Source organism: Pipra filicauda, unplaced genomic scaffold (genome assembly GCF_003945595.2).
Source record: "Pipra filicauda isolate LSUMZ 115617 unplaced genomic scaffold, ASM394559v2 scaffold1_size10287979_pilon, whole genome shotgun sequence".
Classification (NCBI taxonomy): domain Eukaryota; kingdom Metazoa; phylum Chordata; class Aves; order Passeriformes; family Pipridae; genus Pipra; species Pipra filicauda.
Window position 1 is genome coordinate 265,338 of NW_024104310.1, and position 72,089 is coordinate 337,426.

Here is a 72,089-nt window from a genome sequence, read left to right on the forward strand (position 1 = left end):
ATGATTTATACACCGCAAATCCAAACCCTTCATAAAATAAAAAAAATCTCAAGAAACAGCTTGGTTCTCCAGCTGTATAAATTAAACAAACTGCAGCTGACCTAAACCTTTGCATCAGGGGGTCTCTCTCCTCTCCTCTGTCTTGCATTTCTTGTGTCTCATGGTTGGTGATGTTTTAGGTCAAGCTTGAGGAAGAAAGCCTGAGTTGAAATGAGCCATTGGTTGTGGAAATGTAATGTAAATTCACACCACTTCACTGAAGAAACTGCCCAGTGCCTGAAAGCAATACTCACTTCATCACCTCCAGTGTTCTCTTTTTGCTTGTGCACTAAGAATACTGATATTCTACTCTTTATCCACAAAATATATTTCCCTGGCTAGGTTTCCAGCAAACTATTTTTCTTAAACACTACATAAAGCTTTTGGTTTAGTCAGGTAAACCTTTGTTATGTCTGATATTTATTTTCTTGCTGAAGAACTTAAATATGAAATTTGCTGAAGGAAGAAAACTATTGCATCCGTTGTCACCTCTGCTTATGCCTTCCAGCCTCCTGTTGTGTGTTGTACAGCATTATCATAGTGCACATTGAATATGACTCTTCTCTTATGTATGGAAACCTTAACTCCAGCAAGATGGATTCATTATTGGTACAGGAAAGCTCAGACAGTTGCATAAAACAATGTTATTTTTTCAAGAGTATGCATTGAGGAAGTTTTTCCAAGTACATTATTGTCATTTGTTTCATTACTGGAGCCCTTAGAATACCAGCAAAATGCAACTGACTTTCTGTATGAGCCTGTGGAAAGCCTGGAAAAATTGTTATGTGAAATACCTGTAAATTGTTTCTGTCTTTCTCAGTCAGTGTCTTTATTCTGTAGCCTGGGGGTGGTGTTTAACTATTGAGATGATATGGTAGTAGTTGTTTTAGAGAATAAGCAGTTGAATTCCTTCAGTCATAGGCATAGTGAAATTCAAGTCATGGAACAATGGGCTGTGTTCTTGGTTTGTAAACCGAAGTTATACTGGAGAAAAATTAACTGTCTGTCTTTCAGCTACATGCTGTAGTTATTTTTGGCATGCACAAAGTTTGTCTATGAGAAACCATGAAAACGACTTTGATGTTAGTAACAGTATCACTTCAATCTGCATTTATCTTCCAGAATATATACATATATAATTGTCAAAAAAGACAAATTTATTTGAATAGACAGCAAGGTACAATTAGTTAAGTATCTTAGTTAAGTAAATTATATATATTAGTTAAGTAACTTTTCATTGCAGAAGTAGAACAGGTCGTGTGAATTTCCTGATGTGAAAAAAAGCACAAAGCTAACTAAGCAGTTAAAACTAAATAATGAAATATTGATATGGCTTGAAGTTAATCTAAAACAAACTTCATACAATCATGGAATGGTTTGGTTTGGAAGGGACCTTTAATGGTCCAACACCCCTGCAATGAGCAGGGACTAGATCAACTAGATCAGGCTGTTTAGAGCTTTGTCCAGCTTGATCTTGAATTTTTTCAGGGGCAGAAATCCCTCTCTGGGCAACCTGCACCAGTGCTTTGCCACCTTTGTTTTAAAAAAAACTTCTTCCTTATATGTGATCTTAAGTCAGTGCTCCTTCAGTTTAAGACTTATCTCTACAGGCCCTGCTAAAATGTTTGTCCCCGTCTTTCTTATAGGCCCCCTTAAGTACTTAAGATCTCTCCAGACCCTTCTCTCCTCTGGGCTGAACCCCCTTCTTTCAGCTTGTCCTCATTGGAATGGAACATCTCTCCTTTCTTTCCATTTCTCACACTATGGACAATAAATGAAAGTTTCTGTTAAGAAAGAAAAGCTCTCAAAAGCTCTCTCTTCAAAGCTGTTAAAAAAAAAAATTAGGTGAGATTCCTCTTTCCTCATGCAACTTGTCTCCTGCCAGGAGAGCAGTGATTCTCCCCATGATTTCCTCTCCACTCTGATGATTCCACTAACCAGAGAAGACATGCCAAAAAAGTTCTGGGGATTTCTGGCAGTATTTTGATTTGGATTTCTGGCAGTATTTTGATTTGGTTCTTGCTGTTTCATAGGCTGACCAAACTCTACACAGTTTTAAAACCAGTGTAATGAAGAGTTGTACAAATGCATTGTTTAATTCTTGTGTTGCTCTTGCTCACCTGTGCCTGTGGGATCACTGCAACTTCTCAGGGAAACTGAGCGATCGGATTGATTGTATCCGTGATGGTGGTTTCCAAAAATACTTTCTGATTGATTGATTTAATTGCAAGTGATTAGAGTTAGGATGTCCATTTAAAGTGTGAAAAGACAGTTTATAGCTTAATCACTTTTTAAAACACATCTTAATTAGGAAGTGACTATTCCTGTCAGCAGTGTTGTTTTTAATTACAAACAACCTCATGTGTTTGTATTTTTAAACGTATTACAAATTATGGTATGCAAGGCATAGCAGGCACAAAATGGAAACAAATATAATGTAGGTGTTAGATTTTCTCTACTAAATTCAGATTCACTGTGATAACGTGGAACAAAATAAGCTTTTCATGGAGAAGGTGAAGGAAGGATGTAATTTGTGTTGGTTTTTGGTTGCGAAGTTTTTTGTTTGTTTAGGTTTTTCTTTTTGGTTTTTTGTTTGTTTGTTTTCTTTTAAACCTGCAGATGTGTGATCTTACTTCTCTGTTTTATCCAACTTCATACTTGAAGTTATAAGACAAATTTTATGTGAGTATACTCATTTAATGACAATTTATGATGTAAGGATGAGTACTAAGATGTGAATGTAGTGGATGGTGTCCCTACCCATGATAGGGAGGTTGGAAGCAGATGATCTTTAAGGTCCCTTCCAACCCAAACCATCCTACATTAATGTTAAAAGGAAGGTGTTTAGCAGATCATGGCAGTAGTGCAGGGGAGTGGAAATCTGGGCTCTGTTCCAGTGTCCTTTCTCTTCTGCATCTCTACCCTTTGGCAAACCACATATAAGTGGCTAAGCCTCCTCCTTCTTTAAGATTGTAGAGGGGAGGAAGGTAAAAGGGAAGGCACAGTGGAAAAGACTGCAGCAGAGAAGGGTATCTGAACTGGCCCTATGGGGTAATTGCTGTTGGAATTTTGGTTTTCTTACTTGTACAAGAAGAAAGTAATTATTTATGGTCAAATCTAGGCAATAAAATAATAGCCACTAATTTATTAGAGGCTAGTAATATCAGTTAATACTATGAAGGTTTAGATAGAATAGGTGGAATACCTTTCAATCCTGACAATTTTTAATAGTGATAAGTTTGGGGTTTTTTGTAGGGGGATCTATTCTATGCCCTGTACTTAACATTGTGGATATTTGGGAGAATTGCTGAGGTATCATCTTGTCAAATTTCAGGTGTCTTTAATCAAAGGATGTTTTCAATATTAAGGATATTTTCAGCATCAAAAATCTCCTTGTATTGCAGATGGTATTGCTTCCCTATTAGCTTATAGTCCTTACTCGTTAAAAAAAAAAAAAAAGGAAAAAGAAAAAAATCTGCCCCATAACCTTTTCTTTAATTTTAAGATGACTAGCATATGCTATCTTTCCTAAGGCGAAGTAAGTGTACAAAGAAGATAAGAGGCTTTAGTTTTACATCTAGAAAAATCGGGAAACAAAAACCCCTCCCAGTGGGGGAGCAAGGTATAAAGCTGACCTCATCTAATTTATCTGAAGGTATGATTGAAGCCTTTTTTGTTAGATGGCTCTTTCCGTCACAATGTGCTCTTTTTACCTTTCCTTGATTTATCTTACATCTCTGTTATCCCAAGGTGAAAATGGGGAATTTATCTTCTACTGAAGACAACTTTTTAAAAAGAGTCTGAATCACTAAGGCCAAGCCCAGAAGCAACTGGAGGCAATTAGGAACACTTTCTTTAAAACTCGCACCCAACTTACACATGCTTAACTTGGGAGATCAGAGAGAAATATAGCTAGAGGACAGCGGGACTAATAGCTACCAGATCTAACAAACCATAAAGGTGTTCACCGGAGAATTGTGGCAATATTGACTGTGTGTTCATTAAGGACATGACTGCCACATGATGAAAGCATTGCTCTGCTGGGAGACATTTTACTACTTAAAATGGCAGATAAAGTTACTCACTGCTTTCTCCTGTTGGAAAAAAAAAAAAAAAAAAAAAAAAAAAAATTAGAAAAAGTGCAAAACTTGTGGGACTGAAAGTATTCCTGGGATGAAGTTTTCAGCGGTCTCCTGCCATGCTCTGCGAAGAAGTTTAATCACCACTTCCAAAGCTTGAAATCTATCAAGATTAATAAGTAGTAATGTCACTCCTTTCATTCCTGATGACTAACAGTAACAGCCTTTTATATTTAATGTATCTGAAACAGAATTTGGTGTCATTACAGCCATGAGAAGTAAATCACCTTTCAGTGAGACTAATTTTCTGAATTTCCCTGTTTCTTTTTCACTCTTTTCTGCTTGCTTCTCTTTCAGTGACATTGTTTCCACATCAGAGATATAGTGCCTTTTAATCTTTTAACAATGTATTCCATTTGTTAGGTTTTTTTTTCTTTTAGTAGCTGTGGTTTACAGCCTTAGAGATCTTTTCCAGTATTAAAGATCGAGTGCAACTGTTAATCCAGCACTATTGTGTTCACCACTGTCCCTAGGTATGACATCCAAATGTCTTAAATACCTCCAGGGATGGTGACTGCACCACTTCCCTGGGCAACCTGTTCTGATCCCTGACAACCACTTTGATGAGGAATTTTTCCCTAATATCCAATCTAATATGTCCCTGTTCTTTCATTCTGGCACATGCAACAAAGTGCATGAAATCTTTAATGACTAAATGAATTGCAAACAAATCAGGTGGCTTTGAAGTTTGTGTTAATTGATTTTAATGTTTTCAGAACTCTTTGTGTCTTTAAGCTATTCTGTAGAGTAGGGAAGCAGAACAGACTTGAGATGTTACAGGGCACCCTGAGTGAGGGGATTCAGTAACTCCACTTGTTTATTATGGCACTAATACAAAGTAGTCTGGAGGTCATTTTTGCTTTATTTATAACATACTTTTGTGACTGCCAGGTCTAGAATATAACAATCCCCTGAGGAGAAAAAAACACTCCCTTATTCTTTTTGCTTTCTCATACAAGCAGAGAGAGTAATTCCACAGTTAAATATACATATTTGTACTTTGAGCCTTGAATGCTCTGACTTCATGCTCTGAGAGTCAGCTTTGTCACTCATGTTTTCATGGTTTCATTTAGCAACAGTGAAAATATGTCTACCAGCTAAATGAATTCATTAGTTCCCTGAATATTTAGAGCCAAGCAAAAGTCCAAGCAAATGACTGTAGGCTCAGCAAGATCACCAGCCTTCCTTTTGTTGTATTATTTTCATATGTTTTTTGCCCGTTTTCCAGTTCAGACTGTTGAAAACTCCAGAGGGAAAGTTAAAAAGTGTGAGGATTGTCTACATCTGTTTGAGTCTGCTGTGAATTAAGATCTTACAGCTGTGCCTAGTCCTCAAAACACAATTCTCTTGGTTTAATCAAGTGAATTGAAATTTTCACTCAAAGGTGTAGGAATGCCAACATTGCTCGTTCACATATGGCAACCATAACTAAACCAATATTCACATTTATATGAAATCACTGAAGGCAATACATAATGCTATATGAAAAATATTAAGTTGTATGTCCACTGTACATGAGCAAGCTGCTTAATACTGCATTCACAAGGTGTCTGGTGTTTTGTAATAATTTACAATAGCTGTAGGGTGGGTTAAAATATAGTTTAAAAGCAGAAAAAAAAATCATCCTTTCTGCTACGAAGTATTGCAAGCTTTATTCTTTTCAAAAAAGCAACTTTTTAAAGCATCTGTAGGAATAAAGGAAGCGTGCTATGATAGGTATCTGTATTAAAATAAATTACACATTTTGAAGGAAAAGAAACAAGAGTTTTATACTACATGGCAAGAGGAAAGAAGTTCAGTACAACTAAATTCTGCAATCTGGATGTGCTACCAGGTGATGCTGAAGGGCAATTTACTTGATTGAAGTTGTGGACTTGTCACTTGACTGAGAATTTGGAAATTACCTACATATTGGGCAAGGTAGTATCTCTGGTTTCTTGAGATCATAAGGGAGATTTTTCCGGTTCATAGGTAAAGGTTCAGCCTATCTGCACTGCAAGAGTGAGAGATAAATGGAAAACCCAATGACTGAGTGTATGAAATGGTGGTGTGGTTTGTTTTGGTTTGGGTTTTTTGTTTGTTTTTATTTGGTTGGTTTTGGTTTTTGTTGGTTTGGGTGGGGTTGTTTGGGTTTGTTTGTTTGTTTTGTTTGGGTTTTTTTTGTTGTTGTATCCTTTTTAAATAAACTTTCTTTTTTTTATTTTTTTGAGAAACGAATCTTTTACTGATTCTGTAATGTTTTTAGGGTCCCCCTTGCCCAAAAAGAGGTGGAAAAAGCTTTCAGTTCTATTTCCTATTTGGCTAGTTAGCCAGTTAAATAATAGCAGAGTAGTTAAGAGGTGCGAGCTAAAGTGCTGTAACTCTGAGCCAGGACCAAACATGACAGCCTAGCTCAAGTGAAAGGTAACATATACCTGCTGCCTTTAGCAGCAGAGCATAAGAACAGCATGGAAAAGAGCTGAAAGGTTTTTAAAGAGGGTCATTCCACACCCCTGACACTGAACTTGGCTATCTCACGTCTTTTAACCTCAGTAGCTGGTTTTGTTTCTGGTTTGTTTTTTTTTTTTCCTGTCCTTGTTAGTTTTTCATCTTTTCTGTCTAATTCTATAAGTAAAAGTATGCCTTCTACATATGCTCAAATCAGTAGTGCTGTGTTTTGGTCTTTTAAACCAACAAACAAACAAAACCAAAAAACCCAAATTAACAAAAAAAACCCAAAAAACAAACAAACAGAAAAACAACAAAAAGAAGGAAAAAAAAAAAAAGGAGAAGCAAAGGCATGGGAGGGTAAGTGCCATGCAGTGGAAGAGTGTGGAGCCACCACTAATCCGTGCTGTGCGCACTGTATGCTTGCGAGAGCCTGGGAGATTGGTGAACAGCACAATGAAGATGAGGAAAAACCCAACTTGCTTGCCAATGGTGTAATTAAGTGCTATTTATCCTTTTTACAATATTTACATTGGCAGTGCTTCATTAGGGATTTATGGCCATCTGTCTTACAGATTTATTGTATATATTGTGGATTTTGTGATTTAAAATTGCTTTGGAGCTAGAACAAATCCCTCTGCTGTGCATATCCCAACACCTGAGGATAAGAAAAGTTTCATGGACCTGCTTACAGCACTTCACAAAATACTGTCTGGGCTGATGTCACACTGATGGTCAGTAAACTGAGCCAGGAATGTGGTAACACTCAATGCCATTCTGATGTGCCTATTTTAGCAGCACGGAGAAGAGACACCGTTTGCAACTGTTACCTGTGTCTGACACTTTTAATGCATCTTCTCCTTATTTAGCCTTAAAACACTTTTTTTACTGGCCCTCTTTCAACAAAGTTCTCATTTTTAACCTTTCCCCCCCCCCAATACATACCTCTCTGCCTTTCCTATTGCTCACTGTTTTCTGTGGATGCAGAATACTGCAATACAAATGAAATTCTGCTCTGACCCCAAGTAATTTTCCCCAGAGAATAGCCGGGCAAAAGAGTGAGGGTAATCTTCCCCAGTGAGGGCAAATCAACATTCTGGGGTAGAAGCAGGAGTCTGCTGGTTTGCTACTTGAGTTTATTGTGCAAAGGCTCAGAGCCCATCTCCCATAACATGAATTGAGCTTACCCAAAACAGTTTTAATATCTGTCTACAAACCATAGGTTTGTTGGTGTGTGCCTGGGGATAAACACCCCAACAGAAGGAAGCAGTAATAGCAAATTAAACAATGTGGAAACATTACCATAAAATGGAGTGCAGCAAAAAAAATTTAATCCACTGAAGCCTTTGAAATGACGAGAAAATGCTTTTGTTGTAGAAACATCAAGAAAATTCAGAGATATCCAGGACTTTAGGCCTTATGCTTGCTACTCCCTCAGGATGAGGCACACAGGACCCTGACTGGGAGGACAGCTTTCCCCTATCCTTTTATGCATTGAAGTGTTTACCTGTTTCTTTGCAAGTAATTTCAGGATTTAGACACTTCTTTGTTCCTGAGTGGATTTTGCCAGTACTTAACAGGAGATGAAAATCCTGTGTTGTTTTTTTTTTTCCTCCTACCTGTAATAATAATATCTGTTCTCCCAAGGTGATACTTGAAAAACAGTACAGATCACCAGTGTGGATTAACAGAAATTAATCATGATAGAAATAAGTCTTGCATTAAAGATTTGTATTGTGAGACCAAAAAAACTATGCAAATTGAGAAAAGCAGCAAATTGGACCCATCTGTGTTGTGAAGTCTTGATTTGTGCTGTCTTTGATGTATTGAAGTGATCCCATTGTGGGAATGTTGTGTCTGTGCTCACTCTAAATCTTAATTACAATGTTAACTTGCCTACACATAGATAAATTTTTAACTCTTTTCCCCATTTATGTTTAGATGACTTTTTATTCAGAAGCACATGAGAGTTGAGTTTTATCCCATTTCACGAGAATGTCAAAGTGCTGGTGTTGTTCCAGCTCCTTCCTTAAATGATCAACACCACCTATTTAATTTTTTTTTTTTTAATTCTTGTCAGAGAATGAATAATAGCTCTATTCTGTAAATTATGAGGAGTGACTGAGGGAACTGGGGTTGTTTAGCCTGGAGAAAAGGAGGTTTGGTATTTATTGCTCTCTACAGTTCCCTGAAAGGAGATTGTAGCGAGGTGGGGGTTGATCTCTTCTCCCAAGCAACAAGTGGCAGGATGAGAGAAAACCACCTCAAGTTGTGCCAGGGGATATTTAGATTGGATATTAGGGAAGAATCTTCACAGAAAGGGTGGTCAAGCATTGGAACAGGCTGCCCAGGGAAGTACTTGAGTTCTGATCCCTGCATTGAATAACTGGAGGTATTTTAAAGGACATGTAGATGTAGCGCTTTAAGGACACGGTTTAGTGGTGGATTTGACAGTGTTGGGGTAATGATTGGAGGTTATGATCTTAGAGGTCTTTTTCAAACTAAATGATTCTGTGATCACATCTCACTTGACCCTAAAGCTTTGCCTCCCATACTACTCTTACTACAGCCTATTTCCTGGTGTATCAGAGGTCTGTTGGAGGGGTGGTAAGACCAGATGTGGACTGGTGCAACCAAAGGGGGTGGAAGCAGAAAATCCTTCCCTTGCCACCATCTCACACACCTCGTTCTCCAGCCCTTTGCTTGGATGACCAACAGAACTCTCACTGCTTGTCGTGACAACCAGGAGTGAATCAAGTGGAACTACCTTGGAAAAATGTCCATGCTTAAAATGCTAGATTAAAATTTCTCTCATTTCTCCTTACCCTTTGAAAAACTCACAACCGAGAACAAATGTTAGTGTATTCAGCTGGTGTTTCCCTGGATACAGTCTTGCACTTTCTGTGCTTTATCCCTGCTTTCTGTCAAGACAGCCATCGCTGTTCTTCTCTTTCCAGGTGTTTCTTGGCCTAATATGTTGCTTTTCCCTTGTGTGGGCAAAAGGAGTGACCCAGAGCCTGGCTACAGGACAGTGGTGAGATCTGCGTGGGCTGCCCTGGCCTTTTGTGTTTGACCGCTGTGCAGCGCTCGTGCTCAGCTCTGCTGATTCCTCTGGCTTTGTATTTTCCTCTCAGCTTGTATCAAGCATATGTTGTTTCTCTGTACACAGGCATCTCACAGAATTTCTCAGCTGCCTCTCTGTCATCCCCGAGTCCAAATTACAACTGTCAATTATACATGAAAGGTAGGTGAGATCAAAGGCTTCCCTTAGTCCTGCTACTTGCGCATCTGCTTTACCCATAAAACTACAAAACCAAAATTCTCTTTCAAAATGCTCATCTTCAGTTTAACCTAGTACATTTCATCAAAATTATCATCTTGGTAGCTTCCCCCTATTGTACAGTGGATAATGAAGAACACTTTATATGCTTGTAAATGACAAGAGAATTTAAAATGTGAAAAGGACATTTTAAAATGAGTAATTTCATGATTTCCTTCAGTGTTTAACAAGGATTTTACCTAGAGTTGGAAATATTAATGAATCAGATTGTTTCAAGGTAAGACAGAAAAACAGGAGAGGAGAAATTGTTAAGTTGGGGTTTTTGTTTGTTTTGTTTTTAAAGGATTATAATTGAAAAAAATGAGTAAAAAAGATAAAATTTTGACTCCATTTATGTGAATGTTACTACATTCTCCCTCAATTTCTCAATATTCAACCTGTTGTTGAGTGTATTTTACACATCCGCTCCTGAGGAATATGAGAAACTCTGCAATGCAACACATCTAAGCTTTGCTTTTTTCCCGAATTAATGGCCCCCACACCCAAAAATTGCTGAGAATTTTTAAATATTGTTATTAGAATGTGATGGCTTAAAGTAAGTAAGCTCATTGTGTGTTTCAGTTCCAACTTTAATCTGATGAACCTCTTTAAAATTGAAGACTGAATGTTAAAATGCTCCACTTTACTACTGTTTATCGTCTGTTTAAAGGAAGTATATATTGACAAAGCACTGTTCAAGTATCAGAGAAACTCAGCTTGATGAAATTCTTGCAAGGAAATATGTATAATGTACCATTGTGATGACATATTTTAAAAATTGTAACATTAATAGCTTAATAAGTAATGTGAACTGCTTTGGTCTTCAGCTAAAGCTTCTTTGCACAGGGATTGCTCCCATGTAGTGATTTTGGTTCCCTATGGATATTGTCATTAATTTGACAATTTAGTTCATGTCAGTGAGCAGTCTAATAAAGGGAACTTTTGGTGCTTTAGTCTTCTGGTTGATTGAGCTGTTGGGGGTAGAGTCAAAAGAGAGGAATATTTGTACAAAACACTGTATTTGCCTGCTAAATTAAAATCTGCTCAGCCAGATGTTTTTTCTGAAGATTTTTGTATGTGTGACAGTAAATCTCATTTATAGGCTACAACAAGTGAAAAGTTTTACTCTACTGGTGTTAATGCAGTACTTGGGGCATGTCATGTATGTCCATCACCAAATTGCAATTATTTCTGAATTATCAGGCATTGAAATCTCTTAACAATTGCAAGCTACTTGGGCCTGAGCTCTTTTTGTTTGGTATGATTCAGAGAGACTACTCTAACATTATTGACATCTTATGTTCTTCCTAAACTCAGCTGATCAATATTGAAGTGCTTTAAAAAAGACCCACAACCAATACTACACATACACACACAAAGCCCAGGCTAATTATTTTGCTGGGTGAGGTTTAACATAATACTGGGTGTAGAAATGACAGCATCATACACATCCTGGATCATTTCAGAAATGCTTTTAATCTTGGTTGTGCTAGTCTAGAGAAGAAAGAAGCTTTACATATCACCATTCTAAAGACAAGGCATATCTGTTCTTGTTTCGTAGATCTGTAAAGTATAATCATACATCTGAAGCTTTTTCAAGACCTTAGCATATGTTTATTAAAAATGTACTTTCCAAATTGAGTCCTATACTCTAATTAGGCTAGTTAAGCATGATGATCTTACTTCAGCTGAGTCTGTTTGAATTTAGAGCATCTCTATTCACTACTCTGATGCTGCTCTGTTTACCCCAATGTGGAGGAAGTCATGGCTTGGCTTTCAGTGGTTTGGCTCAATACATGTGGGAAGAATGAAATCGAGGCTGCAAGGTTTTAAAGCATCTCCATATGTTGGTATTTTGCACTGAGTGAAAGAAAAGCAAACAGGCATCTGGGAGCAGTGAAATAAGGGGATTATTTTTTCTTTATGTGGACCTTGGCTTAAGCTGGGGACACCAGTGGGGGTGTGTGTGGAGGGGTGCTCTGAGAAGCAGATACTTGCCTTGGTGTCTCAGCCCCTTTTTCCTCTGCCTTCTGGCAAAGCAAAATGACAGGAACAGTAGTTTTGTCTTAAACCAGAACAGCCTTGCACAAAATCAGCCTTACAGTCTGTAGCCAAATTGCCACTCCAATACAAACTTTCTGTAGGATTTGTGCAGTCTCTTGTATGACTGACCTCACACTGAGTATGCGTATCAATGATTGTGGAAAACCGAGTCTTTAGGTGCTCCTGCCTGCTGGTGCTTTTCAAGACTCCGTTGTTATTGCTATGTCATTATACACTGAGGAAATCTCAAACTTTTTCATGAAAGGCGAGAGGCCAGTTCTTATTTTTGTCATTACCCAAGCTGGCAGGGTACCTGTTTGAACTTTAAAGGACTGACTCTATCTTGATTAGGTGTACTGGACACTTAATTTTTCACATCTAAGGTGACCACAGTGACCAGCAGTCAGCTGGTTTCCTTAGATGTCTCTTACTTTCTTCTCTGCTCTTTATTTTAATTGTTTCCCCAGAAAAACGATCAAACTTACTTGCCAGCTTAGTAGTGGCTAGGACAGGTTTCTGGGATGAAGTTCGGTGAGGTGTTCTGTGTTCCAGTTATGTGTTCTAATTTTTACAGATTTTACTTATTTAGAGGTAAGGGAAAAGGGGCTTTTTTCTCCCCTTTTCCCTCTTTGAATCAGAAATGTTCTTCTCATCTAAACTGGTTCATACATTCCTTCAGGCAATCCAATTTTTATGGAAAAAACTTTCATCAGAAAATCCCTGACTTGTTGTGCTCTCTGGAGACTTGTGTCTACTGGATTTTAGTTTCTTCGCCTTTGACACATTGACACAAAAAAGTCTCTAATAAGCAGAAGCAAGCCCACCATTCATCTTTCTCTGCTGCTCTCCAGTTTGTAAATGAGCAAAGTTTGGTTATATACTTACGTGAGTTAATTACTCTGTAATGATTAGAATACTGTAGTCTTTTGTGGCTCCAGCAGTGAATTCTTTCCTATCAATTATTGGAAGACTATAAATGCTGATGATAACCATTGGTCTATTTTGGAATTCTAAATCTTTTATCCTCCAAACCAATCACTTGAGTTTTTTTTTTTTTAATTTTATTTTTCTGGACATCTTTCTGTTTTGGGACTAATTAGAAAAACTTAATAGTAATATTCTTTATTTTTATATTTCAATATTTTCATGTTCCAAAATGGCTAGGAGGAACATGAAAAACATATTGCAAGTTCTAAGAACCATAACTCTAAAATCATTCATAGTTTGCTGACAGGTTTTGGCATGAATGACTTCATTCCTTTAACAACAAGGAATCTTTTGAATTCAATTGCACTGTTGTTGCCATCATTGGTTGCTTGGTTTATTTTAAGGAATGGGAAGTTCTGAAAAGCAAAACCCGTTAAAGGGTTTGTTTGGTGCTTAGGAGTGGGGAAAAGAGGAAGGTTGGCAGAATTTTAATGATCCCTTGCTGACAAGTTAGTATCTGGCGGTGTAATGACTGCTGGGGAAACTTAAAGCTGTTTGGAGTCACGTGAGTTATCCCAGTCCCCTGGGCAGTCTTATGGTTGATGTTGGAGGGGCTTATCTGATTGCATTTCACTGTTTATATTTTCTGTAACATGGGTTAGATGTCTATCACAGTTCATCAGTTTTCAGAAAGGCTTCTGTAGTGTACCACAACTTGTGCAATAGACCCTCTGTTAGTGTTAGTTATTACAGTAACCACTGTAATACTAGTCCAGCAATGAAACTCTGCAGCTTTGCTTTGACTAAGTGGAAAATGGTTGAATTGCAGACTTTAAAGCAAAAATGTTGTTCTTACTGTTGTACTCAATAACGTTCACCTGGTTCTACCCCTCTGCACAAGATTGCAAACTAATCTTAATTAACTTAATCTAAATTTTACTTCATGCCAGTCTTCCTTGGTTTTCAAACCTGTTGCATTAACAAAATAACTGGGAAAGCTTGGATTTCCATGCATTTGTAAAGAAACAACACTTTCTGTGTAATTGAAATCTTGAGTGTCACGGATAAATTGTAAATACTTGAAGAAGTATGTGTCATGGGTGGGAATTCTTTCAGGATGACATGAACAAGACTGGCACAAACTGCAGCACATTTTCAATTAACTTATTTTTCTTTTCCCTGAGTTTACAATGCGTGCAAAATGCTGATATGGTTCAGACAGCTGTTCTGACAGTGCAGTAGAAGTAGGTTTAATATTAAGATAGTCCCAGCATATGAGACGGGGGTGATGGGGGGGGGAGCTTTTCCTGCTGCTTTCGCAGCCCTGGATTGAAGATGAAAAGGCATGGTTTAAATTAGAATTACAGAGTGAGAGCAACCCCCCTGGAGCATGGAGAACAGGGTCTGCTGCCTCTTCCCTTCTTCTATACCTTTCAGTCTTGTGTGTCCATCCTTATTGTGCTGCCTTATCATGTGATTCACTCCGAATGGGAGGAGATGAGGGTGACACCAGTCCCAGCTCAACTTGGGTGCAGTTCTGCAGCAGGCAGTTAAGGCTGATCCTAAAAAGCTGCTGCCTGCCCAAATACTGGGACAATTGGGAGTTCTTAGTTTAACTAAGTGAACCGCATTGATTAATGGCCACTGTTCTGCACATACAAGGCAATAAGATCCCAAAAACATTAACACAGAAAAACCTTCATCAACCTAGGCTTAAAAATTAAGAAACAAGGCAAGTCATTAAAGAATGTATTTTACTAATAAATCACATTTGAAATGGCATCTATGCAAATGAGCAGCTTAAGCAGGGCATGAGTGGGACCAAATTTGTTTCTGTAAAAAGATTTACACACTTTTAAATGACATGTTTGAAATCGATTGAGAGGAAAGAAAAGAAATGAAAAACCTGATATAACAGTGGTGTAAAATTACACTTACAGTAATGGGAGAAGAGAGTTTATCTACTCCTAAATGTCATTAATTCATCTAATTGCATGTTCTGTCTTTCTGTTTGTGATGTCTTACATGTGATGATGGTTTTAGTGATAGAGTAATTTAACAATATCATATGAAAGAAATAAGTGAACCTCTGCCTATTCTTCTATTTCATTACTTTCCTCCAAAGCTCTTTTGAACTCCTATAGAAGTAATGCTAATTTCCAGTAACAGTGTGCCTGCTGGCTCAAAATTTATAGTGGTTTGTCCTACACTCCTATTCTGAGTCCTTCTAGTTCCTGACTGATGTGAGTGTGAAGAAAACTTTACCATTCCCCCCTCTCATGCTATTTTTATTGTGGACCTGGTGTTCTCTTTCTTCCTCTTTCTCCTCAAACGTGTTGGTGGTACAGCAAGAACATTGCTATATTGCACAACTCTTCAAATAAAAGACCAATGAATTTTTCTTTCTATCTTTGGTCTATCTGTAGAGAAATGCCAAGCTATATACAACTGCTTGATGTAGCCATTAAAGGCATCTATTCATGTGCTTGTCAGTTTTGTCATCTTTTTGCTTCATGTGTTGCCCATGCTACTTTTGGCATCTCCCTTCCTTTCAAACCTTTACATGCCCAGCAGATAGTTTCCCCAGACCTAATGAGGCGAATGTAATTGATGTGTTTGAAACATCTCAGTGTCTAATTTACTCTGGTATAGTAAAATGAAGGCAAGGAAAAATAGTTTGTGTTGTTCTCCAAGTAGACACATGTAATTACATTCCAGTGACTGTAATCCCTGTATTAGCAAATGAGCTCTGTGTTTGAAATGCTGAGGCATGCGAATTTTGAATGTGCTCATGTACAAACTGCTTGGGTTGATTCATGGCAAAGTTGTTCCCATCTATGTATGTGTAACTGATCATCAAACACAAATGAAACATGCCAACACTCACACAAAATGCTCTAGGAATTCATCTCTTCTTTTTTATGGGTGTTACCTTCTAATTGGCTTTTCATACTGTACTCTCAGGAAGAAGCATGTTCTGTACCAAACTAGAAAGGCTTAAAAAATGCAAATAATGGAGAATGGCAGCTAAACTAGTCTGGTTCACACCAGACACAACCCGCTGGTGTGGATTTATCTGTCTTCTTGAACAGGTGCTCAGGAGAGGAATGATACCCAGAATACAGTTTTCTAACACAATTTTATTTTTAGTCAAGGAAGAGAGAGGAAATACCTACAAAACTTACATTTTAGCTACTGCTTCAAGTCTTCTTTTCATATTTCACATATTTCTCAATTATGAAATCACATCAGAACTGTCCAAAATATCCTTTACTGTATTCCTGAAGTTCTCCAGTGAAAAATACTTTGCTAACAGCAGAAAATGTTCTATATTAATAATGGTTTGGAAAAAGTGGTCTTTCACAGAAATTCAGGCTAAATCACCAGTCAATTAAAATCTGTGTTGCTACATGGATTTGTGCTGTCTGCAAACCTGAGCTCCTACTCCTCCTTGAAGGCAAGGGGGTTGAAGTGTGTGTTTGGGATAACCTAACACCTGGCAGTGGGTTGTCTCACCTTGCTCAAGATACCAACTGCCCCCTGGGACCTTTGTTCCCTGGATGTGGCTTGGTTATGTCATCAAATCAGTGCACTAACAAGAAGAAATCCTCCCAGAACATCTTAAAGCTCAGCATTTCCTGCCAGTATTTCAGATCAGATCTTCACTGCAACTGAACAGACAACTTCCATCAATTACACAGTAAGTTGTTTGCCACCCGGGCAAGCGACAGTTGACAGCTGGCACTGAGTAATCAGGAAGAATAGGGTTGGTTGAATATCAAAAGTGGGAGACACTGAGACAACCTGCTCTTCAAAATGTGTCTGTCACTTGGCACATCTACTTCATATTGTGATCACTCCTGGTTCCTCGTTGACTTTTGGTTTTTGAGCAGTAACATATTTACTGAATAATCACTAAAATGACTTGTGAATAAAGCAGACGGACCTGATTTGGTAGAGTGACTGTGAAGTTACACTAAAACAATTAATATTCTAAAATATCAGCTGCAGTCAGAAACTAAGCTGGCAAATATCAAAGCAATTTACAACTCTGTATAGCTGAATACATGTGAGAACACACAAACACACCCCTGAACATATGTGTTGGCAGAAGTCAAGGGTTGTTTATAAAGAATTATAATTTTTTAGCTAAAATATTTAATAACTGTTTTGTTGCCAGGCTAAAAAGTACCAGTGTGGCAAATCCACTATTACTGATGTGAAATCTTTCTCCTCCATTATATTTCTACAAATATTTCCTGTTATGAACTGGAAGATCATTCTTTGTAATTTGTATGACGTTTTGCTGGTTTCGTTCATTTGTGTTTATGCCTATGTGTAAAGGAGACTAATATCATTTGAGTTTCTTCAGAACTACAGTTAAGTAATATGCACAAAATTCAATCAAATGCATTTTTGACAATTGCTAGATTTTGTTTTTCCACTAATACATAAATGAAGTAGAACTTGCCAAACTGAAACCTTGGCTTGGTTTATTCTAATGAGTTTATTGTATGTTTTATACAGTTCCTTCAGTGTCTTTTGCCTTTTGTTTTTCAGTGCTTAGTCCTAAACAATCACCTCCCATGAGGCAAAACTGTTGACATTTCTCTAAGCATATGCAGACTTTCCAAAACTGTTTCTTGATACTGGCAGAATTGTATAAATTTTAAGTATTTTTCAAAGAGCTCTTTGTTGAGGACATGTGATGCTTGGGGCAGAGAGGGAAATTTATGGGCTACCAGACATTGCACGGTATTTAAATTTCCTTAGTGATTGCAAGCATATGAAAATACTTTATGAACTCCCCTGAAACAAGAAAATGTGTTTTAAGAGAAAAAAAAAGGTACCATACTAGAAAAGCCTATAAGACTCATGTCACTAGGAAGCAAAATTACTGAAGTATTTTCAGAAAAGAATGCTTACCTCAGTACATTAACAGATATTTTTTTTGTATCCTACCCACTTGTTATTACTGTGAGTGTGTTCTTCTCTCTTATTCAGAAACACTGATATACTGTGAAATTTAGTACTTTTTGCCTGTCTTCTAAGTAAGGCAATAGCAGGCTGATATAATTTCTAACAAAACAGAAACATGAATGAGATTCTTAGTACCAGAGTAAGTGAAAAAAAATCACTTTATCAGCATTATTTTTACCAGTTGCTTCAAAACCACTGTGTTAATAAATTAGGTTATGGAGACTTTACTGTATCATGGAAAATATCTTCGAACTAGACACAAACACTTCTTAAGATGCATTAGAGGCCAACACAGGTGTTTCCAGCAGCAACACACATTAGCCCTCACTTTTATTTTCTTTTTAAAGTGCTATTTTAATTATCTCAATATGTTTTCCCTAAGAAGTAGAGCAGCTTATGCAATCCACCAAGTCCTGAGATCATACCCAGTATGCCAGTTGTTGCAGAAGTGGGAAGCAATCAGTAGTGGAGATATGTAAGTATGCTTCTATGTCACTTGAAAAAAAAATGGTTTAAGAATGGGAAGCTGGAAGGAAACATGGGCTGAACAGAACAGTAGAGGTTTGTAAATCTGAGAAAATGGAGGACCAAAAGCAGTAGGGAATTAGAGAAAAATACAAGTGTCAATCTTTCAACAGGAACACAGACAAAGAGAAAACCAACAGGAAACCATCCCTCAAGGAATTTTACAGTTGCAGCTTTTTAAGAGGATATGGCAAGGGGAATGTTATGTAGCAAAGCTTTCAAATTAATTGCTGAAGGATTGCAGAGAGAAACTATCTTTGGCAGAAGAAAAAGGCTGAAGTGATAGTAAGAGACAAATACGTCAGTATCATTAAGATTTTTTAGCAGAAAAAACTTACTGTGGAAGCTCATGAACCCCTTAACTGGAGAGCTGCAGGATCATTGGATAAATATTCATTTGGTGCTGCTTGTAAATGTAAATAAGCTACACTGCATCTGTGTTTCAAACTTACTTTTCAATAATGCTGTGGAAAAGTTGCCTAGAATTTTGAACACTGGTCTTTTTGCATCATTATAGAACAGGTCAGAAAGCCACGATCTCTTACTTAATTAACAGTTCAGGAAAAGGCATTAACTTTGAATTAAGTAACTTAGAAAACAGAGGCGCTGCCTTCACAAAATTCATATTTAAAAGATGCTTTTTGGTTAAGCTGACTATTCTGATCAACTTTCACAGGGCAACAGCACAAGTGTACTGTCTCTTGAGAAGGGATCCTCTGGGCAGACCCACTGCCCTACTTTCAAGCTGACACTTTTAGCAAATAAAAAAAATGCCAAGCAGCCTTCAAATAAAGCCAGAGTCCTAACTCTCAAGAAATTTTGGCTGTGTAATTTGAGTACAAGTGGGGGAAAACAAAAATGCCTCAGGTACTTGCCTGCTGAATTCCTGTTCCTCTGGAAGATATTATTCATCTGATCCCTTTGTAAACATAAATGGTTAGAACTAAATAAAGCTGTCAACATTTGAGAATAAACAGTAGAACAGTAAAGTTAAACAGCTGAGGCATTCTCTATATACCATTGTACACATTCATTTTTTAGAGATGTGGATGCTACTGGTCTTTCTAGTCTATTGATTCTGTAAATATAAAGAGAAGCAGGAGAAGATGGATGATGCAATTATTTACTATTGGTACCAAAATAGTGAGCAGGTAAAAATAAAAAAACATGTAAAGGTGTATACTTCTTGTTCAAAAGAAATAAAATCTGAGAACTTATGTGATAAGTGTGCATTAGAAGGTAAAATGGAAGAAACAAATTTTTTCCCAACACATTGTTCTTGCAGGTAGACGTATCCTAGTTGAACACTTGTAGAAATACAAACATCTTGAATCCTTGCTATGCCTGAGAAGGATGGAATAGCCATTAAGACTGATTTCAGGTGGTTTTGATAGGCACAGAACAACTAAGGTAAAGAGACAACATAAACTATTTTAGAAGATATAAATTATCCTTTAGGAACATGTCATTCCTGCAACTATTTGGTTTCCTTAGGCATCACGGAAATTTAGAGATACTGATAAGTTTGCAATATGAAATAAGAATATATTATTCTAGGCTTAAACTTAATATAGTGATACTTAATACAGAAACGAAAATAATCAGGTGATCACCTATGCAGAAGCTTAACTGAGTTGAACTGTGCATCTTGTTTGTCAGTTTTTGCTGGATGGGTTGTGTGCCCAGTGCAGCAGTTATACAACATGAGGAATGTTGTCTTGGAGGGTCCAAGGCACCAAGGTTTTAGGGTAAATGTGTGCCACAGAGCACTGTCATACGCTGGTCATTCTGAGCATTTTGTGGTTCCTTTCCATCATTCACATGTGGTTACCCTTCCAGAAGAGGAGAGCTGGTGTTCTTCATGTCCAAGATGCATTCTGATAACAAGCTGAGAAATGGCCAACACACGTGCTGGGGCTTGGGAATGCTCTGCAGCATAGATATCTATCCCTGTTGGCCATGCAGCACATTCTGAAGTCGTAACTTGTTTTGATTTTTATGAAAGATATTGCTCTTTTATCTATTGTAACCTACATCTGGAAGGAAACAAAAGCTTATCAGTACATATTCTAAATGTAAAGTTGGCTCAGAAGATTGTTAAACTACAGCCACTGCCAGTCCTTTAGGGGGGTGGGTGTGTATGTAAAAGTAAATGGGAAAAAAAACAGCAGTTGTTGAAACTGGGTAAATGAAGAAAAGGAGCTTAGTGTGCTTCCAAAAGGAAATGAAGAGCTGGAATGTGATATTTAAATACACTTTTATAAGTGCACATTTGTGCTTGCAAGTAAAATGGGAACAGATGTACCAATTCGATCAAAGCTATTTATCTATAGATGGAGCTGTTTCCAGATGATGGCAGGCATTAGTAGGATAACAGGGCGGGTAAAATGGGCATCAATGCCTACCCTTCAGTTTACATTAGATTATTTCAAGAGCCTCTTACAGACAGTTCTGATAGGAGTGCCAGGGCAGGTGTGGAAGTCACAGGAGGAGCAGACCCTGGGGAAGGGCTGTTGGAGTGACCGGAGCTCTCGGCACAGTGTGAGCTGGTCTGTAAGTCCTGAGCACTGCATATGCCTCCTGCTGCTTTTCTGGACACCCAGGAGGGAGACAGCAAGGAAATCCTTGGCCTTAGGAAGGAGAGGTATTCCAGTGGCTCCAACAGGGTACAGAGGGACTCCCCTAGACCTGCAGGTGTTGGTAGTAACAAGGGCTGGGTGTCAGCACCTTTGTGTTCCTCATCATCCAAGGGATGGGTCTGTGTGGGCTGCTTGGGAATGAGCATCTGGGCACCTGGCTTCCAGCCAGGCCAGATGGGGATATGCCTCCTCATGCTTGGGAGAATTTGGGCATAAGAGTCAGTTGTGTGACATCAGTTTTGCTTTCAAACAAGAAATACCCTTCTATTCTTATCAAGTGGTTCACTGGGATTTGCTGCTTTGCTACAGGTGTTGCAATATTGTCTTAGACTCTCAAATTCTGGGAAATAAAATGTGTTGAGTGAACTCCTGCCCTCTCCCCCCTGTTTTTTTTAAACTGGATGATATTTTAAAAATATGTTCAGCGAGAATAAACAAAATATTCAGCAGTTAGAAGTGTATTGAATTCCATAAAATGGGATACTGAAAAGCATATACCTGACTTTGTTTGAAATAGCTACATTATTTTGAAAATATTATTGTCTCTTGTAGCCTGCATCTTCAGGGGGAAAAAAAGAATATTCAACTTTGCATTTTATTCTGAAAAGGTAAGCATCCCTTTCTGTTTCACTTCTTTTTGGATACACTGAAATTCTGGAAAATTCTGAGAAGTTTCTTCTTTTTGTTGGCCAGTTACAAGTATGTTCATAATTAACCAAGTAGATGTAAGAAAAGTCTTTGCACAATTAAAATTAATGAAGGATATCCTCTCCACTCCCTTTATCGCTAAAGCTTTATTTTGACATATGGTATTACTTTTTATACTGGCACTCAGGCTTCTTGCACAAATGGAAATGAAGACCTAAGTAGCCACCAGCATTTTTAGAAAGATAAGTGAGAAGTATTTTGGATTTTTTGGCTATTTAAGTGCCTAGCATATGTTACAGCTTATTTTATAAAAAATATTTGAAAAAGAAAGCAAGCACTTCTGTGACTTTTTTCTGTTTTGTTGGTTTGGTTTTTTTTTTTCCCCTCCCACATATCTTAGCGAAACTTTAATAAATTTAAAAAAAAAAATCTTAAGTAAGTTTTGTTCCTGTAAATTCTGGACTTCAGTGCTCTAGAAGGTATTAAAAATTATTAGGAAAATACATGAAATGTCCATCTTTCTTGTGCAAACACATTTACAAATAGCTCTGCTTTCTTTTGGGCTCTTGCAGACCTATGTAACTGAACTAATTCAGGTGTCGGTTACTTAGGCACGTGCAGTATGAGTTATTTGGGGTGTCCAATGCATGACCAGTTCTTGGAGCACATTAAATGCTTACAAAGCATTGAAGGTACCAGGAAATATGGTACTTAATGCTCAACACAGTCTTTGGTTTGGTTTGTACTAAGCATTCCTAGAAAAAATTTCGCTGTCTAATGAGGTGAACGTTATGTGTTCATTTACTTGCCCAGGGCCTTTTTGATGAAAGATTTGATGCAATTGCAAAGTACTAGTATTTTTACCAGAGCAATTAGGTGTTTTAAAGTTGGCTAATTACTATTTCAGTGAGGGTGAGGATGTAATTTTTTGCATCACCTCCCCATGGCAACCCACCTAAACCTATCAGGAGGATGATTAAAGGAGCTATCTCCAAAGCCCCTGCTGCAAGGATCCACCTCAAGACTTTTTAACCACATTACAATACTGAAAGTACCTAAGATTACTTCCTCCTGTTTACTTTTTAATCAGTTACCTATATGTGATCTCATTAAAACTGCATAAACTATACTAAAAAGTCATAGATGAGTTCCAGGCACTGATTTAAATCTTGAGTATGGATTTTGTTAGTCTTTTTTTTTTTTTTTTTTTTTTTTGTTAGAGAGATCTTAGTAAGGAAAGGGATGCCTTGTAGAGGAAATAAAAACTTGCAGTCTTTCTTCTCTAACCCCTGCTGAATAATTCAAAAGTTTTGTTTCTCTATCTCAGGTTAAGAATTATCTGTTAGACTTCCTGATAACTGACTTTTACCCTTGGAAACATGAAGAACTTATGGAATTTGTTATTCTGCAAGTAGAATCTGATGGGACAGTTGCAGGTGGGCATTTTGAAGAAAGGATATGCTCTATGTTAGTGTATAAAAAAAATAATCCAGAGTTTCTTAAGAATTCTCATTTTTGCCATGTTTTAAATTCTGTTAATTTGGTAATTTAACTCTGAGTGTTTCCAAACATATTTGTTGAAGGATGTTGTCATTGGGCATGGTTTCTCTTGCCTTTTCTTACTTTTATTCCATGTATTAAGTATAGTGTATTTCATACAATTTTTTTCTATAAAATCAGTCTAAATTTAATCTGTTTGTTTAAGGCCATAGAAAATTTATCAAATTTAATATATTAGTAAGTGACTGTTGTTATCAAAATTCTGTAGCCTTGTTGAAATGATATCTAGATCCAGATATTTCCTAATGCTGTAGCAAAGGCTATGTCTGCTTGGCAGTGACATTATTTAGCGAGAAGAAAAGTTGACATCAAAGTTTGTATTGAGAAGACTGTGCAGAGAAACACTAAACTCCAGTTCCTTCTAGTAATTATCCCTGGAAAAGAAATGATTACATGCTTCCTGGTGTGTTGATTTTGGCTCTATTATGAGGGGTCTTTAAGTCCTCATGACTTGAGTGCGAGGTGAAAGCACTCTGCACAAAAGCTGCTTTGGAAGTCTTCCACCAAGCTGTCAGAAAACCTTCGTTAAATGTTTGTGAAGCTGAGTCCTCTTCATCTTCTTTTAAATATGCCATGCTGTGTGTAGGTGTGACTTTTACCAAGTTTTTTAATGTGCTGTGAATATAATTAATAGACATTTCTCACAATATACAATTTTGCACTATATAACAAATAGTAAACTTAGGGGAGATCAGAAAAGATGAGATGGGTTTATGGAAAGCAAGTCTCCCTCCTGTTTCCAAGTACCATGAACATGCCTGAACAAAATAAGGATGGGGTGGAGAGATGCAAGATCTGGGAGGTGGATAACAGCTCTGAGGTTTTAATAAATGACTGTAGTTTGGGCTCTGACTTCTGACTGTGTTCCATGTGTTTCAGCCATTGAAAAAGTATTTGTGGAGGGAGTGTGTGTTCAGTCTGTCCTCTGCATCACAGCAGTTGTGTACCCAGTGCTGATAGGCTTGGAAGTAGGGTGGGGATTTTTTCACAGATAACCTTTCCCAAATTATTAGTTTGTTACTTTCTAAACCTTTCACTAAAATGATCAGCTCAAATATTTCTTTAGTATTATTATTTCTTTTAGAGTAACTGGTAAATATGTATGTTGAGGGGTGTGTGTAATCTGTCTATACCTGATGCTCTGTGTACTGTTACTACTCTTATTTAAGTCTGTGCTGCTGAGGATTTCTGTAGTATAATGTAGTGGGTTTCTGTGGCTGGGTTTGGTAGTGGGGGGGCTACAGGGATGGCTTCTGTTAGAAGCTGCTAGAAGCCCCCCCTTTCCCATGGAGCTAATGCCAGCCGGTTCCAGGATGGGTTTCCTGCCACTGGCCAAGGCCAAGTCAATCAGGAGTGACAGTAATGCCTCTATGATAACATATTTAAGAACAGAAGATTGTTGTGCAAAAAGAATTCCAGGCAGGGAAGAGTGGAGTGAGAACATGGGAACAACAATGCACACACCAAGGTTAGTGCAGAAGGAGGGGCAGGAGGTGCTCCAGGTGCCAGAGCTGAGGCCCTGCAGCCCCTGGCGCAGACCATGGTGGGGCAACTGTGCCCATGGGGGACCATTGGGGTGCAGAGACCCGCCTGCAGCCCTTGGAGGAGCCCAGGCTGGAGCAGGTGGATGCATGAAGGAGGCTGTGACCCCATGGGAGGCCCAAGATGGAGCAGGGTCCTGCCAGAGACCTGCTGGAGCAGGCTTTTCCCAGGTAGGACTTGTGGCCCCTGTGGGGGACCCACATTGGTACAGCTCATTCGTGAAGGACTGCATCCCATGGAGGAGTGACCCACGGGACAGCAGTTTGGGAAGAACTGCTACCTGAGGGATGGACTCACGCTGGAGAGGACTGTCTCCAGCATGACATCAAGGACTGTCTCCCGTGGGAGGGACCCCACAGAAGCAGGGGAAGGACTCCTCTCTTTGAGCAGAGGCAGAAACAACAACTGACCACAACCCCCATTCCCCATCCCCCTGTACCGCTGGGGGCGAGGAGGAGAACATGGAAAGAAGGAGGGGTGGGAGGAAAGTGTTTTTAATACTGTTTTATTTCTCACTCTTTGGCACTTATCCTGGTAGTAATAAATTTAAGTACGGTTCCCACTTTGAGTCTGTTTTACCCGTGAAGGTAATCAGGCACTGACCTCTCCCAGCTGTTATCTCAACTCATGGATCCTTAGCTGTTTTTTTTCTTTCTTCTCTGTCCAGTTGCAGAGGGAGAGTGAGAGAGTGGCTTTAGTGGGTACCTGATATTGGGCCAGGGTCAACCCACTACATATACCAAAGCTGATGAAGTCTTAGAAAAGGAATCAAGATTTCAACTTCAGAAAGTGCTTCCAAATAAGCTGGAAAAGTCTGAGAAAGAAAAGAAATATAGGTAGATTTCCAGATGAGAAAAGAATAAGGATGACAATAGTATACAAAAAACCTCGCTGCCACCACCCCCAACACACCCCACCCCATCAACCAGAAATGCCCCAAAACCTGCCTTCAGAAAATAACAGTGATGACTCTAAATGCCTAAATTCATGATTGCAAGAGACATCTCCACGGTTTTGCGTATGCATTTATGACTTCAAGGTAGAATTTAGAAATGGGCAGGGTAACACCTGGATCTCCCATGGAGCTGGTGACTGTTCAAAGTTTGGCCATCACAAACTGATAACTCAATTTCTTATGCAATTTTGTTGTGAAGCCGTGGTAGGGGGACCTAACCTACTCGAAACAGCCCAGGAGTTAAAGGGCTTTGACTGGAAGAGGAGACCTGGATTAAAACTAAGTGTTTAAATGTGCGTATCCTAGCAGTGCACCAATAATCATCAGTCCATAGGGATTTTCCTCTCTTGCTCTGCTACTGGGTAGAAGAGAATGAAAGATTAATATGGCCAGATGGAAAGTAGTCAGTATTTCTGGTTCCAAATAAGTGAAATTCTTTTGCATTTTAATATTAAGCAACCACTGAAATAAAAAAGACTTTGTTTGAGGAGAAAAAAAAAAAAAGTAGGTTTTTAATGTACTTGCCTCTGGTTGATCTCCAGAGGAAGCTTTTTTTCATCTATATATTAGTTTGTTCTGATGTTATGTCAGTCATTTCTGTTGCATACAGGAGGCATGATTTTACATATGGCTTATGTATTCTCACAGAGAAACATTATTTGTTTTCCTGCAGGGAGTTTTCAAAAAAAGTCTTTTATTTTAAATTGTAAAAGTGTATAGGGTATATATGAGATACAAAGCTTACCAAGCGAATTGAGCAAAGATGATTTTATATTTTTTCCTTTTTTTTCTTACCCTCTACCTTTTTTTTTAACTAAGTATTGAATTACAAAAGACAGGTGCAAAAAAATTTTTATCATGATTGTGATAAATGTTTAACACATACTAAATATTATAAATACAGAAGGATAGGCAAAAAACTCAACCTAACCAACAACCAACCAAAAAAACCAAAAAACCAACCAAACAAACAAACAAAAAAATCAAAAAACCCCAACCAACCAACTAAACAAAAACCACAAAAAAAACCAAAACCAAACATGGGAGTGGGAAAGACAAGTTTTGATTTCCTCAAAGGTTTTCGGATGTCAATTGTAGAATTCTGTTTTTTGTTTCCAAAGGACATCCTGTTTTTCTCAGTGCCACAGGAGCATCTCTTACAAAGCCTGTAATCCATTTTTACTATCTGTCATAGGTCCCAATTTTTAACTTGAGAAATATGATGAAATTTTAAATGGCCAAATCAGTAAGTTGATAATATCCATTTAAAGCATATTGATTGGAGGTATTGCCTTCACCAACAAAATTTCTTTGTCTGCTGTGAGACTGTATATTATAAAACTTGCTGACAAAAAGAGGAAATGAGCAGAAGCTGTCAATACAAATTGGGTGGACTTTCCCCTCCCACCCCCACTTGTCAGACTTTATTTATAGAGTCCCCTCACACTCCTCACTTGATACCAAAAGGAGTTAGTGTAGTATGCAGAGTGACAGATGACCCTGCGATGGAGGTGTCTGCCTTGCTGTTGCTGTTCCATTTGTAAGCCAAAAGCAGCAAAATTGTGCAATTTTGGAACCTGAGAGTGTGCAAGCAGTAGAAACTCAGTTCAAAAGCCTGGCTTTCAGCTCAGCATGAAAGCAAGTGATTCATCAGGAATCATGCATAGTCAAACAACTTTCAAAGGTGTCGTGTTCAGTGTGATTCAGCACTGAACTGAGCTCTTGCTTTCCTAAGAAGAAGGTGCTGTAAAATGATGAAAAATTGTTTCCTGCTCAGGGGGAGGGGAAAGCTGGTGTTTCGAAAAACAAAGTTCTGAAGAATGTAAGACTTATTTGGTTAAAGGAAAAAATATCCCCTATAAGTACACATATTATTTTTCTCAGCGTTCCTGGGATGCAGGTGTTGTCTGCTCCTGCTACAGGGTTTTTCTGGCTATTACTGTTCATGGAAGCAGAGGTGTTTTCTGTGTTTTAATGGAGGCATCCCTTCTTACTTTCAGGTAACTTCAGAGTAGTGTGTTATAGGACAGGCATTTGCTAAGGTATTGAACTACAGTGGATAGTGCAGACCAGGGAAAGAGCTGAGGGTGTTAATTGTGTTGTTCTCATACCACTGAATGGAGACCCATTTATGTCAACCTCTTGCTTCAAAATCAGTTTTAACCAGCAAATAAAGGTATTATTTTACAAAAAGGATTTCCAAATAGTTATGAAATATTCATGTGGAGAGAGGGTGACTGATCTGAGTCTGAGATTAAATTTGAATTTTCTTCTCTCCCTCTGTATTCAGATGACTTGCTGGGTTCATTTTTCATTCTTGCCTTTCAGGGGTTGTACTTTCCAACCGTTCTTCAGAGGGGGCCCTCTCCTTAGTGAAATTTTAAGTTTTTTAAAAAATCAACAAATATAATTATTTAAATTCTCTCCGAAGCATTTAACCCATCTTCTTTTTGTTCTCTCCTAATTATGATTTAAGTTAAAGGTCAGGAACTACTTTTGCTCAAATATCTTGTAATATTCTTCATTATAATACAACTACTAATGATTCTCAAAAAGAAATATCTAGAGTGTAGCTATGCTGGTGCCAATGGAAGTTTTATTCCTAAAGAGTTGGCCAGACTCTCCTCCCAGTACCAACATGGAGAGATCTCCAAAGTTCATCTGAGCCAGAGGATGCCAGTGGTTTGATTGTTAAAGCCCTCCAGTACAATCCTTCTAGCATAGGGTATTTTTAACTCTTTTAGCTAAAGCAGATTTATACATTTGCTATAGTGAAGTGTGAGTGTGAATTTGGCTTGAAATAATTAAGGACTACTAGAGTACAGTTTTGTATGATACCAATTATTTTTGGGTGCTATGAACAGTTAGAATTTTTGAACTAAATAAATCTATGAAAAGAGCATATTTCTTTGTGCAATAAGAGCCTGAGGAGTATTGATTTAAAGGAAATAAAAAGTGCCCAAAATACAAAGGCACTCTTTGAAGGTAGGCGTAATACTTCTTTTAATAAGTGTACTCACTGTAATAAAAGTAACACCTGTTGTATCTGTGGTGGTAAGGATTTAAGGGGTGAAGAAGTATTCTTGTACAAGCTTTATTCTTCAAATGTGAAAAAGCATTTTTTCTGCAATTCAGTGATAGTAAACACAAAGATTGTAATCAGCTGCTAAATTGCACCATGGAAATTATATTTTCTTGATGATGATGGAAACAACTTTTTTGCTAATGTGTTAGAAGCATGTGTTCATGTTAAACTTGTAAATAGTCAAAGCCAAGTCTTTAAAAATGACTGGAGAAATAGAAAGAAAGGACCGGTAAAAAGTAGGTAAGTTAGGACAGCACAACCTTGCTTATCTGTTACCTCAGTCTTCAGGCTCCTAAACTTCTGGAGCAGCCACCCTCTTTTTAGAGTCTCTCTGGTCATTGTGTCTGCTTGAATTATCATCCCTCCGAAAGATGTGTTTCCATCTAAACCTCTCTTAAGGATTACTGGGTCTGGGAAGGGGCTCTCGGAGCACACCCATGGCATTCCGGTGAGATTAAACCCAATCCCAACATGCACTGGCAGCTTTTGCTTTCCACTAAAAGGGAGTCGAGTTGAGCAGTGGTTTTCTTTTGTGTAATACTCCAGTTGTGAGAGTGCTCATCCAGGCGCTGGAGTGGGTACGTAACGCTTTTCTCTGCCTGGAGGGCCCAACTGCCGGCTTAGAAGCTTTTCTGGGGATTTCCTTTTGAGCTTGCAATTGAAGCTGTGCTTAACTCAACCCTTCCACTAGACAGGGCTCAGAGGTGATTATTCAGGACTCGGGATTACTTTCTAGGAGAGCGAGTCAGTTACTGAGGTGCTGTATGAGCTTGGCTGTAGGAGATCAAACCGAACGGTTCTGTAGTAACTGGCTGATGAGATGTATTCACACAGGTTGCCAGTGCAACATTTGGTATGATTGTTTATTTCTCATGGCATGGTTGATATGCTCGTTAAAATTAAGAGATCCTTCTGGACAAATCAGTCCTGTACTACGATTGGCTCCACTTCTTTACAAGAGTTATAAATGGAAGTAAAATATTTTATAACAGAATATGTTCATTTTGCTGCTAGCTGGATTGGAGGGAGGTTGCTTTTCTATTTTCAGGAATTTGTTATCTCGTTCAAAACTAAAGCTGCTGGTAATGTAGCTATAATTTAATTTCAAAATAATAATTTCTAAACATATTACTTAAGTGATGAACATACATATGCTTCAAACCTGTTAAGGATTATACTTGAGTAAGCCTGGCATGACTACAGGAGCACCAGGAGAACTGAAAGGTTAGAAAAGTGAAACATATGTATTCCTGCTTGCCTGTGTATGTTTTAGCAGAGATTTGAGCAGGAAGATAGGGAAAAATATTAGACTTATGGAAGGTGAAAGAAATAAGGGGAAAGACTTTTTTATCTTCTTTCTCCAAAAGTATAAAAATATCACTCTATTGGTGGCAATATAATAATAAAAGACAAGGTGTTTTGGAAGTAATAGATTGTGCATTTTGAAAATGGGTGAACTGGCATTTTTGTGAAAGCAGAATGCTGAAATAGGTGGGAACTGTTTCCCTGGCTGAGGCATCTTTGGCACAGAAACAGAAAATTTGGGCTATTTGAAGAATTTGGCTGGGGGTGGGGTTTTATAGTCATGCTGCTGCAGTGGAGATTGCACTTGGGGATGAGAAAAGTGCCTGCAGAGGACAAATGTATAAGAGCTGCTCCCTCGTCCCTACTCCTTGTATCTGCCCTCACCCACAGGTGCAGACACACAAGGATATGCTGCACACACAGCACATGGAGAAAACTTTTAGCCTTTGCTGAATCAACTAGATTTGAAAATGTCTGTTTGAGTGCCATGATCTCTGATGGGAGAGGTGGGGACTGGAAACGCACAAGTTTGCTTGCTCTCTTCTATCTGTGTCTCAGTTTTTGTGCTACCAGAGATTTACATAGCCCAGAGGTCCTGGCATATGTGACTGATGAGTCATACCTGCTTTCTCCAAAATCTTTGTGCTTCTGGTGCTTTATGCCTATATATAAGCACACACACACATATGTACATATAACAACTGATGTGTATGCCAGTTATTTTTTTACTAAATATATGCAAAATTTGTGTGGGATTTCGACTATCAGTTATGTTTTGACTGGGGGTCAAGAGCCTTGGCATCAAAATCCATCTGAATAGGTTTGAACCAGACTGTGACCAGTCCCACTATTTAAAGATTAGCATAGTTCTTAGCATAGTTCTGTCAGGTGGGAGCTGGTGCTCTCCCAGGTAATTCCTAGGGTTGTTTTATGGGTGTTGGGGGTCAGTTTACCAGTGTAGATGTAATGGAAAGAGCCAAAGGGGAAAAGACTAGAAAGAGCAGGAGAGGAGTTTGGCAGGTTACTGAGCTAAAAATGAACAAACCTAAAAAGCAGTAGGACAAGAAACCTGACCTGATGTTTCCAGTGAAGCATAGACAACTCCTTTTAAAATAATATGCTGCCATAACATATGACTATCCAGATGGCTTGGCTTTGCTTCTGACAAAGGCAGAGATTTTTACCTCTGTCACTAACCTCTGTATCTGCAAGAATAAAGGCATAACACTAAACATGCATATATATGTATTTTAAAACAGAATTAATATAGTGACAGTCTTAGATGACTACCCAGAAGATCATCTCTGACAGTGTTTTTGGATCCATGTTTCCTAAATCTGGCTCAATATAATGCAACATGGTAAACCAAATCCTGCTATCCTACTTTTTTTCCGAACAGTAACTTCAGAAAAAATAAGAGACAATATTAAAATGAGATTTATGAATGCTTCTCAGTGTCTTAGTGCACATATGTATATTATATATTTTCATGGAAGAACGCTTTTCATGGGGGGCAGAACACCATCAAATCTCAACTGTTTTCCCACTCCATTTTGTATTCCCTGCTGTTTGGCACGCACTCACATGTTAGCTTGCCAAAAGAGTAGCTTGACAATTAGGTATGTTAGCACAGTTATGCATTTTATAAACTATGCAAAATAATGCCCTCGGTGGTATGACGAATGATCTTTTATCTCACAGCTTTTTTAAAATTATTTTTTAAACAATAGTCCTATTGTAACTTCATTGGTATGATAGTACAGTACACAAGCATCACCAAAAGGGAATGGTATCTTGTGCTTCAGGCAATAAACAGTCCGCTGTGTCCTAAAGAGGTGGTTACAGTCATTCATCACCACAGTATCTGAGGACTTTCCAAGTGTGTCTAACATCTGGCATTTCTTGCTTTCTTATTCTTTTCCCAGAGAGAAAGTGTGTGCAGCAAAGTGTCTTGGTTTAGACTTTTGAACTCATTTGCGTCTCTTTGCTTATATTTGTTAGAGAAAACATAGCCTAGAAGGAGTATTTTGTGGAGAGTGGTCTTCTCATTTGCTGAGAGAGTTTATTCCATGGATTTGGCCTCCAGTCTTCCCAGATTTATATCTTTATCAAAAGATAAACTTTGGCTTTATTGTAGAGAAAATCACAGTGCTGGAATATGTTAACTGATTATCACAGTGTTCATTCTGCTGCTTTGTATGATTTTGTCCTGGAGTATGTGTCCATTATAAGCCTTGATGGCAGAAACCAAGACATTGGATTTCACTTCAGTTTCTGTCTGTTGCCAGTTTAGGTTGAAAAAGACTACATGTGGTGAGTTGGTAGGTTTTCATTTCCTTAGCATGTTTGCTTTAATGGCTGGTGCTAAGACAGAACTGGTGTGCATTTCAGTTTGCTGCCTTAGCTGCGTGTGCTGGAGATGCTGAGTGACTGCAGATTGAACTACAATGTACCTTCTCCACTTTCTCTGCAGTTTTACTTCATTTCCCTAATTGATTTATTTTTCCTTTGTTTATCATCCTAGTTATGGTCACTTTCATTGTCCTTGCTTTCAAATCCTTATGTTTTTGTAATTCTTGCTTTGTCTTTGCATTATTTTGCTGATTTCATGTAAAGAGGAGGTTAGGAAGTCATTATGGTGGAAGGTTTCTTCTGGGCCACTTCAATGATAGAGAATCTACTTTGCTATTTTTAATCTCTGGGAGATGTTTTCTTCAATACCTGCTGCCTCCACGAGTACAGAGCTCCCTGAGTGGTTCGTCAGCCACGGTGAAGGATCACCCTGTTGGCCCTAGTACAAAGTGCTGAGAGGTATAAGGCTGTTCCAATGCCTCAGTTTCAAAAATCACCAAGGAAACAAAGTGCCAGGTGGTTTGTCAGCTGCAAAATGAGTTGTAGCACAAGTAGGTTAAGGTAAATGTAAGATATTACAAACTTTATAGAAAAGGAATACAGAAGCAAAGAAAACTGTACGTCAGTCTGTGCGAGTTGGTTTGTCAGAGGCAAAGCCTGTGTGAAGTCTGAGCAACAGAAGTCATCAGTTTACAACTGCATAAAACAAACCACTCCTTAGCCTTTAGAAATTGTCTGGATTCTTTTTCATTCCCTTTCTCTTCCTTTCTTTCTTTTTCCCTCTTCCCCCCTACCCCTTCGTCTTCCTTGTAACCAATGCCCAGGCTGCCCAGCAAAACTGTGGACTCTCCATCCTTGGAGGCATTCAAGATGTGGCTGAGCAGAGCCTGAGCAACCTACTCTGACCCATGCCTACCTTGGGTTGGGAGATCTGCCCCACAAGTCCCTCTCAGACTGAACAATTCTAGGATTACACTGAACTGGCTGCTATGCAAGACAAGATGCAGTGGTAAAATGATCTGTTCAGAGCCATCACGAGTTGGACTTCCTCTTCTTTAGGGGCCACTGTTGTAACATACACCTCTTCCTTCCTGCTCACATCATTAATTGTTATTTTAGAAAAGGCATATCATTCTGAAGAGAGATTTTTTTTACTGTTTTATTCACTGCTCTTATTTTGTATTTCATATATTCATGGAATGAGTAATCTGTAGCAATTGAGGATATTATATTTTATTTACCACATCAGAGTCATCTGTCATGCATGTTGCACATCTATTTAACATGTTTTTCTACTTTTGTTGTTCTGTTTATTCTGAATTCTAATGGAGAGCAAACTTAAAGTCAAGAGACCTGAAATTGTCTGACTGAAATCTTTGTGCTTGCTTAGCATGGCTTTACATGCAGTCTTGCTTGGACTGTCACATTGCCTTACATGAGGATATTATATTTTATTTACCACATCAGAGTCATCTGTCATGCATGTTGCACATCTATTTAACATGTTTTTCTACTTTTGTTGTTCTGTTTATTCTGAATTCTAATGGAGAGCAAACTTAAAGTCAAGAGACCTGAAATTGTCTGACTGAAATCTTTGTGCTTGCTTAGCATGGCTTTACATGCAGTCTTGCTTGGACTGTCACATTGCCTTACATTTTGCATGCTTATTAATAATTAATCCAAAATTCTTTTAGGTTTTTAGCTTTGTTTAGAGCCATGTTTTGCACAAATACCTTAAAGAAACAGAAAAGGTAAATAATTTCTAAATTTCTTTAACAAATGTAACAGATAATATGACACTAGAATGGAAGTTTATATACTTAATTCGTTTTACATATCTGAGTGGACAATTAGGTGTTTCCCAGCCAGGTATCTTCCCCTCCTTCCCCCAGATAACTGAGATGTTGGTGATTATCAGCTATAGCTTGGGAGGGCTGCATGCAGATCATCTGTGCTGTGGCACAGGAAAAAGTAGCACATTGCAAATTGACAAGGGCCTAAAAATCACATCCTCTGTTTCCCTCCTCCCTTGAAACATGGCTCAGGACTGCAAACCTGCTGCAGAGACATGTCTGCTGCTGCTGCCGCTCTGTTTTCTCTCCAGTGTCTGTTTATGTGAAACCCCTGTAAATAGGTTTCCGATATGTTTAATATGTTTACTTTTCTTTTGATACTGTGAAGCTTTCCAGACATTGCTGTGCTTGGTAACACAGTTATTTCTAGGATGATCCTTGCTAAGTGTTATTGTCTATTAGTCTCACTTTTTTTCCCCTCTCTTGCCCCTCAGTCGTTCTCAATCTCATTAACACTGATGTAATGAAGAGTATTTGAGATACTACAACTCCTTTTGGAAGAGTGGAGTTTGACTAGATTTTAAAAAAATGCTTTATGATTTAAAGGCTTCACCAGACACATCAATGGTCTTAAATGCAATATCCATTCTTGCATACACGTAAAACAAACACAGAACATAATGTGTTCCTTAAAAATCTGTAACACTTGGGAAGAGAAAATTGGTAATGGTGACTGTGAGGTGAAGCATTTCAGAACAAAACCACAGTGATTATTTACCCAAATGCAAGAGCAGCTAGCTAAAACCAGATTTATTTCCAATGTTTGGGAACCCTCACATCCCTTTTGCTTGTCGCCACAGTAGTTATTTCACTTAGGTCAGATGGCTGTGCATCTGTCACCTTTGTTATCGGGAACAAATTGCAATGTTCTGAGTGGAAGTAACACCTGGAAAGAGCAGTTCAACAGGGTGGTAGTGGAAGAAGGAGTGGGGGGTTAAGACCTGGGGTTCTTCCCTTCCTGTCTGTTCCTCACGGACTACCAGCACAAGACATGCTGTGATTTCTTGTTCTCCAGTCAATCGCCAGAGCCAAACATAAAATGAGAAAGAAATGTTCTCCCTTCAACAAAGCCGAGTGCTTCCAAAACCTGTAAGAGCAGAACCACCATTGTTGGACAGTCAGAGCTTGTACTTTTGACCCCATGATTTATCTAGTGAGAATGCAGAAGGCAGAAATGGGACAAGTTGTTTTTGGTAACCTTTTAACTCCTTTGATAAGAATACACCAAAACTCAAACCAACAGAAATAACATGAGCAAGACAGTATTTTTTCAAACCAAGAGTAAGTGTCTAAAACTTCAGAAACTTTCTTCTGTTGTCTAACTTTAATTTTCCAAGGTAGATTTAGAGGAAAATTTTCAGCTAGCACTAAGTTTGAAGAAGCAGCTCTTTAAATTAGTGCTAAGGTGTTGTGAAAGCTTTTATTGTTGCAGTGACATCAATTAATGGACAAATACATCTGCATTAGGTTTCCAGATCCTGGCCTTTGAATGTGAGAGTACTGATCATCAAACATTACCTTCCTACTCAGAATGCTGTCTTGAGAAATTGTTATAGGCAACTTGCATTATAGGAGGCATCTGCTCTCAGATTAAATCATTCCTTAGCCTTTCTATTAATTTGGACTCTTTGGTGCTACCAGACAATCATATAACCTTGACAACAACAACAAAAATAGACTTTTCCATCTGCAGCTAGAGATGATTACACACTCTCCAATTGCATTACAGAGACAAGACTGGATCACAGGTTTATGATGTTATGTTTTTATATTAAAGCATATAATACTGAGGGAAAAAAAAAAAAAAAAAAAAAAAGGAATACCTGAGAGTGACATCTGGTATAAAGCATGTTAGCACATCGGTTATAAAGATACCAGAAATACAGATTTATTTTTGAATCACTTTTATACAATCAGGGCCCAAGCAGAGAATATACTTCTAGAAGCCTGAAAAATGGCAGCCATAAAATGTGGAAAAAAAGGAATGTGTTTTCTATTATTTTCCTAAACAGAAAGGAGCTGACTAGCAATTTTGGGGTATTTTTTTTTGTTTGTTTTTAAGTGTCCAACAATCATTTCTGCAGCATGCTATGCTACAAAGGGAAACCCACCACTAAAATGGATTGTGTGAGGAAGGGGAGCTATTTTGACAATCATCTGGAGCAGAATGTCAATGCTTGGTTTCTCTTTTGGCTGCCTTGCTTGGAAGGTAGATTTAGTCTGAATGAAAGTGATGCCCCGAGCAACTTTCCCGTGGACATTTCATTGCCTAAGGTTTAGCAGTTCTGACAAGAACATGTTTTGGTTAGGGGTAGTGAAAAGAACCCCCCCCCTGCACCAGCTCATAGCAGTCCCCCGGACTGAACAAAGAGATGGTCTCTTGTGGGGGCAAGGGGGGCTGCCATAAAGGCAGGGACACAAGCTGAAAGAGAAGCAAAATGCCCTCAGGTCATCTTGTATAATTTTTTTTTAAAAAATTAGATAAAGAGCAACAACTCTTCTTATTCCTCCTGCCCTTGTTTTCAGTCTATCACACTGCCAGGAATCGTTAATGCAGGCGACCGGCCCTCTGTATGGCGTTGCTGTCGGTGAAGGTGGCATGTGTAATTTGATGTGTAAGAGTATTTTGGGTTTTTTTTAATCCATTTGTTCAGTTAAAAAACTCCAAACAAACAAAGAACCAAAGCAAAACCCCAGAACAAAAAACACCCACTGTTTTCCTAGTGTTTTCTTCTTCCGTTTTCACACGTGCTCTCAGAATTAATGTGTGTGTCGGTAAAGGAGTGAGGCAGAACTTTGCATGATCTCATCTGGTGATAACTTTTTTATCTCAAATTCCCAAAGCCATCAGGCAGGCCGGGGTGTGGTTTATGAGCTGCTAATACCTACTCTGTAGGTCCTGCCAACTGTGTTCAGCTGCCCAAGACATTCTTTAATGGCCTCATAAAACAAACCCTGATGTCTCTTTGGAGTATTAATATGCTGTTCCACTTGAGAATTTCATCTTTAAAATATAAAGTCTTTCAATACAGTTTTTATATTGAAAGAATATGACTAATTAATTTAATAGATGGTAAAGGGAATTGGCTAAATTGAAAGGATTTCTTGCGCTTTCTTATTTTGAAACTATTTCTGATTCATGTGTTTTAAAGTAGAATTCCTTGTAGTCAACATCAGCTCATGTTCCAGCACAATGCCTGTATGCTTCATCTCTTACAACACACTCGGAACTTGTTCTGCCTTGTTTGATCCGATCTTACCATTTCAGCTTAGCAGTGGAACCCAATTGGTTTTTTCACCAGCATGGGTGTTTCTTCTAGCTTTTATTGTGGACTACTGAAGTCACAGCTCCAAAAAGGACACAAATTTGGAACTGCAGTGTGTCTTTATTTATTGTAACTCTCATTACAGAATACAAAATATGGAATGGTCCAAGCACCCCAAAGAATCAGTTAAGGTGCTGTCAAAAATCAATGGCATCACGATGATGCTTTCTAAAATTCTCCTATTCAGACACCATATTGATCACCATAAGTGAGTTCATCTACTTAATATTTTTTCTTTTCAGTGGAAAGTAGACACAATGGACATCATTAAAACTATATTTTACTTGGCTTCCATAAAGGCCATACTCTTATAAAATGAATTAGCTTGAAATGCTCTTTGCTTAATTAAGTGAGAATATGCTTAATTTGTTCTCACTTCGCTATTCAGGCTTTGCAAGGGTAGGGAAAGGGCGGATAGATTACAGAGGCAGGAAAAGTTCGTTTAAAGCTTAGTCTTTAGTCCCTAACACTCTCTGAATTTATTTATTATTTGTAAAGGCATTTATGATGGTTTTTGAATGCCGCTGTTCCTATCTCTCCTTTACTCTGCTTTCAGTTATCCTCAGTTTTAATTTGGGTATAAAATTATGTTATTCATGTAATGAGGATGCTTCTTGGATCCAGTTGAAGATTAATGATTCAGCACAAGGGTTAAAACAGTTTGTTAATGTTAAGTACAGTTGGTGCTGTATTACAGTGGGCTGCAAAGAAAATTTTAATTTTATTCACTTCCATCCTTTAAAAAAAAATAGTTAAAATATAGACTTCAAAGTAGATAGGTCAGGACTAAGTACTTGGGGAAACTTAGGATAAATAAACAGATGATATATGTTCTGTCAGATATTCCACTGATACAAACTGTTAGACCTCTGCTAAAATCAGTTGGATTGTGGCAATGCCTGTCAAGTGGAGGTCTTCCACAGAATCTCCAGAAAGGTAAGAGAGGTGCCATGCAGGGAAACAAAACCAACTAGTTTTCTGCAGGGGAAAGAATTATGAGGCATTGCTTGAATTGACCTAAGTAATAAAATGAGACTTAAGGGAAAAGGTAGATTAAATAGCAAATAAAACCTTCCTGGGACTGAGTTGTGTTAGACTATAGAAAAGTCTCACAATAGAAGTATTACTCCAATGATCACTGATTTGGATGGATTGAAAACAGTGAGTCACATGAGAGATCATGAATTAGAAAGTTCCTATGTACCCTTGTTTGCTATGAAACTAAATTCTTGATTTTGTGCTTTGTGTTAGGTAAAATAACTTAAAATACCACTCTAAAAGCCTTGAAGATATTTCATAAAACAGGAACTGCAAGATCTCTGCTGACATTTTTTCCAGAGTGGGGATGGGGGAATAAAACCCTCAAAATTTGCTTTTATATAGGCATTTCATTTGAAAAAATGGTAACTTTTTCTTTGACTACTTATGCAAGTGAGTAGTGATTCTCGTACATGTGCGTAAATGGGCACTGCTTAAGTCCATAATTGAAAGTTGCAGTCACCTTAAAAATAATCAGTGGTGGTTTGCATTATCTCACATTGAGTGTGTGTATGTTAGGGGTTTATTGTAATCAACAGAATGGTTCTTGCTAATAGAGGACTGAAATTAAATACATTTAGTGCCCTGTTCAATGCCTTTACTGATTCTTTATGTGAAATTGTCTAAGTTAGCCTATACACAAAGGAATTTCTCATTCTTTTTACTGCCATCTTGCCATCTTAAAATTAAAAAAAAGTCAGACTCCTATGATCTTACTGATCTAACTGCCCTCTTAATTAAGCTTTCACTGAATTAAACTTAATATCTTTGTCAAGTAAGGTCAGACTTCCATGTATCAGTGTCAAAGCTACTAAAGATAGTTCATTGCTGAGACAGGAGGGGAGAAAAAAGCTTTCTATAGCTGTGAGGTAGCGCCGCTTGTGTGAAAAGCTTTGGATCAGAAAGGGTGTTTGTATTCAGCAAAGAACTATTTTCCCATAGAAATAATATTTTAAGGAGGAGAAGATTCTGGACAGAGTGCAAAAAATGTCTCATCATACAGCTGTCCTGAAGGGAGAAGATTTCTGGTAGATTATTGTGACTGCAACTGAACATAGAAGTGCATGTACAGAGTCAACCCAAAGACCCTCCATTTTGGAGCTGACAACAACCACTAGTGAGTTCCTGGGGGAAAAGTATTTGTACATTAAGCACACAGTGATATTCTTCTCACAGAATAGTGACACCTTCATGTTTCAGTGTTTACTGAAAGCATGGACTTATTCCTCAGGAATTCAACATCCTGGCGGTCTTCTGTAACTCCTGCAAGCAGTTTTGGTTCGATGTAGTATCAAGGCTACTTATCATCAACAAACTTTGTGATGTTACTGATCTCTTTTCTTTATGATCTCTGAATGGGCTGAAGAGTCCAGGGTTAGCATAACATCCTGCTGAACCCCACTGATGTGCCTGTCCACTGCAGACACCTGCTGCCCCGTCTTACCTTTAATTTTTGTCTTTTAACTGGGCCCACTAGACAACCTCTCCTTGATAACAGTGTCAACTTAATCTCCAGGGGCAAACAAAAGAAGTGCCTGATTTTTTTACCTTAAATAGGACTATTGACAAATATTCTGTTCATTTCAGTGTCATGGATTTTCTGGATCTGGAAGTCCTCACCTCCCAACCTTTTCTTCTCAGGAATGCTTGAGAGACAAAAGCCTGCTGAGATCTCCAAAGGGCTCTTGGCACCTGGAGGGCAAAGAAGGAGAAAAGTGCAGTTGTTTCTTCTATTGCTGCTCTAAAGATCTTCACCAAGTGCTTCTTGTGGCAATCCAAGCTACTTTAATGCGGTAACTTGTCACCTCTTCCTCTTTGCCATCATTCCTCCCCCAGTCCTGAGTAACAATCCTGGGTACGCATTCTGCTCTTTAATCTGAAGATGCTATGTCAGAGTTTTAATTCCTTTTTTCTATTTAATACTATATTTTAAGTGTTTCAGTCATCTGTTTTTTGGATCTTAGACATGAAAATAGTTCTTCTTTTCCAGATCCTTCTTCCTCTGTAAGGTCCATTAGATAAATATTTGATGGTGGATAATTAGCTGGCAATTTCATTCAGTGAGAACTGAATCCTAGTTTGAATCAAACAACACTGCAGACCTGCTTATCTGTGTGATTTTTTTGATTTTTTTTTAATGGGTACCATTAGAGAAATACTTCTGAGGGGAAAATATTTGAGTTGTGCAGGTACTGAGCTGACAGTCCCTCACTGATGGCACTCCTGAGTCTGGGAGTAACACAAACGTGCTTCTTTCCTGCCTTGGAGTAGTTGAAAGAATGAAGATTACTTCATGTATTAGATGGTATTAGATGAAGTTAGTCATCTCTGGTTGTCTTTCCCCCATGCTACATTAACAACATCCTCTGGAGGATGTGAGGGTGTGCACTGGTGATTGTGTATGTTAGTTTGTATAGAGTGAAAATGACATCTTGGAGAGAAACGGGGTGGAAATTCCTTAACTGCTGTAAAATCAGTATTGATTTGCTGATACACAACAGCAGACTTGCTTACTGGTCTTCCTGAAAGTTCTATCCTAGTCAAAGGAAAGGAGGTTGGAGTCACTGATCAGTGTGATACTGAGAGTAGGTGTGCTTTTGCACTGGACTTCACTGCTAATTTCAAAACGTTCAATATATATTCCAAATGATAAACAATAAACCCCAATTTTGATCTCACTAATGCTTTCAAGATAATTTCCTCCAGTATTTCCTCATCTTTTAAAAATTCTTCTCAGCAAAATTAATAAGCTGTGGAGACCTTAAGCATATTTCATAGTTCTCACTATATCAGGAGAAAGAATTATTTCTACAGGAAGCTTATCCTTAGGCTTGGTGTAGGCTACTTTTGTTTGCTGAATAGTAATAAATGAGGTAGAGTAAAACTTTTCAATAAGATATAGGTAATGGTTCTTTCAGAAAGGTCGGATATGGAAGTGTGAAAAGATGTCTGAATTCTATCAGTGCTGCTTTTTGTGTTTGCTTTCTGTAATGTCAGTGTTTATTTGCCCTGCCCTCTTGCTAACATTAGGAGATTTCACCACATTTCTGAGAAGGGAAGACTTTGCTATTTTACCTTTACTTACTCAGCTATCCATTACTCAGATCCATCTTCAGCATCAGAAATAGACTCGTTTTCCCTGCCATTCCCAAAACACTGAGCTGCTCCTGTAAGGACAGCACAGGACACACAAAGGGTGCCCTTTTACATCTTCCATATGTATAATGAGAAACCTCTCTTCCTGAAGGAAATGGTACCCAGTCACTAAGACTATGTAGACCATGCAGCTCTGTTCCTCAGTTAACACGTGTCACATAATTGCCAGAAGACTGAATTTACAGTAAGTCCCTGTAAAAAAGGAGTGACACCAGTATTTTCACAGAAGAATTCCATAAATAGAAAAGAAGGACCTGTATCAGTCCATATTTATCTGTCCATATTTCAAATAAATTAAGACATTGCTCTATGCTCAGCTTTCTGGTGTCAGGTCTAATTACAGAGTTACTTTGCATCACAATAAAAATGATAATTATTTCAATCCGAAGAATTGGGATGCTTAAAAAACAATTTTCTTAATGGCATTACACATTTAAATAAATCAAAATTGTTATTTTAATTCAGGAAATGACAACACAAAAAAGTTATCCTTGTGGCAGTCTTTCAGAAAAAGAAATTTTGCAATCAGATGAGTGATTTGACTTATCTCTTCATATCTACTTTCATTATCTCTTACTTCTTAATATGTATATTTCATGCTAGATATTTGCTAATTGGGCATATGTAATATATCTGGATGTTTAAATGATTTCAGAAGAATCTGTAGAGATGATAAAGGTAAACAAAAGATTGGAATGCAATTTTTCTCCTAGTGAATAATTGTCTTGTTAATCCATCTGTGTTATTTCTGTATACATTGATTATAGTCAGAATGATCTCCATTAAAACTCTTGCCTTCTCTAAATAAAATAATTTTCAGTATATATGCATGTTTTTTCATTGTGTAGCTTGGATTTAATATGAAGAATTAGGAAGTGCTCCAAAATTAAACTCTCTCTGTCTGTCTATCTAAACTGTAACCATAAATCATTATCTGGAATAATTACTATAATTTTAAGGTCAAAAGCTGTATCCTTGCTATAATATATCATGTCAATTATTATAGATTGCAAATTAATGGACAAATTGAAGTAGAAATTGGGAGAACAGAAGGAAGTGTTAAAAATACTTCAGCAAGTGGTGCTCTGTATCAGTTAGATGGAAGAAAACCTGGTTTAAAGACTATTATTTCCATTAATACAAGACTAAAAATCTGTTCCACAATCTGCAAGTAGTGGTATTATGGTAAAATGAACACTTGGAATATACCAATGTTAAAGAAATTACTTTTTTTGTAAATTGAGAGTTATGTTTCTTGGTTAATTTTCTTTCATCACCATTTTGCCTCCCATCCCCATGTCTGCTTTTTCTAAGTTTCACGTGCTGAAAGTGAAGCAAACACTGAACTCTGGGGACGAGTTCCCTTCCTTACCCAGTGTAGGTGGTGTTAGACAAATGAGGGGTTAGTTTGTTTGGTACTTATAGTCGTCTAAGTGTTAAAAATCAATTTATCATTATTCTAGTAACACTTATGCCTGATACAATTTTGTCTGCGGAAAAAAATAATAAAAATTGTCAAGTATAATTGTAGTTTGCATTTTACATAAATACTGTGAAACATTTTTATGTATCATAGACAGAACCAGAGTATCCAGTATAATGTATAGATGAAGAGGATATAATGCAAGGAGATAAATATTCAGAATACTTATGTAGTAGCCCAAATAAAATATCTGCTACCAATACATTAAGATTATTTTTCTAGCAGTGGCTTTTTGACAGAAGCAAATTTTAGTTTGACATCATGCTATATTTTTAATGTAATACAAACCCTAACCATCTTGAAATAAATTCATTTATAAGTAGAAATATATTCAGCAGCTTAGATGCCTTGCAGTTGTTCAGGCAGCCTTTGGGTTAGTGGGATATGCAGCCTAAAGACATTAAAAAAATATTTTCTTGATGTCAATAAATGTTTACAGCTAAATTGAATAAGGTCAAACAAAACCTGGTCTTTCTGATGATGACCAGCAAGATTAAGGAGAGTATCTGCAAAGCATCCTTCAAAACTGGTGGCTTAGGGACTTAAAGGAGAAGTAGTACTGTCATCACTAAATTTCTTTTCCATGCATCATCTACTTGTGTTTCTTTTAAATATATGACCTCCTACATTTGTGTGACGCTCTCAGAGTAAAAGCTACTACTTTCATTTTTTTTTGCCCTGGAAGGATACAACACAGGAATAAAGCTCAATAGTGTTTTTTGCTTCTTGCTTTGAGAGTTTAGGCTTGGGAAAGACACTGTGATAATTTCTAAGCATATCGAATAGTCAGTAGACAAGGGGACAAGATTTTAAAAAGACTGAGGTTTTGCTATTTTGCATTTCTTATGCCATTCTTTTCCATTATTCCAGGTTACAGAACATGATGGAACTGTAGAAACCAGGGCAACAAATGCTGAATGTTTAAAGAGCTGCTTTGCATAATGGAGATTGGCACCAAAAGGAAGCCTGATGAAATGGTACCAAGCTGACTGATGCCTTATGTGATGGTATGAGTTGAATCTCTTTAGCCAGTGGGGTTCAAATGATTAGTGAAAGATTCAAAATATTAGAGGAGTCATGAGTTTGTTTCATATAACCTTAGTAATTTTAGAAAAAAAACTTCTATTCTAGCATTACTAATTCAATATTACTTTCTAGGGCGGAAGAGTAGAACAATACTCAAACAAAGGCCATGACTTTAGCACATTTCAAAAGCAGAGGCTTGGAAATAACGGTTCTGCATGGGAACTTAAGTGGGTTTGGATTAAAGACTTTGTTTAGAAATTGAAATGGAACACAATCACAGATTATATATTTCAAAAATGTTGATGAGAAATGTGATTTTTTAAACTGTCATCATTACTGTTATAACATATAAAATCCCTTTACAGAAACAGCAATTTATGTAAGGCTGGAGATCTGGTGCCTATCCTGTAAAAGATTTCCTCATGACCTGATTTTGATCCTGTTGTGTTAGTTCAGAAAGACTAATTCTAGCTAAAACTTTATTCAGGGGAAGAGCACTCATGCAGTAAAGCAAAAGAGCTCACTTTAAAATATTTTATTATGATGATCCCTGTGGGTCCTTTCCAACTCAAAATATTCTGTGATTCTGTGATATTACAGGACTGTTTTGCAGTTGTAGGTGCTGCTCAGGGAGTGCACAGGTAGGAGCTTAGTCTGCTTAGTCTGGTTGACTTCAGTGCCCAGAGCCTGACTTGAAGAGACATGACAGGAGTTGGCCTCATTGTTGATTGTTTCCATCTTGAAGAGTGCATTTTGTATAATTCTCACAAGGATTTTTGAGTTTTACTGTTTTTTTAAAGGTGTTACACACACGTTGGTTCAGAAGGTAAAAAAGTGAGAATATGCAATTTGAAAGAGTGACTAGCCTAAAGTGTGTCTTTTATTTAAAAGAGAAGATGCTTGGGAAGCTGAGAGACAGAGAGGATGTGTTTCTGTATAAATGTCTTCGGGATATATCAGAAAACTGCAGGAGAAACAAGGCTGTACTAATATATAAATCTATGCCCAGCACATAGGAAACTTGGAAATATGTTCTGCATGAAGGGCAAAAAGGTTCTTGAATGCTTAATGCAGAAGTATTTAAAGGAAGAGAACTCTGTGGAAGAATTTTACCTGTTTATTTCCTTAAACTCAGTAATTTGGGAATTTTCTTATAGTTCATAACAATTCAGTTCATTATAGTACTTGTTTACTTCACTCCTCCATTCAACCCTTCTTTTGTTTACTGAGGAAAATGAGGAGTTTTTTCTTCCTCTTTTATGTTCTTCTGATTTGAAATTCCATTGAAACTGCTAATTTTCTTTGCCTCTCATATTCTATTTGGTTTCTTCTGATGTTAACCACTTTGTTCAGTTATCAGTTTAATTAATATATTTCCTAATTAGTGGTGACAGAACCTTAAGTACTACATATTTCTAAAGTATTTAGAAACTTTCAGCATAATCCTAAGTCTTACTGTAGTGTATTCAAATATGTAAATATTGTTTAAAATGCAAGTAGACTGCCTGTTGATTATCGTATATGAGATAAATGGCATGCATGAGAAAAACAAACTTATTTCAATCCAAAAAGTAATTTTTTTTCTTAGGTGGATCCATTTTCAAGCAACACTCTCTGGAATGCTTAGCTCCATAGAAGATAAGCTGATTGATTTCTGCCTTACTTCTAAAATGACACATTTAGTAATGATGTCCTTTGAGAGAAAACAACTCTATTTTACTTTTATTTCATAACTAGATGAATGTTGAGTTGCTCATGGAAAAAAAGCCAGTAACCATTTATTTCTGTGGTATCTGTCAAATCTACATTATCTTCAAAAATGAAAACAAGTCACATCTGAAAGTTTTGTTTTCATTTAGATATTGTTTTAGTTATCATTTCATACTTGCAATTTATAAAATTCCAGGCATGTTTGTGAATTGGTGAATTTCAATGGGAAACCTCTAGAACTGATGGTGATTAAAAGAAAAGTTGTCTTTTCCAGAGCAGGCCTTGATTCTGTTTTGTCCAAAAATCTGGCAGGGTTGTGATACAAAACACAGTAACAACTGACAATACCAAAGCCCTTTAGCACAAAACTGGGGTTTTCATGAGTGAATGAGACATGATTTGCACCTTCCAGGGAGTATAAAGGAATGTCCTGGGAATTCAATACTCCTTGTTTAAATTCTATGATGATACTAATCCCAGAGCTGAATGGAGAGAGAGGAGAAAGTACCTTTTCTAACAGCGCTTTTTTGAGGTTACTTTATTAAAGCATCTGAAGCATTGCTTTGTAATCATGTACAGAAAGGAGAGAACTGATGTGGAATTTTATCTCTTCAGGGATCTTCCTATAACCTAGCAAACTGGCACCTGCTACTCAAACTAACCTGGCATCATCCTTTTGTGAGAATAAGCTACTGTGGAAAAGAAATTATAAAAAGATTGCAATATGGGGGCTAAATGATGTAAATCCAACACATCCCACCTGTGAGTCAGAGGAACGTCCCCCCTGCAGGCAGACCCAAATCACTATTTGACACCAGTCTCTGAAAAGTGAAAGTCTCCTATTGACTTGTGTTTCACCTGCCTGCATCAGTTTTGAAGGGTTTACTGAGATCTCCAGATCTACTCCAGTCCTTTACTCTGGACAATTTACCAGTCTGTGGATGCTGCATTTGCCAAGTGTGATGTACCTGTCATTTGGGTAACTGGTTTGGGAATTACCAAGGTCTGGGAGCAGAGGACAGTCCCTTAGTCTCAAATGTTGTAATTTGAGTAAGGAATGGGAGAGATGTTTTCTTTTTTATTTTTAAGAAAGTGCACTGGACATTTTGGGGTTTTTGTCTTTGTTTTTTGCTTTTTTTTCCCCCCCCCGAATCTCCCTGTACTACAAAATGATTTAACATTTTCCTAAATATTTTTAGAAAAAATTCAACAAAGTTACTCTCTAGAAAAAAAAGGAGGATCTGACTCTGCTATGTTCTGTTGAATTATACAGTCCCATACTATTTCTAAAGAATTTATAAGCTAAGATGATCAGTGAGTTTAAGTAAGTGTGTTAATGACTTCCAAGCAAAAGAATAATGCAGAAAATAAAGTGTCTTTTTCCCTTCTCTATGAAACAGTCATTGAATATGACAGAACAACTTGTGGTGTTTGTCATAATCACTCTGATTCTTGGAGAAAGCTGAGAGTCAATGACTCTTTGACACCTTCTCTTCCCAGGTAGTGAAAAAGCAGGAAAAAACTTCTTCTATCCTCATATCCCTAATTCTCTGATTTTCTTTTTTTTAAAGGATCACTGTGCTAGACATACAGTTTAATCCTCATCTGAAACTTACTCTAACTGAGACCAATTGCTTCAATTTGCTTAAAATAACATTTTGTGAGCCTTTTGGATTTAGATTTTAGGAATATTTGGAGAGATACACAATTAAAAATTTTCATGTTCTGAAGTCTTCTTTTTCTTTCTCAGCTTTAACTTTGGGCTTGTGGAGAAGCGACAAAAGAGAAGGAGTGAACATATTTTTAATATTAAGCAAGCTATTGTTGTTAGTTAAATTTTACCTAGATTTCCGATGTTTTTTGTTGGATTGGCTCAGGCCAATGTAAATTAAAGCTAAAGTGTCCCTTTGTGAATCTCATGAAAGCTAGCAACGCCTTGAATGCTGTAACATTTTTAGGACTGAATTTATTGTTTTTAACTGAGATGCTTCCTTTGGTTTGTTTTTGTTCCTTTCACCCTCTTCTTCCATTATAACACCCCTAAGCTGTGGTTTCATCTCTGTGATTGTCCATCTTTCAGCGAAGACAAAAACCTGTTGTTCTGAATATTTATGATGATTAAAAATGTCATTGTAATTTTTTCCTATGAGTATATGTGTTACCCTTGGAGTTCAGTCTTAATTCCTGTTTAAATAAGTATAGTTGGTCCTTCTATAGTCAATCTACAATCTTAAATAGATAACAAATTCTTCACTTCTTTTCCTAAACTTGATGCCTCTACTTTATGTGCTGTAGGCTCCTTGTTTCTTAAAGCTGGGATCTCTCCGGATTCCCAACACTGCTCAAAAATCTTTGAGAGAGCTTTCTGATGATATCAGCGAAGTCCTTCAGTATTCTGAGATGAATCCCATCAGGCCCCACAGATTTGTAGGATTCCAGCTGGAGCAGCAGATCCCACATAACTTCAGGGTTGACAGCAAGTTGATAATTCTCAAAGTCGTGGTCCTCCAGCGCAGGGTATTGAGACCCCCTGGTCCATCATGAGTGTTGAAGACAGAGGCAAAGAATGCATTAAACACCTCTGCCTTGTCTCTGTCCCTGTTTGGGAGGTGACCATCCTCATCCTGTTATTTCTACACTACCTTTTTCAGTTAATGTATTTGAAAAAACTCTTTTTATTATCCCCACATTTCTGGCAACTTCGATTCAATTGGGCTTTGGCTGCACAAATTTTCTCCTTACAGTGGCAGCAGCATCTCTATATTCTTTCCCTGTCACCTGACCTGGCTTCCACTGGGCATCCTCCTTCCTTTTTTGCCTTATTTCCAAGAGAAGATTCTTGTTCAGACAAGCAGGCTCACCTGCTTGACTTTCCACATGTGGCAATTGCTGCTCCTGTGTCCTGAGGAGGTGATGTTTGAAAAGTGACCATCACTGATGGATCCCAGCACCTGCAAAAACATTTTCCCAGTGGACTTTACTCACTAATTCCCTGAGCAGCCTGCAGTCTGCTCTCCTCATGGCCAGAGCTGAGGTTTTGCTGGCACTTTTCCTCCTGTCAACAGAGATTTTAAACTTGATTGCCTTGTGGTCGCTGTGGCCAAGAGGGCCCATAACCTCTGCTTTGCTCACAAGAGCCGCTCTGTTGACAAACAGCAGATCAAGGAGACTGTCTTTTTAAGTCTGCTCCCTTAGGACCTGTTCCATAAAGTTGTCATCAAGGTTTTTTAGGAATTGTCTGGCCAGGGTTGTACCAGCTGTGTGATGCTCCCAGTTAATTTCTGACAAGTTGAAGTCCCCCATAAGGACAAGGGCAGTTGACTTGGAAGTGTCCCTTAGTACCTCAGACAATAATTCACTGGTGTCATCGTCCTGGCTGGGAGGTCTGTACTAGACTTCCATGATGATCTACATTATTTGTTTGCCCCTTGATTCTCATCCAGATGCTCCCAGCTGTGCCAGTGCCAACTGTGAGCTCCATACATTCCAATCTTCTGTTGCATACAGTGCCATCCCTCCGCCTCTTCTGCCCTGTCTATCTCTCCTGAAGAGCCTGTAACTATCCAACAGGGCACTCCAGGAATAGGATTCATCCCACTGGGTTTCACTTATACCAATGATGTCGAATCTCTGGGAATGGACCAAAGCTTCAAGCTCCTCTTGTTTGTTCCTCATGCTCGGGCATTGGTGTAGAAACATTTCAGGTGTGGTACATTGTAGCCAACATCTGCTGAGGCAGATTGAGGGATCCTATGAGTGCTTATTTCCTCAAGTTTTGGCACACCATCCCATAACTCATTGCCAGTGAGCCTAGTTTTGTCCCTGTCCCCCTTCCAAGCTAGTTTTAAGCTCTATCAATGAGCCCCACAAGCTCCTGTGCTAGAACTCTTTTTCCCCTCTGAGATAGGTACATGCTGTCAGGTGTCAGTAGATCAAGTGTTGAATAGATCATCCCATGGTCAAAAAAACCCCAAATTTTTCTGATTAAACCAACCTCAGAGCCATGTGTTGACCTGACGGATTTGCCTATTCCTGTCAATATTATTCCTTGTTACTGGAAAGATCAAGGAAATCGCTACCTGTGCTCCTGATCCTTCAACCAATCATCCCAGGGCCCTGAAGTCTGTTTTGATTGCCCATGGACTTCTCTTTGTTACTTCATCACTCCCAACTTGAACAATCAGTAGCAGATAGCGATCAGAAGGCCTTACTATACTTTAGAGTTTTCCAGTAATGTCACTTACCTGAGTCCCTGGGAGACTCCCCTGTGAGTCCGGTCATAGCTTTAAGTTTGAAATGGATGTTAACTTGATATTTTTCATTTAGGGAATGATAACAGATAGATTCTTTGTATGTTTAATTTGGCTGACTTAGATGCTCTTTTAAAATCAGAACTTTCAAATGAGGAAATCTTTGTATGAAAGAACTATTAAACATATGCACCACTGTGGTACTGCTCTTCTGCAGTCACCTGTGTGACAGAGCAGATCACCCTAAGAGGGAAAGAGTGGTGTATTGCCCTGTAAGCATCTTCTAGAGAGTTAGTATTAAAATTGATCATTAATTATCTTTAAAGTTAAGCAAGATGTTTTAAGGAAAATTCTGGAATCTGACATGCTGGGGTTTGGAGAGAAAGCAATTGTACTGCAGCACAGAAGCTTTACAAGACCCACCAATCCATACAATTTATATGTGTTTTGCAGCATGCTAGGGACACAATTTGGGAGTTTTCATTTGAACTGGTCTTGACTGACTACACAGTATCTTTATAAGGATTTCAGACACCATATTCTCTCATATCTCTGACTTCAGGCAGCTGACGAAGTTTACCTGTCACTGAAGGAGAGATGTCAAAATAATCCAGTAAGAAGAGACTGAAATCCTAGAATAAGGTGAATGTTTAAATGTATTATTAAAAGACATTTGTTATTGAAGTTCGATGACAGAGACCCAAATAAAATGAGTTTAATGGGGATTATTTGAACAATTTTCATCTTTGCTGTGTCTTTGACTGTTGCGACTTCTTGCAGCCCAGCAAAATTCAGTTGCCGTTACTGTGGTCTGTACAATTTTATGTAGAATAATGTGTAGGCTATTGACACATATTTCATCCATGTCTGTTCCTTGAAATAGGGTCAGCACACTCGGAAAAATGGTTACTGCTCTCTCTTCTTTGAAATTAGGCAGCCTCTGATCTCTGACCTCAGAAGATAAGGACTTCCAAATTTGGAAGGAGACCTTGGTCTGAGCTGGATCCATCATGATCCAGCAATTTGATTGGCTCTTTTCTACCCAACTGGAAAGAGCTTAAAATGTACCTGGTTCCTGCTCATGTCTATTCTATATCCTGAGGCAGCAGACACAGGGGCTGGTACGACAGGGACTCGAGCCAGTGGGCTCCAGTCACCGATTAGCTCATTTCACATCAACCATGTGGCTTTTAGACAGAAGTCTGGAGCCAAGTATGTCCAAATTACCTGAAGTAAATTGCTTCATAGCTTGTTACCAAAATTCCAATAAAGCCCAAGTTTTTGGCTGCTGCATGATATTTAATTAAACTCCGTGCATCTGGTAGCTTCTCTGCATGATGTGGCAAATAGCAAGTGCTTAGATAACAGTTCATTTCAATATATGGAAAGGAATAAAACTCCAAAAACTTGAAAATGTGTTTTATTGCAAAGAAAAAGAGATTTTTTGCTATATAAAAGATTAAATACAATTTGAAACTAACTTGCATTTTTTGAAGTTAGAGAATAAAAACCAGAAATAGTGACGTTATGATTCCAGACATGATTCATACACATTTCAGCTCTGTACAAGTTTCTCTCCAATCTGATATCTTACTCATCTTTGTCTTGCTCAACAGACTTTAAGAAATAATTTCTTATTCATAATTTCTAATAGCTACCTACCTGCTGGACAAAATACTGAACAAAAAGACAATTTCCATCTTGAAGGCTGGATGGTCCTGCTGTAAAACAGAAGATAATAGCTAGAGGAAAGAAGAAACAAGAAGTGGCACTGCTGGTCAGCAAATGAAGCTGTAAAGTTAATGGCAGACGTCCCAGAAAAAGAAACGGGTTAAGAAATTTTTTTGAAGATGCTTATAGGGAAATTCTGTCCATGCTAGTTTAACACAGAAGTCAGCATTAATATTTATGTGAGAAAATTTAAACAGTTGATATGGGAGGCTGGCATTGTGGAGATGAGGCAAGTTAATGTGATCTCATCTGTGAGTGTGAGATAATCCTGTGTGTGGGAAAGGACTGGCTGCAAATAGACTTGACTCAGAAGACTAAGTTCCTAAAGTTTGATGTGATAGAAAGGGGAAGTGTGTGGTGCCTCCAAGGAGAGGGTTTATACAAAGATATGCTCTTTTGCTATGACTAATAGACAGAAATTATTACTAAGTAGTATTTTATGCAAAGGTAAAATGCTATGTGACTTGTAATCTGAGGCATCTCACTCTGGTGTGCATTCTGTAGGAGGCTGAGCAGCTGATTAAGACTAGAGACTGTTACAGGCTCCTATGGTTTTTGAAATCTTCCTGTATGTTTGGATTTCCAATTGCTTGGGGGGGGGGGGAAATGTTGCTTCATGAAATGCCAGGTCTTTGTGCATGTGATTTAGAGTACTGCAAACATTGCAAATTAAAACATAAATTGCATCTCACCATGACAAGTCTTTTCTTATTTCTTTCTGTTGTTTATCCTAAAATACAAGCTCGCAAGCACTAATAAATAAAACAAATTCTACTTCAAGTTACTTATGCAAGTTGAAATACGTTCCCCTAAGAGGGTCACAGAGGCACAAACTGTCAGAATTCCACATCTTGCTGACTGTCTCAAACCATTACTTAAAGTGTAAATGTATCTTTGTCATTCACTGACTGTTATGAGGCAAGGCAGATAGCATCAAGTACATTTTTTTCTAAAAAAGAAAAAAAAAACAGACAGAAAAGATGTTTGATGGCAGATGAATATTATTGATGTGTCATAGCTCTAAATCAGGGACTTGCAAAGAACAGAGCATGCAGAGCTGTCCCACAGGTAAGTAATATCAAATATGGCTGGGTACCTATGGTAATGTGTTATTCAGAGGGGATTAATAAATTTATGTTGTCAGTGGCTCTTACAGGTGTTAATTTTGAAAACAAAAAATGAGGAGATCAATAGTGCAATGTGTTGATAGAGCAAGGAAGAGTGTTTCTACTGGTCTTCAGTGATATTTAAGAAATAGCATGATGGCTCTTTGCTCTTTTACTTTTCCCGAAATAGAGCAGGATTAGGAAGTGTTTAATTCACTCACTCCTTGGTTTTTCAGTTTACTTTTCAAGACTAAAACATGTGTGAGATATTGTGACGAAGGGAAAGGGAAAATTTTATAAGGCCAGTTAGGAAAAGCAGTTTTATCTTTGGAAACATTAAGCTTCCATACTTCTTATCATTATACATGTGTATGTATCTAGAAAAAGTATGAGAGTTCATTTTGTATTTGACTTTTTTAAAATCTATTTATTTAAATTTTGATCCTACACAGAGCAGGTAGAAATTTTTAACTGTGCCAGTGAGACAGCACAACAAAAGATGAAGTTCTTTGTGTTCTGGAGGCAAAAAAAGTTGAATATAGAAAAAGTAAAGTCTAAAAGTGGAAAGTAAAGCACTACCTTAAGGGTAAGAAGGTGAGCAGCGGAGGAAACCCATTCTTTTAGTTTTGTAATATACTTTACGGTTTTGAAGAAAACTCCTTTAATATCTGTTCTTTCTTTTTTTCTACAGGTAAAACACTTCTTGATCATTTACTTGGATACTCAAAAGTTCTTGGACAACCTTGTAGTAAAATGACTAGAATATTTTGAACATGCTAAGTGCTCATAAGGTATACGACTAATATTCCTTCCTAATTGGATACCAAACACTAAAAAACCCCAACCAACCAAAAAACATACACATCCTCAAAGTGTGACAACAAAAAACACCCTCAAAGCAGTAAATTTTGTTGGAATTATCCCAAAGTAGTGCTGCTTGCTCTTAACTTTTTTTTTTATTGTTACTAGTTTTCTTGTGATGCTTTGCTGGGCAGGAATAGAAATAGCATCTAGTTCTCATGGAATTTCCAGAGACTTTAGGAGGTCTTAAATTGTAGATAAAAGTCCTAATTTTTGTTTCACAGACAAGTAAATTGAGGAGCATAAAAATGAATTTACTAGTTAAAAGTTGACAGGTCAATAATGGATAAAAGGCTCCTGTGTCCTGTACTAAAGCTATTATGCATGATATTTTCCTTAAAATTGGCCATTGAGCCATGCTTATGCCTTTTAAAAAGAAAACCAAAAGAAAATATTAAGTTTTCTAACAGATTTTTTCCATCTCCACCTCAAGATGGGTCCATCTGCACAGCATGTCCTATGTCAAATTGCTTTATTTTGGATGAGTAATAATTAGTATGTTTTTCTCTCTTTGCCCTTTCTTCCTTTTGGATCAGTACAGCATTTATTAATTCTAATTAACCTTGCACTAGGATGACAAGTGTAATGAGAATCTTGAATAACATTTAATGATAACAGAAACACAAAAATGAACTTCTGCTTGCTTACCAGATGGAGTTTTACCACTGTCTTACTGCTCTGACTCATAAAACAAATATGTGATTTTACTTCTCTTAGATTATATATACAGAAGTTCCATTGGTGGTAAATATCACAGGGAAAACAGGACTGAAGAAATACAGTATTTTGTTTCTGAATATTTAAATACACTTTAATGCAGAGAAGCAAAATTAACTCCAAAAAGCTTCCTCTTAATTGTCTTTGTGAGAAAATAATGAGATGGAGATAGTAGGGATTTTTTCACTGTTCTTTTTCTTATGATATTTTATAAAAGCCATCAAGTCAAGGTTATATTAATATGGAGTCTTTCACTATCTGTGAATAATTACTACATTACAAACAAAATGAAAATCTAAGGGTAATCTCCTTGACTAAGTTTCTAGATGATCAAATTATGAAATCTATTATCCTCCCTAAATATATGTACACAGACACGCTCTTGTACCACTTTTGACTCTATGGATATTTGTTTGTCTCTCCAGGTTACTTCATCAGTGCATGTGCTTTAGGACAGACAGGACTATTTTGTTTTCCTGGATTAGAATTCTGTTAAACTACACCAAAAGAACCAAATATTGACAATGAAGTTCTCATACCTGCAGTGATAGGTACTGCAACAGCAGCATCTCTATCAGGGGTTATTTTCTGACCAGGTTGCATTTTCTGGACTATTAATTCCTTATAAAGGTAGAGGAGCATATAATCAAAACATATCTTGCGATTGACATTTATCATAGAATGGTTTGGGTTGGAAGGGACCTTACAGATCACCTTGTTCCAACTTTCTTGCCATGGGAAGGGACACCTCCCACTAGACCAAATTGCTCAAAGCCCCATCTAACCTGGCCTTGAAAACTTCCAGGGATAGGACATCCACAGCTTTTCTGGGTATACTGTTGCAGTGCCTTACCACTCAGAGTGAAGAATTTCTTCCTAATATTTAATCTAAACCTCTCCTCTTTCAGTTCAAAGCCATTCCTCCCTGTTCTATCACTATATGCCCTTGTAAAAGTCCTTCAGCAGTTTTCTTGTAGCCCCATTAGGTACTGGAAGACACAAAAGGGAGTCTCTTTACTGGCTGATGCATACTTTTGACACTCTTCCTTATTGGGAAGGGGGTCTATTCTGCATACACTGTCTGCAGAGAGATTGGTCCCACCAACACCATGAAAGTTACAGACATGAACTGAAAAGGTAATAGTTTGCCTTTGTCTTAATTCATTGTTCAATTGCACTTAGATAAATATTTCCCATTTAAAAAATACTTGACTTATTAGAAAAAAAAATATGAACAGGGACTTCTCATTAAAATCTTTAAAGAAATGTTGCTGTGGCTGCATAAGATGGGATGGAGGTAGTTAAACGTAAGCATGTGGTGCCTTTTCAAATTCCCCACAGCATATGTGACTTCTGTATGGTCTGGTACCAAATGGGGCCTCAGATCTTTGAACATGAAACTGTAGCCATAGAGGATACTTCAGGTCATTTAAAATGACAACAGATTTTTACACTTTAGGCATCTGACAGTTCCATGGTATATGTTTATGGTGTATTTGTATTGCTTGTATGATTTGCCTACCTGCATTGCAGGTAATAATATTACTGCCTAGATTTTACTAAACTAGTCCTAGAGCACATCTCCAAGTGAGGCAATTTAATAGTTTTATGATAATTTTACAGGTTGGAAAAGCAAGGACATAGTCTCTATGCAGGTCCATAGCAGAGTCAGAAATATATATTTAAGTACTGGCTCAACTCTTTGCATTAGCATGTTCCCTGTGACATGGCTTGTGTCTTCTAGAGATGGGCTTGAAAATTCCAGCCCACAAGGATAACACATATTAGAAACTTGGTCATCTCTCCTCTGTTTTATGATGCTGTCACATTATTTTAGAACAATCTATTTAAATCAGACAGTGTGGTGTGGACCATGGCAAGCCTGAGGCTGGCAATCCACAGCAGTGAATTATTTTTCTGTCCTAGACAGGACACAACTACTAATCACTGAAGGAACTGTTCCTGTCCCTTGCCTATCTCTCCGCTAAATTATTCACCTCTTCTCTCTTACCACAAGAGATATCTCTTCAGCAATATACCAAATATTTTGAAGCTTTTCTGAAGAACTACCTATCTGTCTGATTCCAGTGAAAATAATTCCAGGCATATAATTCAGACTGCATCCTCACTTGTGCAATCTTGCACTTGCTTTGGTAAGAATTCTGAAAACCAAGGATATAAGAACAGGGCAGATTATTTAATTCAATATTAATATATCATTTATATCTGTCAAAACCATTTTTAAGAGTTGGGATTTTTGAAAAACAGTTATCAAAGGTGTATGTTTATTTGTTTCAATTTTCTGTGTGAGGTTTCAATTTTGTTTAATTGTGTTCACATAGTGAATTGTATCTCTTGTTACGTTTTGAGAGATATAGGACCTTTGTCAGTGGATTTAAATACTCCTATGCTTACTAACATACAAAGATCTGCTGTAGCTGTGGTGTCTTCTTTATATAAATATATAAAAATATACTAGTATTTAAAAATTACTGCAATTCTGAAAAATCTGATCCTATGAGCCTTTAAAACTGTAAAGCAAGGTCTGTGATCTGCCTTCAGTTTGCACAACTATGACTACAGATGGTGCAAGGCATTGAAGAATCAGTCTCATATTTTCTAATACAAAATAGAATCAGACCCTCTATAAAAACATGAAGAAAAAGCAGAGTGAAAAAAATCCCTGTAGTCATATATAACATGCAGTAGAATGAATGTGAAGTTTATACCTACAACAAATAGGTGTAGGTACATATTTGGAATATGTATTTTCACATAATTACATAAAAATTGGTATCATCAAAAGTTTTTCTAGATTTGTTAAAAATGAAGTAAAATTTCAGATGCACAAAATACAAAGGAATGGAGAGGTACCCTAAGTGCATCTTCTTTATAGGGTTTCCTATCATTTACCTTGACACAGAGCTTTTGTTTGAGCACATGATTGGACTTATAAATTTCTACTTTCTATTCAGCAACACCTCAGTAGCAGTTTATGTCCTGTTAAATGCTTTACAGTGGAAAGAATTGGGTTAGAATAAGCCATCTCCTCAGAAATAAGAAAAAGTGAAAGACAAGAGGGGAAATAAAAAAACTAACCCTCAACTGAAGAGAAATAGCCAGAAAGGAGAGGGGCAAATTTTCTACCAGAAGCCCTGGGCTGAAAAGTGACTTTAATGTATGTGTGACTGACTAGGAAGACAGAGCTTGATGCTTTTTTCTAATATCTCTAATATCATGTGATGAACATCACAAAACTGTTTGTGAAAGAATTAATATTCACTGTGATAGGCTGGACTTCCATTCTGGTCTATGGTAGGTGGCTCAAACCTCTGACAGACAAGCTGCAGGGCTATAAATATTCAGAATCTCAGGCATACTTGGGTGAAAATTGCTCAGTAATTTTCAATAGGAAAAGGAGATAAAGAATTTTGTGCTTTCTTGAGGGCTTTTATGTAAAAACTGTCTATCATGAAAAATAGCAATTATAATATTACAGGCTTTCTGCTTCTGGAGGGAAAAAGAAAAAATAGAAAGCAGTTATAGATGTAAAGCACAGCCAAATTTAAGCTTTTTCCAGTTATAAAGTCAAAGAGTTTCCATAGTCTGTGGTGGAACGAAATAGGATTCTTGTGGCATTTACAATCTTACCAAATCCAAAAAATCCCTGCATGGCAACAGTTCTATATAATTTTTACATTGAAGCAAATATTTTTTTCCGAACAAAGAGTTTTACTGTTGGCTGTAGATGAAACAGAACTGGAGGTTAATTATTTTTTTTTTCAAAACTGGTTTGAAATACTGGAGTGCCACACAATAACTCTAACATTGCTCTAGCCTGTTGGCAGAATCCAGTGTGAAGTGCTTGGGTAATGCTAACTTCCTAATGCAAAGCTGACATGTAGATTATAATTTAGATTTTTGATTTCCATTCAAAAAAATGATAGGCTGCAATTATGTTCTTTCCTTTTAAGTTATGTTGTATTTAGGATAATAGAATAGGAATCATCTCCGTTGGAGCTGTGTATAGACAAGCCTGTTAGAGGAAAAAAAATTATTAGGGAACTAACTGCCACTCCCATGCCTGGACTGTGCTGCCCCTCAGCTGGATCAAAGGAGAATGGCAATCTCAGGACATTTACTTTCCCCCTACATCATTCGGATTATATGGGGAGCTGATGCAAGTCAAATATGTCTCCTCCTGCTCTCCTCTCTCGAGGCTGACCTTGGAGGGACTTGGACCTTTGAACCTTCACATGCGAGAGAAACCAGAGGGGCTTCGAAGTTGATTTCAATGTACAGTTTTATGTCTGCAGATTAAAAAGTTTCCAGAGAATGTTGGAGAAAAATAATTGTTGCTCCTCTTTCTCTCTTTTATAACAGAGGAATACAGAATTTTCCACTTGTCTAACAGTACAATAATTTCAACTTTACAGGAACTTTTTTCTTCTCCCCCAATGACAAATCTATTACTCACCATAGTCTTTCCTATTTGTCACAGACTCTTTTTACTCCTGCTTCAGCTCTAACAAGTCAGACAAGACGGGGTTGGTTTTTCCTTCTTACATCAGAGGCAAAAATTCCGAGAATGAATAATGGACTTTCATGAAGCAATCTCTTTTAGTCCCCTGCATCCCCCTATCCCTGTGAAGGATTCTGACATGCAGCAGGCAGGCACCAAGTTCTGCACAGAATTGCTCTGAAGGAATCTGCAATTCATTGTAAAGAAATGTATAAAATGGTGTAATACAGTAGCAAGAAGTTTAAAGAGGAAAAAGTATTGGACTGGCAATCTAGGTGTGGGTTTTTTCAGAATTAATGATCTCAAGGTGACTATTGAATTGTTGTAATAAAATAAACTCTAATAGACCTTGCTTTATTTTCTAAATCCCTTTGATTAAATGATTAAGCCTGTTTTAAAGCAGTCTGCCACTGACATGTAACAGGTCTCGAATATTTTTAGTTCTGAGGCTTGGGTAAATATTCTACTTGATCCTTCAAGCAAGATGTTTGCCCTTAATAACAAATTGTACCCAGGAAGGTGCAGAAATCTCCTTGAGGTGTTAAGGCAAAAAGGATCTTAATGAAAACTTGTCTTCCCTAATCTGGAAGGCAATGTAGCATGGTTGGTTTATGAAGGAAAAACTGGACTCATGAACACAGAAACGAGTGGAAGATCTTCTCTAAGATCTAATGACAATGTACAGTTCTCTGGTGAGAGGTTGTGCTTCAGGCACAATTTCCATGACATTTGCAACATTCAGCCTCAGCTGCTGCCGTACAAAAAGAAGACGACAACGGTTGTGAGTTATCACGTGAAAGTGGTCAACACCAGTACATTTTACTGACCACTGTCAAAAGAGGGGCCTGGATGCTCTCTGGAGACCTGATTTTACTCCAGGAGATCAATCGGCTCTCTTTGTTTCGAATAAAAGGATATTGCTTGAAAAGTGCCTGAGGCATCACAGACTTCCAAGAGAGAATAGGAAAAACAGTTGTTCCATGTGCAGTGTGTGCAGTTGCTCTCAGGCTATAACGTATGAAGGGGGAAAAAAAAATATATCCACCGTATTCTGTGAGTTCAGGAGGTATTAGGAAACGTGTTCTGTGGATGCGATTACACAAATCTGGAGTCAAATGTACTGTACCTGTGGCTTCCAAATCAGAAGCTCAAACAATTGCAAACCCTTCTCATCAGTCAACAATAAAGGTTAACAAAGAAAAGAAATCGAGGGTTAGGATTTTTAATGAATTGATATTTATGGTATTATAATGCTGTTTGTAACCTAGGCTGCCTCTGAAACACAGCTTTCAGCTCTGTTTATTTTATTTCCAAAAAGAATATGAGGAAAATAAAAGGGGTTCAGAGATTGGCAATAAGAATGCTTATAGAAGTGGAAAAACTACCATTGAAGTAAGATTGAAAAGACAGCAGCAGTTTACTTCAGAATAGAGATGAACAAGATGGGACATGAAAAATAACCAAGTGAAAAAGATGGTGCGTAAAAACGAATTTACAGAGAAGCTAGTGCAGGCTTTCTACTTAACTTCTGACATAATATTGGAGCAAAGCAGTATTCAGAGAATCAAGAGACAGCAAATCTGAAATCGACAGAAGGAATTATTTTTTCAGTCAACAATAAGCTAACAAAAGTCATTGCCACAATATATTATTGGAATCAAGAGCTCAGTCGGATTAGAAAAGGAAATGGATGTTTGTATAGATTATAACAACAGTCAGAGTTACTAGGGTTTTAAGAGTAATCAGGGATCTAGAAATGATATAACTTCTCATGCTTCAGGGCAAAAGACAATGATAGGAACTAGGAATATTATTTTTTATAGGCAGCAGAGCTTTTAACTGGACACTGTGAGGGTTCTTGAATTTTACCCTGGAGCATCAGAGGCCAGCTGTGGGGAGGCAGGTGGTCAGAAGGGTGTCTAATGTTTCCTAAGAACACTTTTAATGTTTAGTTTCAAAAGGGGATGTTGGAAAATACTTGTTGTGCTGTCTGAACTGCTGGTCTGGAATGTTCAAAAATGTATTTTATTATTTTATATGCCCAGAGCCAACATGCATAGATATGTATATATTTATATATATACCTATTTATAATCTAGTTGAAGCAAAAATAGACATGGATATAGCAAGAATGCATACCCCAAAGAAATGAGGAAACTGTAAGGTCAGTTGGTAAAAATTGGAAAGTAACACACTAGAATTGTTTTTGGGTTTACTATTCTGTGTCTCATGGGTTCCTAATTAAAAGGTGCATTGTTCCTTATCATCTCCTAATGTCATGATGTTTTGATGCTTGTCAAAATGTCCTGACAAAAAGGAACCGTTTTGATAATTCTGGTCATGTTTAAAAGCTTAAAAGGTTCCATACCTTTATCAGAGAAGGAAGTGATACATGTGCCACCCACAACTGTTATTTAAAACCAACAATAATAACAAGAAAACTTCCCCAACAAATACTCCTTACTTTAACAAAACAGATTTTATTCTAAGTTACACAAAATTTTCCTCTAACTAAATCTACAGACTCAGTTATTTTTATTATTTGAGATAACTTGTTGATTAATAAAATGAAGTGATTCGAAGGCAAAGGTTAACATGAAACAGGTTTATAAAAATACAGTAGCATTTATACTTTAACTTCCTAGGAACGATATCTTGCTGAAGACATACTCTAAAGGTATATGTATTATGAGTGAATTTATAATGTTCTGACAACTTAGGACTGGAATGTCTGTGTTTTTCACAGCTGTTTTATTTCTTCTGTTGCAGAATATAATCTTATGCAGGGTTCTATAGAACAATGTATCTTCACTCAAAAAGGGATTCCATGAAGAAGTCAAAACTGTGTAGTTCAATAGATTAAATACATAATCAGAATATCAAAATTGCTGAATTTGATAACCCAGATGTTCCCTTAGTATTCTCCTGATTACTCACTTACAAGATTAGAAGCATTGTCTGATTTACCCCTTAATCTTCGTGAAGGCTCCATCCCAGATCACTGGCTTTTAAGTCAAAATATCTTTTCTCAAATTCCCTGCTTTATTTTGGGGGTATTATAATAAAAGTGGAAGCAAACACCTTGCTAACTGAGCATAATCTGACTTTGATCTTGGTTCTGCTGGCAAGCAGATATGTCCCTTCTTGATTCTTATGGACAAGACCATTATGTACTGAGTCCCTATTCCTACAATGTAATCTTCACTGTTTTAGGACTAATTAGTGCTTCAAATTAAGGTTCTGTGTACTACCTTTAATAGCACTGGTTACTGAGCCACCTATTAGGAAGTCTCTTAACCCAGCAGATAAACGGTGAAAATTTCATTAGCACTGCAGCTAGCTAACTGATTTTCATTAACAACAGGAAAAAGTCTATTTTACCATTCCAGATAGTGCATCACTGATACTATTTTTTTGTCTTAATTAAAACACAGCTCTGTTTACTGGGAAATTCTTTAAGTCATTGGGGAGCTCCCTTCTTCACCGTAAAGGCTGGTTTTCCTTTTGTGTTAGATGAAACCTGGCAGTCACTGGTGCTTACTTTGACATGAGGCAGCTGCTCTCAACTTTTTAGGTGGGTTTGGTAATGAACATATTTCAAACCATAAGCTTTTGTTTCTCTGGGAGCCAAACTGTTGAAATTTGTGAAGTTGCTGCACCTAAAGAGCCTGATTTCTGATGAGCAGAGCCCCTAGTTATAGTATTTCCTCTTACAATTCCCCAAAAGATGTCATATTCTCATCCCACTTTGCTCCAGATGGGCCACTGACAGTTTTTAAGGTTAGAAATACTTTAGCCTAAGAGCAGCAGCTAAAATAAAAGTAACATTTCTGAGTATAACAGCCTGTGTGAAATACTGAAAGAGGGACGTTGCAGGAGAGAGAGCTATTAATATTTTATGCTATTATTGAAAGTTAAAAGTAATGTGAACAGTACAACTTTCATTCTGCTAGTAATCATGCAAAATTTAGTGACCTACAATGTGTACACATGTGGAATTTTGATGGAATCGGAAATACAAACTCCTGGTTCAAGCTCTGAACCACCCAGGAAAATAGAAATTGCATGTGCTGGTGAGCTGCTTTGTGTGCTTCCATCAAACCGCTCTCCATCGTCTACCAACAGTCCTGGCTCACTGGGGAGGCCCCAGATGACTGGAAGTTGGCGAATGCCACACCCATCCACAAAAAGGGCCAGAAGGAGGACCTGGGAAACTACAACCGGTCACTAATGGTGTCCCCAGGGATCAGTGTTGGGCCCAGTTCTGTTTAATGTCTTTATTGACAATTTAGATGAGGGGATTGAGTCCATCATCAGCAAATTTGCAGATGACACCAAGTTGGGGGAGAGTGACGATCAGTTGGAAGGCGGGAGGGCTCTGCAGAGGGTCCTGGACAGACTGGAAAGTTGGGCTGATTCCAGTGGGATGAGGTTCAACAAGGCCAAGTGCTGAGCCCTGCACTTTGGCCACAACAACCCCCTGCAGTGCTACAGGCTGGGCACAGAGTGGCTGCAGAGCAGCCAGGCAGAAAGGGACCTGGGAGTGCTGATTGACAGGAAGCTGAACATGAGCCAGCAGTGTGCCCAGGTGGCCGAGAGGGCCAATGGTATCCTGGCCTGGATCAGGAACAGTGTGGCCAGCAGGTCCAGGGAAGGGATTCTTGCCCTGGACTCAGCGCTGGTGAGGCCACACCTGGAGTGCTGTGTCCAGTTCTGGGCCCCTCAGTTCAGGAAGGATATTGAGGAGCTGGAGCAGGTCCAGAGAAGAGCAACAAGGCTGGTGAAGGGACTGGAGCACAAGTGCTATGAGGGAGCTGGGGTTGTTTAGCCTGGAGAAGAGGAGGCTCAGGGGAGACCTCCTCACTCTCTACAACTCCCTGACAGGAGGTTGTAGCCAGGTGGGGGTTGGTCTCTTCTCCCAGACAGCTCTCAGTAAGACAAGAGGGCATGGTCTTCAGCTGTGCCAGGGGAGGTTTAGGTTAGATATTAGGAAGAAATTCTTTCCAGAGAGGGTAATCAGGCATTGGAATGAACTGCCCAGGGAAGTGGTGGATTCTCCATCCCTGGAGGTTTTTCAGATGAGACTGGCACTCAGTGCCACGGTCTAGTAACCACGGCAGTAGTGGATCAAGAGTTGGATTTGATGATCTCGGAGGTCCTTTCCAACCCAGCTGATTCTATGATTCTATGATTCTATCATTTCAGATCTCATCAGTGGCCTTTTTTAACAACCAAGTCTACTGGTTTGCTTTGTTTCTATTCCATTAATTCAGATACGGATTTAGGTACTGTTCAGGCATAACAAAGATGTATTCTTATTTTAATATTTTATAATCTATTCTTTATTAGCCTTTTCCTTTACTAAAATTAACTATACTACTGCTCCTTACAGCCATTTTTAATGAATTATCATTTTCTACATGTTTTGAAATTTTATTCTCAATCTATCCCTGATGGAAAATTACAAATAGTTAGAAAGTGATTGTTAGTAGCATGCTTAAGCATTACCTACCTTTACAACTAATTACATAGCTTGGTTCTGTCCTGCTTTTCCTTTCGTAAGAACAGCGGGATGGCTTCAAAACAAAAAATAATGAACTTTAAACCATTGCATCTTAGCAGTACAGACAGCTAAAACCACAACTCAGGATTGAAATTCAACTGTATTATGTCTGTGCATCTTTTTCTGGAATTAAAATTATAAAACTAAGTCCTAGTTTTTGTAGTTTCTGGTGGGTTTTTTGTAATTTTTTCTTTTTTTGTCTTTTTTTTTTAAATAAGTCCAAGTCCATGGATGATAGTTTTGGAGTGGCTATACCACTAGTTTTGGAGGATTAGCAGAAAAGGGAAAACATCATTTCCCAGTTTAAAGAAGAAAAATGCAACTGAACAAAGAGTTCATAATATTGCCTTTAGAGACTACATTATTTAAGAGAATGACCCTAAAAACAATTATGCTAATGTACATTAGAAAAAAAAAAAAAGGCAAACAAAAATGTTTCGTAGCTTTTTTTGTAAGACTTTACTATTCATCTTTCCTAGTGAACCAGTGAAAATTGGGAGCAACTCCTGGAGCAACTGTTATTGCTCACTGGTATGCAGCAGATGGTAAGTACAAAATATACCAGGCCAAGAGTTTCTACGTCAAAAGATGATTTTACTCATTTTATTGCTGCTTTTCAATCTAATAATTTATTCTTCTTGTTTACTGAGAGCACACACTATGGCATCCAGAAGGAAATGAGTTCAGTTCATTTGATGCTGGAATCATTCAGATTTCTTGTAATTTTGTTGCTTAGTCCTGCTTGCTTAAGTGCTCTTTTGAAGCTTAATGGAGATGCTTTGCCATTTTAATTACTAATATCTAAGCAAGTTTTATTCACATGCAGAATTTTCTCCCAGTAAATGCTTCTCTACTTAATATATAATTAATCTACGAATAATTGGATCTAGAAATAGAGGAGAGTCTTCTTGCTACATCAAATCCCCCTTCCAGCCCCCATTCCACCTATGTTCATTATTTCCCACCATTGAACTATGTAAAGTCTTTCTAACTTTTCCATAATGCAGTGTACACTAACAAGATGAGACAAAAGGAAAAATACTATTGTAAAATATACTTGATATAGCAGTTGTTAATGTGTGAGTGAGACTGAGATAGCAAGACTGCAAATAAGGTGGGGAAGGTCGCGATATTTCAGTGTCAGTGCCATGGTAAAGGCCATTATATACTTTTTCCTAGCTGTAATATGGGCTTAGTAAGCGTCCATGTCAGTGGGAAAATTGAGTTACATTTCTCATTTTTTTTAGCGTGGGTGAAGAAATCTCCTCAGAAACCTGAACAGTCTCCCTCATTAAAATGTTTTCAGCCATTCTGGTTCCATGAAAAGCATCATCTGTGTCAAACCAGTATTTTGGGGAAAGAAAAACTATTTCATTGGAAAGCTCTTATCTCTAGAACTCAATTAAAAATAAATATATCTTAACCTCAATAAAGTGGATGGTTTCACGTATTTCACATCTAAAGCATCCAATAAATATCTAGTTAATCCCCTGAACAGTTTCTCACTGTAGGTAAAAATTATCTTCCTTGTTTCACAAGAGGAGAAACAGGAGCAGGGGGATTATACGATTCATTCAAGGTCACGCTCAGAGCCTGTGTCAGAGCCAACAGCGCAAAGCTTTGTTTCGTAATCCATTATCATCATCACAAGACCAGCTTCTCTTCTTCACCACTCAAAGGCTTGAAAAAATATGCTATGGAAAAATCTAATTTTTTTACTCTTTTTTTTTTTTTTTTTAATTTCTGTATGTAAGAAGTTAATGAATCGCTTGGATTATGCAGTGCCATAGATGAGCTTTATAGAGGATTCAGAGCTGGTTTCAGTTCCTATTGTCAAACAAGTGCCTTGAGAGCTGTGTCCTACCGTGCCCTACCCAGCATTTCTGATGTGTTCTCCTTGGCCTAGAACTATGGCCATTCCTAATTACTATGGGTTTGTGATAGCAGGTTTTAAATATTAAAACCCCTTCACTCAGCTTGGACTTTAAAAACTGGTTGAGAAATGGGAATTTTACAAACCAATATCTCTGAAAAACCGACCATATTTATGTATTTAAGTACAGTCTGACAGAAACAGGAAAAAACAAATTAGCCACATACCTATAATCCCTAATCCTTTATCTAATTTAAAGTATTAGGTGAAAAATGAGGTTTGATCCTGCCTGTTGTTGCATCTTGTAATGATGCCAAGAAATGCTGTTCTGGTTTGGTAGAGTGAAGATGTGTACCCGATATGGCTTTCTGTGGTTAATTTCCCTGTGAGTATTAAAAATGAAAAAAAATATAAAAAGCCATCTTAAAAATGTATTGCAGGCTTAGTTTTATTCTTTAAAAGAAATTATTTATTCAATATCCTTTTAGTTCCACTGGATTCAAGTCCTACACAATTGACAACTTTGGAGGCTAATTAAGTTGCAGTCAGGGGCTATTTTAGCTTGTCTTATGTCTCTGATTACATGGAACATATTTGTAGAGTAAAGCGTATTTCAGCTTTAAAGGGTATAATGGAACAAATAGGTATTATATAGTATTCCTCCTCAAGGTAAACTGGAATGGATAATTTAATTTCCAAGGCGACAAATTATCTTATCATGAGCGAACAGGCAGTTTCTTCCCTGCAATAAACTAAGTAGGTACAGACAGCTCTAACCAGATGAAATCATTATCCATTTTAAAGCGGAAGCATTGGATAGAAGTAATTTTCTCAGCCTTAGTTTCAAAGTAGAAAGTAGCTCTCGTAAACACTGTACACTGTGGTCTTAGGTAAGAGCAACAAGTTTAACCCTTTCAGTGAGAAAAGGTAAACAGGGCTATATTATAAAGATGATAAAATAAAAAAAAAAAGCGTTTATATGTATAACAAAAATAAAAATTCAATGCAAGGCAGAAATAGTTAAAAAAGCAGAGCTAATATATCCATTATGTATTTTGAAAGTTCACAGAGATCAGAGTAAATTGTATGAATTCTAGCAGAAAAGGACAAAACTGATTTTTACACCACTGCAACATGTTACTGGGTTGTGTATTTACATTTGAAGTGTGAAGATGCAATTATGTGTATGCCAATTAACCCTCTTCTTGTTCTTTGCAGGTCATTTTATGTTATTGTGATAATGGGTATGTACAAGGGTACACCTAATACACAAGTTCAGAAGCTGCCCTGCTCTGCTTGCTACTTGGAACAAAAACTGAGACTTTCATAAGTCTGTCAATTTACTTGGGCTGGAATTAAAAGGAAAATAAGGTTTCTCATGTTTTGAAAAAACCGAGAATGTTTTACAGAATTTTAAGTGCCTTTTCTGAGCAAATAACACAAATTTCATGCCCTTTGGAAGTGATTTGGCCCCTTTTTTTTTTTGTAAAATGTGATTCCTAGTTAGAAATTTATTTCAGAAAGAAGTCTGGACAATGTCTGCCTGAGGAAACTTGAGGTTTCATCCTTATTTTTAAGGGAGGGATCTAAACTTGGAGGCTGATATATCTCCCACTCTTGATATCTAGCCCTACATGTGGTGTGTTCCTCTCTTGCATAGCAGTATGGCTTCCTCCAGATGGATAAAGACTGGCTTTATCCTAGGCTCACCAGTAGGAATGGTATCCTTCTGCATTTGGGGAAATAGAACGCAAGGTTAGGATGGTTTAAACTGATTTTTTTCCTCTTCACTTATACAAAAAAAAAATGAAGTTAGAAATATCTCCTCATCTTCAGAGAAATGTTTTTTGGGTTTTTTTTTTTGAACACGTTCTTGACTATCTTGCCGATATTAACTCTTTAGGTGTTGAAGTCATCTCTGTACACTGAGTTCTATGGTCTCTATTAGCTTACTGGTAGACATAAAGAGTCTAGAAATTATCAGGGTTTCTACTGAGGGCTGTCAGCATTAGGTGCCCGGATTCATTGTTTTAGACATAAAACTTACCTAAGTGCTTTGTAGATCTGATTTTTCACCTAGCTCAACTTTTTTTTTCCAAGAAAGCTACTTGCTGACAAAAGTGTTGGTTTTCCCCTACCTCTCTCAAAAAGTAAATGAGAAATCAATGGAACAAGTGTCCTGATTCCCTTCTTGGTTTGCTACTGAGAGATGAGGGATCATCCCCATATTTGTGTAAAGTATTAATTCTGAGTAGTATAAACCCCTGGGCAAATAGCGCTTATCTCATCTAATCATTTTAAACTAGGTCTTTCTGCTTAAGAATATGTTTGTTATTTTTGATGTTATCAAAAGGTATTTTCAGAACACTTGGAATTTTCAGATGCATTTAGTTGTTTATATGTCTGTCACCAATTTGAGTAAAACTGTTGAAAGAAAATAAAAAGTAATCTAGTAGAGATTATGGGGCATTTCACTTAATGTGCATAAAGCAGCATAAATAGCATTACTGCATACAGTAGATATGCTCGTTACTATTGCACTCCTGTAATTTTCCTTCTTAAAAAAAGGCACTTTGTCTAATTTTTTTTTCTGCAATATGTTTTCAGGGTGCAAATAACATTAAAACAAGAAACACTAACACAGAACCCAGGAATCTGTTCTTTCATAGCCTAAGTATAGTGTGTTGATAAACCTTGACCACTTTGGTCAAGTTGAATATTACAGGCAATGGAACTGGGGGTGGATCTTTGTCATTTCTCATCCCATTCCGAATCTGCACTTTCTCTCTGCAAAATTATTTGAAATGATCTGATGTTTTTGACTCATTGAGGAAAACCGTAGGACTGGAGGCTTGGAAAGAAGGGGGTTTCTTAAAAGCAGCATAAGAAAACATAAACAAAGAATCCCCCAAAGATTTAAATTTTAAGATTATAGTTCAGTTCAGAGTTCCATATGTGAGCACTCCAGGTAACATGTCCAAGCAGTTTGAAATCATAACTTTTATAGCGTACCACCTCTGTGTTGTAGCAACCTCTATAAACCTTTCTGCACTTTGAACTGAGTTGTGAGCAGTTGTTGACTTCATGCTGCCATCTCTGAAAGGTGCTCTGGATTTATATGATTGATGTAGCAATGTTTTTGTGAAAGCAATTTGGGATACCTTGGATATGAGAGATCTCTATATAAAGTCTCATTCTGTAGTCTACCTTTCCTTCTTTCTAACTGGACCTATTTCCCAAAAGAACCAGATCTTGTCACTTCAAGATTAAATATGAAGAAGCAGCTATGTTCAGTGGTCTCATGCAGGTAGGCAGACACATTTGCTGAAGGAAGTAAAGAGAAATCGTATTCTTGATAAATTAAATTTGACTTTTGTAGCAAGCTTTCTTTTTGACTGAGGATGTCAATGTTTTCTCCCTCCATTTTCTTTTTTGATTCAAAATGTAAAGTAAACAATTTGTTACAAAGCAATTCTGCCATGTGCTCCAAAGACATGACTTTTTTAATCTAAAAATCCTTACATTAGGGTTAGACTTTTACTATGATAGGTGAGAAAAATGTGCTACCACTAGATTATGAAAAGGTGGTGAACATGAACAAAATTACATTGTCACCCACTACTTCTGGAAAAATTCAAGTCCAACTCATGTATCTTTGCTTAGGGCTCTATTACTTTTCATCCTCAGAACTCTAATTGCATCCTCGATGTGCATGAGGTTTGAAGGGCAGATAATCTCATAAAGCAGAGAGCTCTTTACAGCCTTTAGTAGCTTTTTTCTGCTACCAAAAATGCATTTCTCTTGTAGGTTCATGATGACACTGTTTCAGAAAGATGACATATTGGTTTTGGATAGTGATTTACATAAAAATGCAAAAAAGCTGCAGTGTAAAGCCAAAATGAGGGTAAGGGTTTTTTCTGTCTCGTGTGCCTCTGAGCAGAAAACTGTGGCATTGATTGATGCAATACTGTGAGCATTCTGCGTAATTCTTTTTTTTATCCCTTTTACTTAAAAAAAAAAAGAAAAAGTTTATTGGAATCAGCAATATCTGCATGATGCAAAAACATTGATGAATTGGCACTGCTAATCAAAGAACTGAATTTTCTTCCACACAAGTGAAACGTCACAGCCCATCTTTTTAACCATAATAATGTCCTAAAGTTCATATTTACTGAAATTCTGGTTACGCATTATTCTAATTTGGGTTGGGGGAGACTGTACTTAACTACCAATACAGTAAGAAACACCTTGGAGGTTGCTTTATAGTAGTTTGGACCAACAGCAATAAAGACCAGTACTGATCACTACTGGTGATTTTTTTCATAGTAGGTTTTGGTTTAAGTAATTTATAAGTTATCAACATTTAATCGTTTTGGCTGGAAACCAACTTGCTGAAAAATTACAGCAATCACTCAGTCAAATAGGCAAGTTAGGAAATGTAGAGATGCCTTGCAAAAAATACAGTTTGCAGGTGATGGAAGTACACAAGGTCACTTTCGGGAAAAAATTTATGGTGATTGATTGTAAGACACAAAAAAAATTCAAACATCCAAGTGGCTGACTTTTTGAAATGCCTGTTGTTTGAATGTTTGTTTTAAACCCTTTTAAGGGCTGAAAAAGACCATCTTCAAATATATTGTGGATGTATTTTTTATGAGTTGAATAAGCTTATTTTTATTTTGGATGTTATACAAGCTGAGGAGGTAGGGAAAGAAAGGGTTGACCTGAAAAGGACTTTTTTTTTAACCTTAATAAAGAACAGCAGTCATTTCTGTTAACAATGAACTGTATTTCTACTATTTGTTTTGCCTTAAAAAGGTGAATTATTTTATTATTACTGTATTGTCAAGGAAAGCTGGGGAAATTAGATGTCATCCTTTCATCTGTCATAGATTCCCTGGGAAATGCTAAACCAGACACATACACAAAAGCTTTTTCCCTGCCTTTGAGAACTGATTCCTGTGTGGGAGGATGGCTGAGCCTTCACTACTACAGCCAGTATCCAGGAGAGTTGCATTTATGACCTCTGAATATAAAATGATAACACATGCTGCAAGAAATCATTCAAGTTCACTTATTTTGGGCACTGGTAATGATTGGTATTCTTTAATCTCTTTGTCCAGTGGCTTGTTGTTTTTAAAGTGATTGTAGTAATTAAAGCTGGTGTCTGGGTAGTTAGATATTGTTCACAATGTGACCACAGAGGGCTCCTGAGCTCTCCAATGCCACATCCAGCACAGAGCCCAGAGCTCGGCTTCCTGCCAGGCAGGTTGTCACCAAAATGAGCCACCTCAAGTCGCCCCTGGCTGCACTTCAGGTTGTTATACAAACAAACAAAGAAACAAATCCCTTCAGGTCACACCAGAATAGGTAAGAAAGCTCCTGAAGC

The 72,089-nt window shown here is 37.6% G+C and overlaps 2 long non-coding RNA genes across 2 annotated transcripts; both read left to right on the forward strand.

Moving 5' to 3' along the window:
* The first annotated feature begins 18,270 nt into the window (after positions 1-18,270).
* On the forward strand, positions 18,271-21,604 carry LOC120323139. Its single transcript, XR_005563325.1, has 3 exons — positions 18,271-18,349; positions 19,685-19,809; positions 21,591-21,604. It is a non-coding gene; the product is annotated as an uncharacterized LOC120323139 (long non-coding RNA).
* An 18,757-nt stretch (positions 21,605-40,361) lies between these two features.
* On the forward strand, positions 40,362-52,680 carry LOC120323148. The gene is made up of 4 exons (XR_005563334.1): positions 40,362-40,495; positions 44,212-44,348; positions 50,890-50,969; positions 51,982-52,680. It is a non-coding gene; the product is annotated as an uncharacterized LOC120323148 (long non-coding RNA).
* The last annotated feature ends 19,409 nt before the right edge of the window (positions 52,681-72,089 follow it).